Here is a 66,707-nt window from a genome sequence, read left to right on the forward strand (position 1 = left end):
AATTAAAAGAAACTAAGTGAGGACTTTATTGCAATAATCTAACTGCTGCGATCGGCAATCCCACTGTTTTGCATTCAGTGTGAAGTTTTATCTATAGGGAACTTCAGTGTTTCCAAATGAGAGCCATAATAACATTCCCCTCTCCCAATCCCAGAAGGATCTTAATGCCAATAGCATTTCACAGATGTAGAACGTGGCAAACTTTCTGATAGATCAGGAGCAATAATGTCAAAAAGAAAAGAATTTCAATAAAAGGGTAAAAGATTTGTAAGCATTTAGGACTTGTAAAGACACAACTTTCACCATGTACCAAACCACATAAGAAATAGTAATGTGGTTGATTCTTTCTTGTGTCTTTAAGTCCGTTCATAAGAGTGAATAAGAATATTAGCAAGGCTGAATCAGCATGTGAGGGGGGAAAACCGAAAGGATGAACAGATACAAAAAGAATTGAAAAATACAAAAATAAATAAAGCATGAACACTGAGTGGACCAATTTCAGTGTAAGAGCAAAATTCTAAGGGAGGATAAATGCAATAGAAAGAAAGATAGAAATTTATCATGCGGCACTCAAATGTTAAACCAGAAAGCAAGTACATAGGTATAAGGCACAGCAGGCTGTGTCCCATTTACAGTGGACACATCACTAATGGCAATTACCAGTTAAGAATAATCTATTATTTGCTCCATCAATCTTATTTTATCAGACTCAATGTAGATGGAAGCATTGAGGATACTTCCATCTATAACACTTTAGCATGCAAAGTTCCACAGAAACAAATCAAAGCTTGAACAAAAGACTATGCTGTAATAATAATAATAATAATAATACTAATAATAAATTCTATTTTTAAAAACTATTGTAGAATGCATTTGAAACTATAAGTGTGGACATGTTATTTCTATTTTGCATAATGATGAGGATATTTCTTCTATAAACAAAATGAACTCTCATCAAAAAGCAGAATAGGCAGGTAAGGGGTAAGTTTTCCAGTATCTTTTTAACATAGCTAATAAGCACATATGCAAATCCAACAATAAAAGAATCCAGCTTTTAAAACTTGAAAACAGCATCAAAGCATATGAACATTGCCAAAAATGAGGAAAAAAAACACCACCTTTGACAGAATTGAGAATTTAAAAAATGTAGATAATTTAGACGGTAACCTTCAACCTCATCCTTGTTAACAATGAAGATAAACCATCATTAACATTGATGTTATATCCTACAAGTAAAATTTATTAAGGAAAAAAATTAGAATAGCAGAGCATTCTAAGTACAAATGATATTAACCTTGTCCATGCAGTTACTATCATTCTGATCTGATTCAACAAAAAAAAATTCAACAACAGTCTTTATATTTGCTCAAGGAAGAATGCTAGTTAAGTATTTACTGAATTGGGGTTATTCAAGACAGCCCAATGCTCCATTAGCCATATTGCATAACCACTCTAAAAAAAAACCCAAACCATTTTTGTTGCTAAACCCAACTTCATACACCGCCAGTTAAAAAGATGATCACTCAAGAGAAAAGAAGGAAATATTTTAAATAACTCGAACTTTAAGTCACAGGTTCTACCAAAGCTCACATGAAAAGTACAACCAAAAAGACAGAAAGAATACTTAATCATTAGACCTAGAAAATTTGAAATATTTCTGGTCTCTAATTCTAAACAAAACAAAGTTATGTTGAAAAGCAAATTCAGGCAATCCGAGCTATATAAGATAGCTGGCAAACATAATCTGCTAATCAACAACTGTGCTTACTACAGCAGCTCTAAAATGGCCATAATTGTTACATGAATAATTCAGAAGGCATGCTAAAATGGGCAGGAACGGGACATACACCTATAAGAATGAAAGGAAGACAGGAAATAACCCAAATCCAACTTGTGAAAATGAAAAACAAATAATCCCAGATGAAATGAATCATAAAAACCATAATCCAAGACAAAACTAACCGTAGAACGGTAATTATATATCATTTTTCTTTTTTTTTTTCCCCTTTTCTTTTTATAGCTGACATAAAACTCACCAGTTCAAAGATAAATTAAACATATTTGTAACGCCATAACCAGGATTAATCACAACAATAATACAAATGTACCTGTTCAATTCCAAGTAAATACTCAAAATGGATCGACATTACAGACAAATCCAGATAATCCAATTTTATCGCAAGACAAAACAAAATTCCTCAAATCAAATACCTTAAAATCCAAATCCAAACAAAACCCAGATGGGATATCTCTTAATAGCACCAAAAAATCAAATCTCAGAAAACAAATATGAGACAAAATCAAGAAATCAAACCTCCTTGTTGGAGAGCTGAGATGCATAGGGAAGGACAAAATTGACAGTGAGCTTAGATGGAATGGTGGAAGGAGTAGGCGGGCGAGGCTGCATAAAGGCTGATGGAGTCTTTGGTGGTTCCATATTTGGTGCAGCTTTTTTCCATGATTCTACGAAAGTTGAATCAACGGTAGGGGTGGCTGGGACCTCCGTCGAGAAGGCTGGCGCCATCATCTTTGGCCGTTGAGAGATGGATCGAGCCAAGACGCGTGATGCTTGCCGGAACATGATTGTGATGAATGGTGTTGGCGGCGGCTTCGCGAGGCTCTTCTCTCTGGCTGTTGAAAATGAAAGTAAGTGTCAGACAGGATTACTGGAATTGCCGAATCGGTGATATCTTATTTCTCTTTGGTTCAATTTGTAGGGAAAATTATAATTATTCCTGTATTTTATTAAAAAAATTACTTTATACTTGCTTTTTTATAACTAGACTATTATATCTTTCTGTTTTAATTATTATACTATATTCTCTTTCCGTGTACTTTTTCTTTCAATTTAAAACGTTAAATAAATAGTAAAATATTTTATAAACATATAATAATATAATTATAAATATGAAATTATTCACAAACAATATATATATATATATATATATCAAGCAAAAAAAATTTCAAAAAAACTGATTTGGCATATTCTCTTTTTAGCATTTCCTTTTTCCTTTTTTTAGAAATTTTCTACATTTTCAATAATTTTTTATCATTTATTTTATATGTATATATGTAAGTATAAAAATTTGAATAACTAAAACTTCAAAACTAGAAATTTAAAATTTTAAAAATTTTTTTATTTGTATCTATATATATATATATATATATATATATATAGTCTAAAATTTGAATAATTAAAACTTTAAATTCAAAGTTGAATTTAAAATTTTAAAACTTTTAATATCTATATCTATATACATGTATCTATATCTATTCACAATGGTTTTTTTTTTTTTTTTGGTTTATTGGATTATTTTACTTTTAATTTTTTGGATTTTCAATGTGCTCTCAAATCTTTATTTATTTTATTTTGATATTATTATTATTATTATTATTATTATTATTATTATTATTATTATTATTATTATTAATTGCAAAAGGACTATAAGAGCAACTTAAATTTCACCTCTTTTTCTTCTAATACAATGTTGGCCTAGCGTCAATTCTTTAGTCTTGCTTTTTTTTCTCTCTCTTTTTCAATTTTTTTTTGACTTTTTCCAAAAGAAATAAAGAATTATATAATATGACAAAAAATTTATGCCTTTTATTATATTTGATATTATTATAATATAAAATAAATGGTACATGTACAGGAAAAAGTTGAGATAGAGGCAAAAGAGCGGAGAAAAGAAAGAGATAAATAAGATTGATATTAATTGAAACTCATTATTTCATAACTTATTAGATATTTTAATAGAAAAATAATTTTTATTTTTTATCTTTGTACAATCAATTATATAATATTGAATATTTGTTGCAGTAATTTTTTCAATTTGTTGTCTAGTTATTATTATTATTATTATTATTATTATTATTATTATTATTATTATTATTGTGTAATTTATTTTGTTTGCTAGGATAGGAGATTAGAGAAATCTTTTACTATTCAAGTAAGTAAATATTTACACAATTGATTTAATTAAAGAAAAAAAAATCAATAAATTCGATAAATACATTTAAAATAATAAAGAATTTATAAGACAACATCTAATAAATTAAAAATAAATTTAGCATTTATATTTAAAATGATATTTATCATTTAAATTTAAATTTTATATCTAATAAATGGATTTTAAAATTAATATTCATTTATAATAATTATCTATATTTATATTTCAATTTTGAATTCTTTTTTCTTTTTTTATAAGATCACTTCAAATATCTAAATAAAACTTATATTATCGGCTTCATAATATTCATAGAAATTTATAAATTAATTTGAAATGTTATATTTGCATCAGTAGCAAATTATAATTGGATAAAACTTATTGAGTTTCTAAAATTAAATAGTGATTAACTCTTACCTTTTACTTTTGTAAAATAATTGTGATGTATAAATTAAAACTTAAAAATTTGAAAATTTAAACTGCTTAGTTTAAATTTATTTTTATCTTATTTTTATTATTCACTTAGTATAAAGTGATAAATAAAAGTATTTTCAAAACAAAGGACAATACGCAATAAATAGAATAATTTGCGCAGCGCGCGAGGCTTTGCCTAGTTTATCGTCAAATATCAACAATCTATCTATCTATCTATTTATATTTATATATATAATCTTCTATATAATCTATATAATCCTGAAACAAAAAAATATTTTAAAAATACTGACCAGGCATTCTACTTTTTCTGCATTTGTGCTTTTCTTTTTTTTACAAATTTTCTACAATTTTCGCCTAGTTTATCATCAAATAGATTGAGAGACATTACTAAGGTATCAAAGAATCATTTTAGAATCATGCCTAGTAGATCTATAACAGAGGCTATTTTCCTACTAGAATAGTGATGGAAATATATTGAAAAAAGAAGAAGGATCTTCATATGGTGTTCATTAACCTAAAGAAAGCTTATGATAGAGTGTTGAGGGAAGTACTTTGGTGGATATTAGAGAAGAAAGGAGTTCATACCAGGTACATAAGCACCGTTAAAGATCTATATAAAAAGCAGTTACCAGTATTAGAATGATTGGAGGGGACACAGAGGAGTTTCCCATAATAGTTGGCTATATCTAGGATTTGCTTTGAGCTGATATTTATTTACCTAGTATTGAATAAGCTAACCAGTAATATACAAAAAGATGTTCCTTAGTGTATCCTATTCGTAGATGATATTGTCCTAATCGAAAAAACTAGTGAGAGAATGAATCAAAAGTTTGAACTATGGAGGAGAACTATAATACCTCTTACCCGAACTATAAATAAACCACTAGATTTATGGATAGTCCACGCTAGAGATACTATATATTATGCTAAAAGCATTAAGTCTAAAACTAATAATTAAAAAAGCTTTCAATCATAATATTTCTATCCTAGTAACACATAACCCTAAACATGAAATCTTACGGGGAAAACTGCAAGAGTTTTCCTTAAATTCTTAATATTCCTGAATCTAATAACCTACTTTTAACAACACTTAATAATAATCAATCAAGTTGACTTCTCGTACCTATATCTAACTTAGTATTTCATATAAAGTCTGCATCAATCCCAATCTTAAAACCAAATCAAACCAAATCAATTATATTAATTATAAAGTTTACAATGACATGTATCAATTATACAATCCTTTTTTACAAACTTTATAAGTCTACACCATCAATTTATATAAGATGTCAAACTAAATAAATACTACTAGATCTATTACAAGTGAACAACCTATCTATGCTGATATAGTGTAACTCTACTAATGAAGCAGACCACATATCATTCTAATATAATTGCTCTTTACTAACTGCATGTAAGAAAACTCAACATGTTAAGTTATAGGCTTAGCGGGTTACAAATCCCAAGCAACACATAGAAAGCCAAAGTTAAGCTCACGCAATTCTTATCAAATACAAATCAAGAGATATTCATTTCATTGATAAAGAAAAACATCAATAACCATGGTAATTGAATTTCCACATTTTGTTACTAGGTCCATAAATATAGTATCAAATCACATTAAAAGTTAAATAACTATAACTTATATACTTAGGCATAACCACTTTTAACATGCATATATGTAAGTATTAATTTATATATATCCAAGAATTCATGAATAAGCTATTCCATGCATACCTAAGCTCATGCTGGTAATCACTTCTTAAACAATTTACTCATAAGAGATTTTATACATATATACCAATACACAACACAATCCATTCAATTCAAGCATATTAAAAGTTCATAATAACATTAGTTATCTTTATCACATGTTTAGCCCAAATAAACTTTAGTGGGATTGAAAGCCGTATAAGGGAATTATATCGGTAGGCACCAAATCCTAGAAACTGGGCTTGAGAGCCATACTGGCTCAAAAGCCATAATGGTATTGTGCTAAGAGCTAAGATATCTCAATATATCACTTAATCCCATATGATCGCAGTACTATTTGATATTGTACTTGTAACATCCCTTCCCGGTCCACCCGTAAACCCGAATAAACCGAGTCGAGACGTTACAAACTGGTTGACTTTATGTCTTGTCATGCTGAAGTCATAATGTATATTGAATATAATAGCATGCTGATGTTGTTTACAAAAATAATGTAATTTATATTTACAAAACATGATACTAGTGTCAAAATGAAATGGGCCCAACTGAGTGCCCTGTACATGCCATAAAAAAGGTAGACAAAGATACATATTAAAATGAGTAGCTACCCTGAAGACTGAGTCTTCTACAGATGAACTGCAGCAGTTGTAAGCCGACTCTCTATGGTCCAAACTCAAAACCTGCGAGTTAAACAGGTAACTCGCTGAGCAAATAAAGCTCAGTGGATATCTCAACATATAAAGAAACAATTAAGCACATACATGTATAGACAGAACCATGTAAACACATATGGCACATATAAGCACACACATCATGATACTTTCATGATACCTTAATTATCTTTTGTACTGTTTGTAATAATGTATGATTCATGGAATGTTATGTCAAGATATCTGTATGGCTCCATAAGGTTATAGTGAAACCGAAGTGATAAGAAAAACTGTATGAAACTGGATGAATACTGTATGCTTGGCTGCTATGGGCCATATATAATCATATCCACTCAACGGCCTGTAGCCGGAGTATCAAACTGTATGAGGTGCAGATCTGCTATCCTATGTCGCGACATAGCCTTATCTACATGGTTTCTACCTAACCTCAATGGAGCATAATGTTGGTATGTCAATAATATAACACAACATCATATTAATAGTTCATAACTTCATAATTCATAATGTTCATTTGATTTCACATCATTTGCATGCTTGCATGTTGTTTTGATACATGTTCTCATGTTGTATTTTGATGTTAAAATGATTGGAGGCATATAAGTGAAGCAAAGGAATACAATTGCATTGAAAATGAAGTCCAAAAATGCATGAAAACACAAGTCGCGAGTGCGTACTTGAAAGTCGCGAGCGCGTAAAGCACCAAATGAGAGACAGTGAGTTATCGGGCACAAGTCGCGAGCGCGTACTTGAAAGTCGCGAGCGCGAGATGTGCCAAATGAGAGTCAGAGAGTTTTAGGTGAAAGTCGCGAGCGCGCATTTGAAAATCGCGAGCGCGAGAAGGCAACGCGAGCTTGTCATGCGATTCGCGCGCGCGCTTCGCGTTTTCCAGCCTGCACAGTCTGTACTCTTTTGGTCATATCTCTCAATATACAACTCCGATTTGGATGATTCAAAAACCCATGTAAAGATAACACATAGAGGAAAAAATAACTCTTCTATGACACTTCCTAATTCCATCATTAAATGGGGTCAAAATCAAGATGAAGTTACTGGTAAAATTTCCAGTACTAGTAACTCCCCTGTTTCAGCATAAACTCTTCATTTATTCAATACCTCCCCTGTTCTCCCCTGTTTCTCACCATTACCAGTCCTCCCACTCAACATGAAGCAATATTGTCTCATTAGCAACACACCACACAAATTCTCATGCAAAGAAAATGGTAAAGGAAAAGAGATATCAAACCTTTACTCCAAAAAGCTTGAGCTCTTCTTTAACTTCTTTTTTCTACACTCTTAGAACTCCCTTCACCTATAAATAAGAATTCTTATGAATTCCAAAAGAATAGCACCAAATGATTCAATTATGAACTTCAAGAAGGTTTACTTACTTGGATAGAAGAAAAATTGAAGTTAAGGCTTAACTACCACTAAAATTGAAAGGAAGGTGGAAGAGGAAAGGAAGAAAATGAAGAAGATGAAGATAAAGATGAAAAATGGGAAAGTGAAGTGATAATCACGGGTAGGCCATCAAAAATCAAGGGATTTTATATAAAACTTCCTAAATGGTACCTCAATTAGCAAAAGGCTATCACTTAATACCCAAGCTTGATCTTTTAATGCAAATAAATCCTCACCCATATGCTTTGATCTTTTTCTCTCACTCAAGTAACTCCACTTATAAACCCATTCTACCCCAACCGGGTTTGGTTCAACTCGACTCAACTCGACTACTCAACTCTATGCTAAGACTCGACTCGGTAGGATGTCACAATTCTCCCCTCCTAAATAAAAACTTCGTCCCGAAGTTTACCTGTTGTGAACAATTGCGGATACTGTTGTCGCATGGTGTCTTCAGATTCCCAAGTTGCTTCTTCTGTCTTATGATTCCTCCAAAGAACTTTTACCAATGCTATTTTCTTGTTCCGCAATTCTTTAGTTTCTCTGGCTAAGATCTGAACTGGTTCTTCTTCATAAGTGAGATCCGGCTGAATTTCAATCTCTTCTGCTGATAACACGTGCGATGGGTCTGATCGATACCTCCTTAACATTGGTACGTGAAAGACATTATGAATTCGATCTAAGGTTGAAGGTAACGCTAGGCGATAGGCTAATGGTCCTACGCGTTCAACAATCTCGTATGGACCAATGAACCTAGGGCTAAGCTTACCCTTTCGTCCAAACCTTAGGATCTTTTTCCATGGTGAAACTTTCAGAAATACCTTATCACCGACCGAGTACTCAATATCCTTTCTCTTTAAATCAGCATAAGACTTCTGTCGATCACTTGCTTCTTTCAGCCGTTTTCTGATGATTTCCACTTTCTCTTCTATTTCTCTAACCAAATCTGGACCCAAAATCTTCTTCTCACTCAGTTCTGTCCAACACACAGGTGTCCTACATGGTCTACCATACAATGCTTCATATGGTGCCATCTTAATGCTTGATTGGTAGCTGTTGTTGTAGGCAAATTCCATGAGAGGTACATATCTGTCCCAACTGCCTTCAAATTCTATAACACATGATCTCATCATGTCTTCTAGAAGTTGAATGACTCTCTCTGATTGGCCATCTGTTTGAGGATGAAATGCAGTACTGAAATGCAATCTCGTCCCTAATGCTTCCTGCAGTTTACCCCAAAACTTCGATGTAAATCTTGGATCACGATCAGATATAATGGATGATGGAACTCCATGTAGTCGAACTATTTCTCTAACATAAATGTCTGCTAACTTGTCCAGAGAATAGTCCATCCAAACTGGTAGAAAGTGTGCGGACTTAGTTAATCTGTCCATGATCACCCATACTGCATCATGCTTCTGCTGCGTCTGAGGTAATCCAGTAACAAAATCCATCGTGATCTGATCCCACTTCCATGTTGGCATTGTTATTGGATGAAGTAACCCAGCTGGCAGTTGATGTTCTGCTTTTACTTGTTGACATGTTAAACATCTTGTTACAACATTTCCGATATCTTTCTTCATGCCCGGCCACCAATAGCCTTTCTTCAAATCTTGATACATCTTGGTACTACCTGGATGCATTGTATATGGACTGTTATGAGCTTCATGCAGAATCTTTTGTCTAAGCTCCCCTATCTGTGGTACAACAACTCTGTCTTCATAGAATAAGACTCCACTGTTATCCAATCTAAATTTCCCACCATGATCTTCCTGTACTTGTTTTACCCATAGTGCTGTTTGTGCATCTTTCTTCTGTGCCTCTGCAACTTCCTAAACCCAAGATGGCTGTACTTGCATCTGTGCTAGAATAACTCCCTGCTGTTGCAACTCCATGCTAATTCTCATTGCTCTCAAAGCAAACAATGATTTGCGGCTAAGGGCATCAGCTACCACGTTAGCTTTGCCCAGATGGTAATTAATGACATAATCATAATTAGCCAGAATCTGCATCCACTTCCGTTGTCTTGAATTCAAATCTTTCTGTGTCGGTAAATACTTTAAACTCTGATGATCTGTGTAAATGTGACACTTTTCACCGTATAGATAATGCCGCCATACTTTGAATGCTAGAACAATGGCTGCCAATTCTAAATCATGGGTTGGATAATTCAATTCATGTGGCTTCAACTGTCTGGAGACATAAGCTACCACTTTCCTGTCTTGCATGAGTACACATCCTAACCCAATATGAGAGGCATCACTGTAAATCTCAAAGTCTTTACCTGACACTGGCTGAGTCAACACTGGTGCTTCAGTCAACTTTTTTTTCAAAGTGTCAAAACTCTGCTGACATCTATCATCCCATTGGAATACAACTGCTTTCTTCAATAATCTGGTTAAAGGTGATGCAATGATGGAGAATCCCTTTACGAACCTTCTGTGATAACCGGCTAAACCCAGAAAACTTCGAACTTCTGTGACATTTCTGGGTGGTCTCCAATCAACAATAGCTTCAATCTTATGAGGATCCACTCTGATACCCTCCGATGACACCACATGTCCTAAGAAAGAAACTTCTTCCAGCCAAAACTCACACTTACTGAGCTTGGCATACAGCTGTTTATCCCTCAGTGTTTGAAGTACAATCCGCAAATGTTTATCATGTTCGACCTTATCTCTGGAGTAGACCAAAATGTCATCTATAAACACCACCACAAACTGATCCAGATATGAATGAAACACGCGGTTCATGAGATCCATGAAAACCGCTGGTGCATTTGTGAGACCGAATGGCATGACTAAAAATTCATAGTGACCATATCGGGTCCTGAATGCAGTCTTAGCGATATCTTCTTCCTTTATCCGCAACTGATGGTATCCCGACCTAAGGTCGATCTTTGAAAACATACCTGCACCTTTTAACTGATAAAACAAATCATCGATTCGAGGCAATGGATACTTATTCTTGATTGTCAGTTTGTTCAGTTGTCTGTAGTCAATGCACAATCTGAATGATCCATCTTTCTTCTTTACAAATAATACCGGTGCTCCCCAAGGTGATACACTGGGTCTGATAAAGCCTTTATCCAATAACTCCTGTAGTTGAATCTTTAACTCTTTTAGCTCTGCTGGTGCCATTCTGTAAGGTGCAATTGATACTGGTGCTGCTCCAGGATAGACATCTATGGTAAACTCCACTTCCCTCCTTGGTGGTAACCCTGGTAACTGTTCTGGAAATACATCTGGATAATCACACACTGTTGGTATATCTTGCACTTCTGACTGTTCTTTCTCTGCTTGTAATGCACATACCAAGTATGCTTCACAACCCTTCTGAATTAATCTCTTTGCTGCATGGCTGATATCACATTACCCAGAAAATCTCGCCGCTTCCCGACTACTGTAATCTCTTCCCCTGCTGTGGTATATAATGTCACCCTTTTCTTTGCACAATCAACTATAGCCTGATGTCTGGATAGCCAATCCATACCCAGAATAACATCAAATTCTCTAAATGGCAACTCCATCAGATCTCCTGGAAACTCTTTTCCATGAATAACAATTGGACATCCTTCGACCACTGTATGAGTTTTTACTACATCTCCTAATGGATTTGTAACCAACATACCCTGACTCACAAATGCAACTTCTAACCCTTTAACCCAAGGTTTAGGTACACTAATGTATGAATGAGATGAGCCAGGATCAATTAAAGCATAAACTGTATGATCACATAAGGAAAACTCACCAACTATTACATCTGGAGCTTCCTCATCTTCCCTGGTTCGCATAGCATAGACCCTGGCTGGACCTCTTGTATCAGGTCTGTCCACAGTCTCTGACTGCTGTCTCTGCCCTCCGGAGCTCTCACCTCTTCCTCTGCCTGCTATGAACTGTGTAGGAACTTTTGCCCTCTTCGGACAATCCTTCTTCTGATGGTCTGATGCTCCGCATATCCAACATTTACCAGTCACCAACCAATAATCTCCACCATGCCGTCTGTCACAATGCTCACAAGGTGGAAAAGTATAACCGGCTGACTCTGCACCTCTACTGGTGCCTCTACCAGTTCCTCTGCCTGAACCTCAACTACCACCGGCAGAACTAGCCACAACTGATACCGCTGGCGCGTTAGCAACCGTAGCTGTGCCTTGGCTAAAAGAAGGTCTAGAACTAGCTGAACTACTAGCACCTCTGAATCTCTTGCTTTCTGACTGATAGGTACTGGGTGCACTCTGAGTTTGGTCCCTCCTCTGCTGAGACCGTTGGCATCTGGTACGCTGACTGGCCTGAATGCGCTCTATCTCCTGAGCTGCCTCTACCAAAGCTGAGAACTCTCTGAATCTGGAAGCTACCACTCCCATTTGAATCTCATCGTTCAGGCCTTCCTGAAACTTTTTACACCTTTCGGCCTCTATAGTCACTATCCCCTTACCATACCTGCTGAGCCTGGTGAATTCTCTTTCATATTCGGCAACTGACATTCTGTTCTGCCTCAGGTATAAAAATTCTTTCCTTCTCGCATCTAGGTAAGCCTCTGTGATGAACTTTTTCTTGAATTCATCCAAGAAGAATTGCCATGTACGCTGCTCTGCTGATACCCGCTGCTGAACAGTAGTCCACCAGGTATATGCCTCATCTATGAGCAATGATGTGGCACAAACCAACTTATCCTCTGGTGTACATTGTAATTGTTCCAGAACTCTCGATGTCCCATCTAACCAATACTCAGCTATTTTTGGACTATCATCCTTGTTAGCACTGAATTCTTTCGCCCCATATTTCCGAAGCTTCTCTAGTGGGGGCTTTCTTTCTCTTTCTACTACTATTGGTGCTTGAGGTATCACCCCTGCAATCTGTCTAAAAGTATCTGCAAGTTGCTTTAACAACACCTCTTGACCTGGTGCTACTGGAGCCTCACCCTCCACTGCTCTGGAGGCGTGTGACTCGCTCTCACCTTCCTGTGACATCCTCCTAAAAGAATAACAACTGCTTAGTTCATCAGGGTAGTCATGGCATGTACACTATACTGACTTATGCATGCAAGCCCGGGGAAACTAAACCTAGGGCTCTGATACCAAAATCTGTAACATCCCTTCCCGGTCCACTCGTAAACCCGAATAAACCGAGTCGAGACGTTACAAACTGGTTGACTTTATGTCTTGTCATGCTGATATCATAATGTATATTGAATATAATAGCATGCTGATGTTGTTTACAAAAATAATGTACTTTATATTTACAAAACATGATACTAGTGTCAAAATGAAATGGGCCCAACTGAGTGCCCTGTACATGCCATAAAAAGGGTAGACAAAGATACATATTAAAATGAGTAGCTACCCTGAAGACTGAGTCTTCTACAGATGAACTGCAGCAGTTGTAAGCCGACTCTCTATGGTCCAAACTCAAAACCTGCGAGTTAAACAAGTAACTCGCTGAGCAAATAAAGCTCAGTGGATATCTCAACATATAAAGAAACAATTAAGCACATACATGTATAGAAAGAACCATGTAAACACATATGGCACATATAAGCACACACATCATGATACTTTCATGATACCTTAATTATCTTTTGTACTGTTTGTAATAATGTATGATTCATGGAATGTTATGTCAAGATATCTGTATGGCTCCATAAGGTTATAGTGAAACCGAAGTGATAAGAAAAACTGTATGAAACTGGATGAATACTGTATGCTTGGCTGCTATGGCCCATATATAATCATATCCACTCAACGGCCTGTAGCCGGAGTATCAAACTGTATGAGGTGCAGATCTGCTATCCTATGTCGCGACATAGCCTTATCTACATGGTTTCTACCTAACCTCAATGGAGCATAATGTTGGTATGTCAATAATATCACACAACATCATATTCATAGTTCATAGCTTCATAATTCATAATGTTTATTTGATTTCACATCGTTTGCATGCTTGCATGTTGTTTTGATACATGTTCTCATGTTGTATTTGATGTTAAAATGATTGGAGGCATATAAGTGAAGCAAAGCAATACAATTGCATTGAAAATGAAGTCCAAAAATGCATGAAAACACATGTCGCGAGTGCGCCTTGCAAAGTCGCGAGCGCGTAAAGCACCAAATGAGAGACAGTGAGTTATCGGGCACAAGTCGCGAGCGCGTACTTGAAAGTCGCGAGCGCGAGAAGTGACAAATGAGAGACAGTGAGTTATCGGGCACAAGTCGCGAGCGCGTACTTGAAAGTCGCGAGCGCGAGAAGTGACAAATGAGAGACAGTGAGTTATCGGGCACAAGTCGCGAGCGCGTACTTCAAAGTCGCGAGCGCGAGAAGTGACAAATGAGAGACAGAGAGTTTGCGAGCACAAGTCGAGAGCGCGCACTTGAAAGTCGCAAGCGTGAGATGTGCCAAATGAGAGTCAGAGAGTTTTAGGTGAAAGTCGCGAGCGCGCATTTGAAAATCGGGAGCGCGAGAAGGCAACGCGAGCTCGTCATGCGATTCGCGCGCGCGCTTCGCGTTTTCCAGCCTGCACAGTCTATACTCTTTTGGTCATATCTCTCAATATACAACTCCGATTTGGATGATTCAAAAACCCATATAAAGCTAACACATAGAGGAACAAATAACTCTTTTATGACACTTCCTAATTCCTTCATTAAATGGGGTCAAAATCAAGATGAAGTTACTGGTAAAATTTCCAGTACCAGTAACTCCCCTGTTTCAGCATAAACTCTTCATTTATTCAATAACTCCCCTGTTCTCCCCTGTTTCTCACCATTACCAGTCCTCCCACTCAACATGAAGCAATATTGTCTCATTAGCAACACACCACACAAATTCTCATGCAAAGAAAATGGTAAAGGAAAAGAGATATCAAACCTTTACTCCAAAAAGCTTGAGCTCTTCTTTAACTTCTTTTTTCTACACTCTTAGAACTCCCTTCACCTATAAATAAGAATTCTTATGAATTCCAAAAGAATAGCACCAAATGATTCAATTATGAACTTCAAGAAGGTTTACTTACTTGGATAGAAGAAAAATTGAAGTTAAGGCTTAACTACCACTAAAATTGAAAGGAAGGTGGAAGAGGAAAGGAAGAAAATGAAGAAGATGAAGATAAAGATGAAAAATGGGAAAGTGAAGTGATAATCACGGGTAGGCCATCAAAAATCAAGGGATTTTATGTAAAACTTCCTAAATGGTACCTCAATTAGCAAAAGGCTATCACTTAATATCCAAGCTTGATCTTTTAATGCAAATAAATCATCACCCATATGCTTTGATCTTTTTCTCTCACTCAAGTAACTCCACTTATAAACCCATTCTACCCTAACCGGGTTTGGTTCAACTCGACTCAACTCGACTACTCAACTCTATGCTAAGACTCGACTCGGTAGGATGTCACAGTACTAGGCATGCCATACCCTTATTCTACCCAACTTCCACTAATCTTATAAGGGTTACGTTATACTTTAAATAATTCATATCGTCTTTTCAATATAGCATATCCATATAATCATAAGATATTCATTAGCCATTTTACCATAATCATCATGTAGCATAATTAACTTGACTTCATTTAAGAAATCATTTACATTTACATAATCATGTCAGACAATCACAAATTGCGTAGTTGATATTTGCAAGCTAATCGAACATACTACTTTATCAACTTTCATTTGACATAAATAATCACGCTTTTAAAATATTTAAAGTAATTAAATACACATGTAGAATATTAAAAATGTCATAAGGCCATGTATATAAACATCATCTCATAATTTTAGTTTAACCAGTGTAGCATTCCATGAAATCTCACTCATCTTAGATTATAGAGAATTTACTTTTGAAGAGCCAAAGATATCTGCATTCACAATGCTTCTTATTAGGCATTTCTGGTTATTGTTAAAAATCACACACATATTATATCTACCTTAAGCTCAATCATGCAATCTCGTCAAATAACATCAATTTATAAAGCTTAATACAATAAGCAACTTATGCACACATATTATATGTTTTCTTATGCACATAGGTGAATTTCGGGTAACACCATTTAACTCATATTACTTATGTTTTATTACATTTTAATCAAATCCTTTGAATAGAAAACATATATTCTCAAACACACAAGGCGAGTACATATGGCCACAAAGTTATACAAATTATAGAAAAGCCTCTTTTTGCATTTAACTAGCTCATTTATTCATAAAGATTTGGTAACTTATAATTACATAAGATTTTTCTATAATCATGGTTATTTTATATTGGACAATAAACCTTTCAAGTCATATAAATGACTCTTTAGAATATTTAGCCAACTCTTCTAACCTATCAATAACCATTTTTGTTCTCCTAATTACTTAACATAAGCATTATCTTAATATAAATATGGTAAGTTCAACTTAAGCCTTTAACTTTATTTTTTACCTTGATACCCATCATTTCTATTTTCATCTAATCCTAAAAATCACAGTATTTAATTAACCAAAAATCACCAATGGATACCAATCATCTTTTTTAAATCATAACTAGGTCATACCAAGTCATAAACCTTTCAGTTCTTATTAGATAATGATGTAGCTTGTAGAGATAAATACTAAGGGCAGTTACATTAGCTGTATTATAACAAACATTATCTTGTACGGGATATTTAAAACCCATGTTTACAGATGAATGTATGTATGCAAAAACCTTCATGGTATCAGAGCAACCTAGGGTTTAAACGCCTTTCTTTCTTCTTCTCATTCGTGGTCATCATGGCTACAGAATCTATGTCACAAACATCTCTTGTTTCTGCGTCACCTACTTCTTCTTCTTCTTCTTCGATTATTACATATTCTTTACACACCATTCCAAATGTTTCTTATCAGATCAGTGTGAAATTAACTCCTCTCAATTATGTTCTCTAGAAAACCCAAATGCTTCTGTTACTTCGAGGATATAATCTCGACAAACATATTGACAAAGATTATGTTTCGCCATAACCCCCTTCTGCAGACTCTACACCAAGTCCTGACTATGTTACTTGGTTTCGTAAAGATCAAATTGTGATGAGTTGGCTCAATTCTTCTCTTTCCGAGGCTTTATTATCAAGTTCTGTTGGTGCCACATCTGCTTTGGAGTTCTGGACACGTCTTGAACAGAGTTTTGCAGCAGGTAATGTTGCTCAAGTTCGTCATTTAAAGAAAGCCATACACCATTTGGAACGAAATACAGATTCTGTTGAAGTTTACATGCAACGTACGAAGGCTTTGAGTAATCAACTCATGGCACTTAACAGTCCGATTTCGAGTGATGATCTGGTTGGTGCTATTCTTGATGGTTTGGGATCTGATTATAGACCTTTTGTTCGGTCGATTGAGGCGCGACTTCAACTTCCCTCTTATGATGAGTTGTATGGCTTGCTTCTATTTGAAGAATTGCAGCAAAAGAAATATGAATCCTCTGCTTCTCCGGTTACAGCGCTGCTTACAACGTGGTATCAACAGTCGGCTATGGGTCTGAATAACCAAAGTGGCAGAGGTAGACGTGGTGGACAAGGATATCGTGGTGGTGGCAGGAATGGTGGTCGATCCCAAAGTTATCAAGCCTATTCTTCACAGCAGCAGCAGTTTCATGGTCAGTTTCTTAGTTCTGGTGTTTGTTTTAATTTTAATGGTTCAGGACATGTAGTAAGACAATGTCCCAGTCAACGAAAAACTTCTCCAGCTCCGCAAGCATATCATACAGTTTCGGTTTCTGCTACTCCATCTTAGACTTGGAATTCTGCTTCGGTACAGCCGTCGTATCGTCCTTTACCTCAGCTCTGGATTGTTGATACTGGTGCAACGCATCATCTCACAGGTTCTCTTGGGAACTTGACTGTTGATTCTGAATATATGGGTCCTGATGAGGTTACAGTAAGCAATGGTAATACGATTCCCATCTCCCATGTAGGCAGTACAATATTGCACAATGGACATGATTTTCGTTTGAACAATATATTATTTTCTGCTCAATCTCCATTTAGTTTATTGTCTGTTCTGAATTTTACAACCGATAACCAAGTCTCACTTGAGTTCTTTCCTGATTATTTTCTCATCAAGGATATCCCCACGAGGAAGGTCCTTCACAAAAGCCCAGTTGATCAAGGTCTTTCAGCTTCTGGTTTTCCGTCTGCTGCTGTTCATCATATCCCTTTTGAGTCTTGGCATTCTCGTTTGGGTCATGCGCATGATGGAGCTGTTCGGTCTACTTTGAAACATAATAATATTGTTCCTTCTTCCACTAAAAAGGAACTTTGTTCTTCTTGCTGTGTTAGTAAATCACATCGTTTGTCTTTTCCAGTGTTTACTTTTACTGCTTCTGCTCCTCTTGAGCTTGTTTGTTCTGATGTATGGAGTCCGTCCCCTGTTTCTTCTATTAATGGCAATCGTTACTATGTTCTTTTTTACGACCACTATAGCAAGTATTCCTGGTTATATTGTCTCAAACGAAAATCAGATGTACTGTCTACTTTTATTATATTTCAAAAATTTGTTGAGACTTTCTTTGCTACTAAGATAAAGATGTTTCAGTGTGATTGGGGAGGGGAATTTCGGTCTTTGGCTGCATATTTGTCTGACAATGGGATTTCTTTGAGACTGTCTTGTCCTTATACACCTCAGTAAAATGGGTGTACTGAGCGCAAACATAGGCATATTGTGGAAACTGGCTTGGCTATGTTAAATTATGCTACTTTGCCTCTTGATTACTGGGATTGTGCTTTTGAAACTGCAGCTTATATTATTAATCGGCTGGTTACACCACTACTGCATACCTCGCCCTATGAGAAGTTGTTTGGAACTATGCCTGATTTGACTACTCTTCGCACATTTGGGTGCCTTTGTTTTCCATATTTACGCCCATACAATAAACACAAACTGGAAGACAGGTCCTCCCCATGTATTTTTCTTGGGTATAGTTTGGTGCAAAAAGGCTACAAATGTTATGATGTTATGGCTAAGAGGTTGTATATTTCCAGACATGTGGTGTTTGATGAGACTCACTTTCCATTTAAATCTTTCCAGTCGCAGGTTTCTAATGTTCCCACTGCAGTACACTCAAATCCAGGGATTCTTGGCCCTCCGCCGTTCCATTTGATACCGCAAAAGTCCTCACAACGTCAACCAGTGGTTGTTTCCAATTCTGCACCACTATTTCCTCCATTGGTGCCCTTAACCGAATTGTCTACTGCTCCTGATTTGTCTATGCCATTGCTGCTGTCCACGTCCCAATCTTAAGCAGATTCAGCAGGTTCTCTCCTTCCTCAACCTCTTCGTGTGGTGAATACTCATCCTATGCTTACCAGGTCAAAGACTGGTCATTCAAAACCAAAGGTTCTCTCTGTTGTTAAGCCGCCACTTCAACCAGCTACTGTGACTGAAGCTAAGAAGTATAAAGAGTGGTGAGAGGCTCTTGATAATGAACTCAATTCATTGATTCGGCCTGGGACTTAGGAGCTTGTTGAACCACCACCTAATGCTAATGTAATTGGTTGTAAATGGGTGTTTAAAGTAAAGGAGAATGCAGATGGCACTATAGAATGCTACAAGGCACGGCTCGTTGCTAAGGGATTTCACTAGAGGCCAGGAGTAGATTTTGATGAAACGTTTTCTCCTGTTGTAAAACCAGTTACAATTCGACTAGTGTTGAGTCTTACTACTTCAAACAAATGGTTTGTTAAACAATATGATGTTTCAAATGCCTTTCTTCATGGCAAATTAGATGAACCGGTATACATGCAATAACCTCCGGGCTTTATTGATATTTCTAAACACATTATGTTTGTCGGTTATGAAAATCTCTCTATGGACTGAAACAGGCTCCGCGACAATGGAATCGTTGTTTGAAAGAAGCTCTTCTACAATTTGGCTTTGTTCAATCCAAGCTTGATACATCACTATTTGTTTTTTGGAAAGGCAAAGATGTGCTATATTGTTTGACATATGTTGATGATTTACTTTTGACAGGCAGTAGCTCTCCGTTGGAAGAACAACTACAACAATACTTGAGTTCAAAATTTTACTCAAGGATTTAGGGAAGCTTCATTATTTTCTGGTGGTAGAAGCTCATTGGCAGAATGGTAATTTATTTTTGACTCAACGAAAGTATGTACTTGACTTGTTACGAAGAGTCAACATGAATACTTTTAAGGCTGTTTCTACACCGATAGTCGTAAAATCAACAGTGCTGGCGACCACCTCTGCTTTTTCGGATCCCGCACTATATCGCAGTACTATTGGCAGTCTTTTGTATCTTTTGTTTACTCGGCCAGAAATCTCTTTTGCAGTAAATCGATTAGCATAGTATATGCATAAGCCGACTGATGTACAGTGGCATGAGGTAAAACGAGTGCTTCGTTATTTACAAGGAACAACTGATTATGGCTTGTGTATTCAACCATCATCTGTTAATGAACTTTCTACATATAGTGATTCAGATTGGGCAGGGAGTTTGGAGGATCGAAAATCCACCACTGGCTTTGCCATTTATCTTGGTCGGAATCTAGTGTCCTGGGCATCCAAGAAACAGAGAAGTGTTTCACGTTCTTCAATGGAAGCGGAATACAGAGCTATTGCAAATACAACATCAGAGGTCATGTGGGTACGTAATATGCTTTAGGAATTAGGTGTTTCAACCATCGTTTCTATTCTCTGGAGTGATAATTTAGGAGCAACAACACTCACAGTAAATCCAACATACCACAGCCGGATGAAACATGTTCAAATAGATGTTCATTTTGTTCAGGACAAGGTTGAGGCAAATGAAATTCAGGCACGGTATATCTCTACAAAAGATCAGATTGCTGATGTGTTGACAAAGCCATTATCGAAGCTTCGTTTTCAGCAACTCCGAGCCAAGTTGACTATCTTTCCACATCGATAGTTCAACTTGAGGGGGTGTATTAGATAATGATGTAGCTTGTAGAGATAAATACTAAGGGCAGTTACATTAGATGTATTATAACAAACATTATCTTGTACGGGTTATTTAAAACCCATGTTTATAGATGAATGTATGTATGCAAAAACCTTCAATTCTTATAGTTGGCTGTTTTCTTTATATTGACATATTAATTTAAATCATAGTATTGACATATTACCAATCGATTCAAATATCTGGGCTTGATATTCTAGAAAGGGGGTCTCATAGATGAAGATATTTCTAATAAAATTCGAGATGAATGTTGCAGAGATGTGGATGTTGAGTTGTGGTCGCATAAGGTTAGATAGGATTAGTAATAATCACATTAGACAAAAGGCACAAGTAGCAAAAGTTGGAGATAAAATAAGAAAAGGACGCCTAAGATGGTATTATCATGTACTGCATAGACCCTTATATGCCTCGATTCACGAACATGATACTTTGGTAGTGGAGGTTGCTAAAAACAGAAGAGGTCGACCTAAAACTAGCATGAGGAAAGTTGTCGCTAAGGATCTATGATCTCTTGATATTAGTGAGGATATAGTCACAAATAAAATAGGACGAAGGCTAAAGATAGTAGACCCCAGTTAGTATTATTGTTGTTGTCCAATATTACTGATGAAGTAGAGATTCTTGATGTTCATATGGAAAATATATTTTCACTAACGAATCAAGGTTATACTTTTATATATTTAACTTTTTTTTCTCTTTATTTTGTTAAGATAAACTCTATATATTTTATTTTTATAATTTTTTGGTTAGGTGATCAAACATTAGAATTGACATTTTATTAATTACTCTTAATTATTGAAATATCTTTGAAATTAATGTAGAATCATAGATTTTCCTATTTAGTTTGTTTTCTATTAGAGGATAATCCTTGTATATAAAAACAAGCTATCATATAGATTATAGATGTCATGGCTCCGCCCTGGTTAGTATTGTCCGCTTTGGGCCCTTCCGTACGAGGTCACCCTCACGGCTTTGTCCCTTGAGCCATGGAGACAGATCCATGCACCCAAAAGCGCGCTAACCAGGTCAGAGACCACCCCTCTTATGTACTGAACAGATTCCTCGTGCGTAACCGATGTGGGATTTGCCTAGGTGCACTGTAGGCTTAGATCCCTCACAGTCACCCCCCGTAAGGACTCAGCGTCCACGCTGAGGTTTGCCCCACCACCGGTCAGAGGGACGAGGCAACGGCTCACTGTGAGGGATCTAAGCCTACAGTGCACCTAGGCAAATCCCACATCGGTTACGCACGAGGAATCTGTTCAGTACATAAGAGGGGTGGTCTCTGACCTGGTTAGCGCGCTTTTGGGTGCATGGATCTGTCTCCATGGCTCAAGGGACAAAGCCGTGAGGGTGACCTCGTACGGAAGGGCCCAAAGCGGACAATACTAACCAGGGCGGAGCCATGACATTTGGTATCAGAGCCGTTGCCTCGTCCCTCTGACCGGTGGTGGGGCAAACCTCAGCGTGGACGCTGAGTCCCTACGGGGGGTGACTGTGAGGGATCTAAGCCTACAGTGCACCTAGGCAAATCCCACATCGGTTACGCACGAGGAATCTATTCAGTACATAAGAGGGGTGGTCTCTGACCTGGTTAGCACGCTTTTGGGTGCATGGATCTGTCTCCATGGCTCAAGGGACAAAGCCGTGAAGGTGACCTCGTACGGAAGGGCCCAAAGCGGACAATACTAACCAGGGCGGAGCCATGACAATAGAGATACAAGAAATACAAATAGAAAATCTTTTCTCTTCAATTTTTCTGTTTCAACATGGTATCAAAACTCAGTTTGATGCATAAGTAAAAGTTCTAAAAACTGATAATAGTACTGAATACAAGAATGAAATTTTCATGCCTATTTAGATCTAATGGTATTTTACATCAAACCAGTTGTGTTAACATTAATGCTCAAAATGAAGTAGCTGAAAGGAAGAATATGTATTTACTAGAAGTAGCTAAGTCTCTTATGTCTACTATGAATTTTTCTAAACCCTATTGGGAGGGATGTTTTTTATTTGCCACTTATCGTATTAACTGTACACCTCTTTGTACTTTAAAATTTAAAACTCTAGAGGTTATTGATGGTAAAAATTCTTATATTGTTTCTATTTATGTAGAAAATCTTATGACACCCTGAATTTTTATTGTATTTCAACTTATAAATTTATATCCATTAAATATTTCAACTTGCAAAAGTTATTCTATTAAACACTCAAACTTATAAAATTAGATTGATTATACACTTGTTGGATAGTTGAAAAATGTGAAAATCATTGTTCCAAAAATTATTTAACTACATATCAAGTGAACATGTTGCATATAAATGCTAAAAATAACAAAAAATATTATTTTTAGTATTGAGAGCGATACAAAGTTGCCAAAATTCATAACTTGAAAGCATAATAGGTTCTTCGCAAAATTTGTGGTGTAACGAGATCTTTTCTGAAAAATACACGGATAAAAATTTAGCCGCGAGAATTCTTATTTGAACTAACATAGCATGATATGAATAAAACCTTTGATATAATAGACCCAAATCGAGCCAACTTGGCGCGAGAGTCCAACACCCTATTCTAAAATAGGACAAAGGTTTCTTTATGTTCAGTTTTTTTTTTTTTTTGAAAAATGCAAATACTCATATATCAATATGATCAAAATTCAAAACATCCTATTAGCAGCCCTTGCCAAGGAATCGGCACACTGATTCACTGATTTTCAAAAAAAAAAAAAAGAATAGAAATGAAGCGAACTCAGACAGAAGAGTTCTACAACCATCAAATAAAACACCAAAATAAGAATTATCAACGACAGAACCTTGTAAAGCTTGCATAACTAACTGGCAGTCACCTTCAACCTCAACCGCTACACATCCAACATGGTTTTTCAACCAAGGGCTTCTCTAACACCCATAAGCTCAACTAAACGCGTTGATATCATATCAGAAGCAAGAACACATTTCCCACCTAAAGACTCTCTTGCCTCATTACGTAGAATCCAACCAGCCTAGCCCTCTTAGACTCGCGAACCCAAGCAGCATCCACGTTAAGCGTCACAAAACTAGGACTTGGCCTTTTCCACAGAACATTATACTGAACTCTACTTGAAACAACATGTCGTGAGGTGGCAACCACCCCTTCTGCCAACGAAAATTGAGCCCTCTTATAAATAATGGTTGGTACAACACCTTTATTAACCCACACATACTGGTTTCTATTATACCACAACTCCCAAATAACATAAAAAAATCAAACTTATTTTATCATTTGGGACTTTGGATAATAATGTAAGATACCAATCATGGATTGTAGTAGAGATCCGCCACCAACCAATCCCAGCAGCCTGCCACGTACCCCTTGTTATAAAACAATGCCATAACAAGTGTAACTCAGTTTCCTCCTGCTCACCACATAAAGGGCAACGTGTATCCACCTGAACCTGACGCCGACGAAGGTTTACAAGAATAGGTAAAAATCCAGCGACAAAACACACCAAACTAAATTCTTCAATTTCCCAAGAACTTCAATAGACCTAATTGTCTTCCAAGTAGCTGTTGACAACGAAGAAGACATTAGCCTAGAATTGTAAAGCAAACGATACCCACTCTTCACAGTATAGTTTTTCCTCTAGGATCCCACCCCCAACTCCATGAATCATCCCTATCAACTAATCCTAAAGGAATTCGCTTTATGCGAGCTATTTTGTCATATGAGAATAGCATGGCCAAACTATTATCGTCCCACACACGTCGGTTGAGCATCATTAAATCAGAGACCATAATATCATCCATCCCTGTATTATTAGGAGCTAGAACATAAGGAGACGAGATATCTGGAAACTAAGAAAGCCCAAACACAGGCGTAGATGTACCATTCTCGATTCTTTTAAAGCACCACCATTGAATTAAAAAATAGTAGCATGAATACTATGCTAAATAAAGCTCGGGTTACGGCCAACCTCGACATTCAACAGGCATGAATCTTTGTAATATCTTGCTTTATATAATCTCAACACTACAGCATCAAGTTAGCATAAAAAATGCCAAGCTTGCTTTGGTTATAAAGCAAGATTAAAATCCTGCAAAGTTTTGAAACCCACGCCTCCATTAATCTTCCTACAGTACAATTTCGACCAAGATTTCTAGTGTAAACCCATACCTTCACCTCCCCCAGTCCACCACCAAAATTGATGCATAGCTTTTTCAATTGCATTACAAATATGCATTGGCAACAGGAAAACATTCATAACATAATTCGGCACTGCCTGAACCACAGACTTTAAGAGGATCTCTTTACCTGCACGTGAAAGCATCTTTCTCTTCCAACCACCCAACCTCCTGATCACTTTATCCAGCACATAAGAAAACACTTCACTCTTATTCCGCCCAACGATCGAAGGCAAACCAAGATACTTGGAAATACCCGCTGCTCTACTCACCCCCAAGAGACCTGCAATATTTGCCTGAGTGTCCTCTCTTGTATTCGAACTAAAGTAGAGTTTAGATTTACTGAAATTTACAAGCTGCCCAAACGCCTTCTGATATAAAGATAGGCAATGTTTAATAATATAAGCTTCTGATAACATACCCTTGAAAAAGAAAATGCATTGTCAATAAAGAATAAATGCGAAACCGGGCGTGCGGCTCGCGTCACCTTACATTCATGAAACTATCCTGCCAACTCAAATTTTGTAAGCACTGCACAAAGTGCCTTTGCACAAATAATAACAAGATATGGGGAAATTGGATCCCCTTGCCGTAATCCTCTAGAGGGAGAGATAGGACCATATAGGCATCCATCATGTAACACATTATAATGCACTGTTCTTACCAACTTCATGATCCTTGAAACCCAATCTATGTGAAAACATCAACTTGTGCAAATATCTCCATTCGACTCGATCATTCACTTTCGCCATATCAATTTTAAATGCCACCTTCCCTATCTTGCTTTGAGATACCCTCTTCAAGTGCGCATAATTTCATATGCAATCATAATATTATCTGTTATAGCCCTTCCTGGAACAAAAGCACTTTGACAATCAGAAATAACATCCGTCAGCACAAACTTCATCCTATTGGCTAAAGGTTTACTAACAATTTTATCCACAACATTATAAAGTGAAATCCGCCTCAAATCAGAAACAAACTCAAGATTTCCTTTCTTAGGAATAAGGATAATATTAGTTTGATTCCCTCGCGACAACCCAAAATTCCCATTTAAAAAATAAGGCAAGGTTTAGTGATGTCATCTCCCCAATGTGCCAAAACGCTTGATAAAATCCTGGATTCAAACTGTCTAGCCCTGCGGCTTTATCAGGGTACATATCTTTCATAGCTTCAAGCACATCAGTTACTGTGAACGGGCGATATAACTGCTCATTATGGGCTGCACTAACCTTTTTCAGAACACTCCATCATAACACTATCGTCCCCTTGCTCTGAGTGAAAAAGATTGGAGAAATACCATAAAATATGATGATCTAGCTCGCTATCCAAGTCAACCAATCTCCATTCATGTCCTCAATTGCACAATTTTGTTCTTCTTCCTCCGCACAAATGCCATAGTATCTAGTTTTTCGATCCCTTCCTGAAGCCAGTGTTGCTTCGCCCTTTGCTTCCAATAGAATATCCTACTGTTTAAGAATTGTAGAATATGCATTCGAGGCGGTATGATATAACTCAACTGAAACCGCATCAAACCCGAATCTATGTGCGCCATGTGCTCCCTACATTCCTTTAGCTTCTGTTTAAAAATAACCCTCTTGTCTTCTCCTCATTTCATAAGAAACACACCACATTTGGGTAATTTGGTGTTCAATAGACTCACCTCTTCCCTTACTCTAAGCTTCCATGACTGCCTCCTCCACATCCACCTCACGCAACCAGGAATTCTCAAAGCGGAATAGCCTTCTGACAAATCGAATCACACTTATACCAAGATTAAGATAGATAGGGGCATGATCGCGTGACGTACACTCCAAATGGAATAACTGAGCTTCTAGAAATAGTCTATTCTACACATCTGAAACCAAAGCTCGATCAAGCCTTTCATAAACCCAGTTAGACGTACTTCTCCCTCTTTCCCACATGAAATGATGCCAAATATAATCCAAATAAATCAATCCACAATGATCCACAGCACCTCAAAAATTTCAAATCAGCCATGACGAATGATCTAGACACCCCCACTTTTTAGAAGAAGACAATAACTCATTAAAGTCTCCCGCAACCACCAGAGGCAAGTTTGAGCAATTGGACAAATTCTCAAGTAATTGCCACAAATCTCTTCTACGACTTCTATTAGGATTTCCATAAAAGCCTACAAAGTGAAAAGGGCTAATACCATCTGTAGCAACCTCGACATTAATATGACTACTGTTATAGCTGATTAACGAAATACTAGGCCTATCCTTCCATAACAAAGCCAACCCACCACTATGACCAACCGGAGGAACCACAAAAATTCCATCAAAGCCCAATAACTGGCTAACACGATCCACTTTATCCCAACCAACCAAAACTTCAATTAGAAAAATCAAATTGAGTTGCTTCACAAACACAAGGTCTTTAAGTTCATTAACTATACTTGGGTTCCTAAGCTCACGACAGTTCCAACATATAGAATTCATTGGGCCCGCCTCTAACAAGTTTTTTGGGCCATCTTCAACTGTACATACAAGCCCTTTATTTTCCAAGTCCATACGCTGATTTTTTTTATCCATAATAACTAACGCATCCATACCATCATCATGCAGCTGCCCTGCACTCTCTAACCTTGGGACATAAGCTTATAAAGAATTGTTACTTAAAAACTCAGCATTTCCTAGGGATTTGAATTTTTTTGAAAAGAAACCAACTCTGGAACATACGCTTGCTCAGATTCCATCGGCACAGACTGCTCTCCATTCCTCCGACCACCGTCAGTAGTAGATTTCGACAACAACCACTTCTCACCAATATTCGTAACTTTCCTACTCTCTGCCCTCATCCACGCCCCATAAGCAAACTGGTCTTTAGTAACTTCTGAATGTTCAAATAATTTTGCACAGTAACGATTGGAATGCCTAGGAAATCCACAAAAGAAACAAAAAGATGATAACCCTTCATACTTAAAGGTGCTCTAAAACCAATCCCCTCCTAGCTTTTAATCTGCATCCTCCGCTAAGAGGTTTATGAATATTAAGGCTCACCCGAATTCGCATATATTCCCTCCAAAAACCCAAAAAATTCCTTTGATCAGCCTCCAGCAAAAGACCAATATAGTTTCCTACATTCCTAACCAGCTTCTCTGACATATATCCAATTGGCAAATTTTGAATTTGCAGCCAGAATTCCACTTGAGTGAGCTCCACCTGCTTAGGATCAACCCCCACTACAACCTGCTTTAGAAGAAGCAGATTTTGAGAAAAGTTTTAAGGTTCTCCCTTCACAACCCGTTCCAAATCAATAGGATGCATAAATTGGAACACAAAAGCATTATTTCCCAATTCCTTCACTAACATACCCTTCATTGGCCTCCACACTGCAGCCATGGTATTATTGAAAGCAATAAAATTCACCAGTTTGTCCATAAGTAAACATTCAACAAGACAAAGAGGTGAATCAATGAGATTTTGAGCCACTGGTTCCTCCTCATCCATCTCAAACCTTCCTTGAGCCTCCTCCATCCTTAGCTTCGCATACAGATCCTCTAGGGTACGCCGACTGTCACTAGTCCTAGCCAATGCACACATACAGCGAATAGAACGACGATCGAGAGCAATAAAGAAGATAGAAACAAAACTTGTCAATAAGAACAAGAGAACTTAGAACTTGTCACATTAATAAGAACAAGAGAACTTAGAACTTGTCACATTACGAACAAAAGACTAACTTTCAGTGGCCCTTGTAATTAATATCTACCATTATATTCTTTAGGTTCAGTTAAATATTTAGTCTTAGCATTATAATTTTCTTACTGTAAGATTCAACCACTAGTTTTTCGACTAAGTGGCTATAAAATGTTAAAATATCCCTAAAGATAACTACCATTAAATCTCTATTTTTTGAATAAGTGAATTGCACAAAATTTTATAAAATTCATTTATAAATCCAAATTTATGTTTGGTATAAAAAAAAAAAATGAAAATTACGTTCTACATATTCAATTCTATGTATTTGAAAATAACTCTCAAATTAAATAAAAAAAAGGTGAATTTCCAAATGAATTTTATAAACTTGAACAATTTACAATGCGAAAATAATCTCCATCCTCCTGGCCTTCAAAAATTATTATCTGTGGGTACTTTAAAAATGAAAGTAAACGAATTTTCAATTTTTGATTTTATTCCAAACTTGAAAATTTCATTGCAAATGAATTCTATTGACATTCATAAATGAATTCCATATTTTGAGTTTATTTATTATAAAAAGAGCCTAAATGAACTTATTGATTTATGCTTCATGACAAAAAAATATGCACACTTTTTGAATAATTATAATTGTATCTAAACCTTCAAAATAATCCAATCTCAACACTGCCTTAGCTCTTTATAAAAGATAAATAAATAGATAAATAAAAGCGATAAAATTTTAATCAAATGGGTAAAATTGCAACAAGTGGGTAAATAAATAGATAAAAATAATGGTTAAAATAATTCGCTTTGAGACGCTTAAAAATTTTTAAAAAATTTTGAAAGATTTGTTGGCAGCTAAGCCTTGATCATAAAATAATATTGTACTTAACAAATAAAAATAGGTATCATTCAGGATAAAAAATCAAGTTATATATATATATACATATTCCAAAAATTGCATTGCCCTTTCGAATTAACAAAGTTTAAACCAAATCTGAGCATCAAAAAAAAAACTTTTACAAAATGTTCAAATCTCATGCATTTACTTGGAGAGAGTACCAACACCAAAATTTTTTATCTAATCTCAATCTAGTGTAGTTTCTATAGACAATGAACTTACAAATATACCATATCACTTACCCTTCCTTGCTCACAAGATTCTCTCAACAGTTGCTGCACAGACATACTTACAAAAAGAGAAAAGCTGCACATCTATAATCACTGCTTTACATTGACAAAGAACAAATTTAAATTTACACAGCAAAACGATTGCACCTGACTTGAAGCAGAGATGATAAAGCCTCTTCTTTCTCCGACTCTTTCAACATGATAAGAGAAGCTTAGAATTACAGTTCATTCAAGCATTTCAGACTTCAAAGTCAAGAAATAGATTCATGGGCCCAAAATGCATCTGGATCCGGACAGAACAAAGAAAAGTCTTGCATTTCTAGATTAGCAATGTGCCAATCTACAAAACGAGCTTGGATTGATTTTAATAGCAGAAGGATAGTTGGCAAAAGCCACCACTTATCGTCCTCCCTGTGGGTAAACAAATTTCAAAGGCTTCTAAGTTTGCATAATCAGCATAGGTTAAATAATAATGAGATATAGGAAAATATCAAGTAAATCGTAAACCTTACCAGGCATATATATGTGGGAACAATGATTTTGAACATGTTTTTACATCACATTGATTCAACTTGGCTCAGTTACACCCTTACTATGTACTACATTTGCAGGGGGTGCCCTTTTTTTTTCTCAACCGCACCCAAAATCAGCCAATATTTTTTTCGATACATGGGAGGTCCAATGGATCGGAATAACATTATGGGCTATATAACAGAGGGCAACCCTACCTTTTGAATAAAATTCATCAAATTGATAATAACCTTTGTAGTAGAGAGGACTCGAATTCAAAACCTCGCACTCCCTACATCTTTTCAAGAAGTAGGAAGATTAATCAGACCACATCTAATTGCCAAAAATCAGCCAATATTTGGTGGATCTAGAAAGTGCATTGTTATATATGACAACAATGATGTTTTCGTGCTGAAATTTATTTATAGATTTTCCTAGAACTTATATATCTCAATTAATTTCAAACCTAGTAAAATATTTCAGGTAGAAATTATCATAGGAAATTCAAGACCGCTAATTTTTATTTCTACCAAATAACTACTTATACTCATAACTGTAGAGAAACATCTTTGTAATACTCATTAGAGATGATTAATGGCTTGGCTGAATTTCAGTGAAATCTAAAAAGGAAATTGGGTATCCCAATCGAAAATGGCAGAAAACAAAGTGAGTTATGAGTCTATTGGTGCAGGAATTAACAGCACAAATGTAACATATGGCAAAAATTTTATAGTTTAGTTTGTTAGAATGGGAGAGAGGAAGGAAAAAGGGTGGAAAAAGTATCTAGGTAATACTTTTGACTAGATATATCAACAATATAACAACTAAGCCTTAATATCAAACTTGTTGAGATCGATTATATGAATCCTTTGTCGGTATTCTATTCTGTTTATAGCTAAATTGGCACTAATGCCAAATGACGGTAGATCGTGGTGACAACTTCCCTCCATTGGTTCTAGATCCACCTCTATTGCATTTAGCACCTTCCACCACCGATGTAGCAAACTTACAAAAAAGGGCACATAAGGTTTCACGCAAGACATGGCCAAACCATCTCAGCCATCAATCTCTCAATTTATTCCCGACTTGTACGACTTGCACCTGTTGTTGAATGTGGTCCTTTTTAATCTTGTTCAATCTCGTGTGACCACATTCATTTTAACATTTTCATCTCCACAACATTCATTTTGTGAACATGTCCATTGAGTGCTCAACATTCACTTCCATATGACATTTTAGGTCTCATTGTCATCCTATAGAACCTGGCTTTCACTTTATTAGATATTTCTATTACATAGTATACCTATAGCGCTTACCTATCCTACTTTAATTAATGGATTACATCTTTATTTACCACACCACCCTTTGAAAAGGGTTAATTATATCATCAATATATGAACTTTTTGATTTGCTATTTTGGTGTTCTAAAGGAAAAAAATTTTATAATAAGAGTTTAACGTTCAAAAATTTTGATCAAGTGGTTTTTGCATGCGTGCATGCTCGAGTTGACAACTGGCACAAGATGGGACCCAACCCTTGCACATAAGCAGATGACATGGCTTTTTCTTTTCTACATCACTCCCTCACAAGCATTGCATGTCTTTTATCTAGAAAAAGACCGTCCTAACCCCAATAAAAATTAAACGCAGCATTCACCTCCTTCCTTAATTTCGCGCATTTTAAACTTCTTAGTTCTCCATCTTTGATCAAACGAAAGTGGAACCTAATATCTGCCATTGTAAACACTCAAATCATTTTTCTCAAGAACAACCATTCAAATCCAAACAAACCGCATATGTCATGTAACCGAACCAACCACACACTTCGCGATTCAAAGCCACAAACCAACCAACCAAACTACGCAAAATCACAACCCGAGTCTCAATCTCAGCTCCATAAGTAGACTCGCATACACTCACCTCATTCCTAACAATTATGAGACAAACTCCGTCAAAGAAACCAAACGGAGTCAATCAATGTTCTCATCATAGTTGTCAAAGCGAGAATCAAAATTTTACTTTTAGAATCGAGAATCGAATTGTAAGATTCAGTATAATTTTCAAAATTAATTAAAAATAAATACACGTATATTTATGGATATATTTCCATTAATTTTGTCGAAAGATACTAAAAATTAATTACAAATAATTTATTTATATAAATTTCAATTCTAAATCATTTACTAAACACAAAATGAAAGAGAACTTCATGACTTGTGTGGTTGTCAAGTTCAAAATATCAAACTATGAAGTTAAAATTTTAATGTAAAACAAAGACAAACCATCAAGCCATTAAAATTTCCTATCAAAATCCATATTTATTCATTATCATTTCCAAATTCAGGCCCTTGATTGTCTTCATCTTCTAATATAACTATATTCGCCCGCTTTTTTTTTCCTCTATATCAACTTTTCCACTAGTTTTGTCGGGCAAAAGAATCGTTGGACATGAGAATCGATTTAACTGAATCATAAGATTCACGATCAATACCGATTCACTCAAAAGATTCGAATCGTTTAATATGAAAATTGAATTGAATAAGATTCTGATAACATTGGTTCTTATGACCTTACCTCATCGAAGAACTCAAGAAGCGCTTCACCCTCTTCAAACTCCAAAATGCCCTAGATAAGAACCAATTTGTCAATTCCCACAAGAATTTGATTTGCGCTATCTGGGTAAAGCTAGATTCAGTGCTGATGCCAAACTGATCGACTTATTGACGAAGCTGGACTGTGTCCAATTGCAATGAGGGGTTCGACAAAGTTGATTTACATAAATGTAAGGAGAAAGGGATCAGGGTCACAAATACACCTGGTCGAGTAAATTCTATGGAAGTAGGCTTGTGGAATGACTAATCAGTAATTTCTCTATTCTTTTGATCATATAAACTAAAGCAGTCACATCTAATTTATTTGTCTCTTAGTAATATGGATGAAGAATTTACATTGGTTCATGCTTCTCAAACGGTTCTAGATTGTGGAGCTTTATTTGGTGGCTCATGTCTGTATTGGCATGGATGGTCACTTTTGGAGTTGCCAATGTAGTTTGCAAGTTATGGCTGCATTATTCTTTGTCTAGTAAAAAATGATGGGCTTGGAAATTAGTTTATCAAAAAAAAAAGTTTCAGTTGAGCTATGGATGAGCTAACTAATAGTGTACAAGATTATGTTCCATGTACAGATTACTTGCAAATGATATTGTCTTAATCAATAAAACTACTGAGGGAGTAAATGAAAATTTGAAATTATGGAGAAGCACTCTTGAGAATAAGGATTTTAGGTTAAGCAAAATTAAGACAAAATACATTCACTGCAAATTTGACCTTGATGAGAAGAATGGAGGTGAGGTGAGATTGAATGGTATTGTGGTGCATAAGTGTAGCTAATTCAAATATCTAGGTCTGTATTTTAAGCATAATAAATGAAGATGTATCTCATAGAATTAAATAGGATACATGAAATGAAAGAGTGCAACAGGTGTGCTATGTGGTTGGAAAATTTCAAACAAAGTGAAAAGTAAGTCCAAAGGTGAGACCTGCCATGCTATATGGGAGTGAATGTTGAAGCCTGAATGTGCAACATATTAACATGAATGTTGCAGAAATGAGGATGTTAAGATGGATGTAAGATCACAAAAAATTGGATGAGATTAGAAATGATAGCAAAAAGAAGTGCAAGTAGCACAAGTTGAGGATAAAAAGAGAGAAGAATGTAGATGTTTTGGTTATGTCCTACATAGACCCCATGTGTTCTGGTTCATAAGTGAGATAAATTGATGGTGGAAGGTCTTAGATGAGGAAGAGCTAAACTTAGAACCACATGGAGAATAAATTATCTAAACAAAGATCTATACTTCTTAAGATTAGTGCAGAGTTAGCTATGAACAGAATAGAATGAAAACCAAGGATTTATATAGCAGACCCAACTAGTTTAGGATTAAAACTTAGTTGTTGTCGAAGATCAGCAAACTAAAACGTGTGCACATGAATATGTACAAAGTTGATTTTATTTGACTATCAGTCTTGATTGGTAATTCACAGTTCAATTATACGTTTCAAGAGAATTAATATAAAATCTCACCTTCTAATGTTCCAATTGTTTTCGTTGCCTGATGGATGGAAATAAGAAAGTCCATAGTGAAGAATGCCACAGATGAAAGCTACAGCCTGCAAAAGGTAACTCAACGGTTATTGCTTATGGAATCAGCTAAAAGACTACTTCATCAAACAATATTATTGGCTGTGCCAAGTCATTTCTGCAAATTTTTCAATAAGTACAGCCCTAAAAAGATAGGTGACTTCCATCTTCAACTTTATGAACATGTAATCCCTTGCCAAATGTAAATCCCAACTCAAGCAAACTTAATTTCAAAACCATACTGCACTGTAAGTATAACTTACAATATTAGACAGAGATGTAATGTTCCACAATGCATATATACGAGAAAGTGAAGCTTTTCTAGGTTCTCTGCTGAATAAGGCATTCAAGCCAGCCGGAAATGGAGAAAGCAAGGATAGCGGAAGAATAAGCAACACTGCAAGGAATGCGCCAAGAGAAATCCAATAGAACTGAAGCAAAGTGAGAAGGGTGATGGAAAGATCTGCCAGAAGTATGACAGTTATGAAAAGCTGAAGAGTGTCCTGTAACACAAACATTTAAGCATTACATGATAATAATATCAAGCAAATCAGCCTAACAAAGAGAGAGCTAAACATTGTGATCTAAGTACCTGTCGTCCAACAGGTCTTGTATTGTGCAATAAGAGAGAAAATGGAAAGAAGAAGTCCCTTCTAAACTCCAAAGATTTCAAGGTAGCATCATTTATGAGACCTCCATTAATCCCTCCAGTCATCTTTTTACGAGATAAAACTTGACTCATGTATGGCCGATCCTGCTGCAGCTGCTTATGACTTCTGCTTGTGTACAGAGCATTCTTCCTAGAAACAGGTTGATAAAAGACCAAAATCAATTGAAAGCAGCTTAAGCTAATTAACACATAACAGGACTTGAGAAATGGGAAACGAAATGTGAAATATGCTAAAATATATTACAAGCTCAAGTAATTTGATAGATACTAGTTAGTTACCTTGTGCATTCACCACTGCTTTTATCTAACAAATCAGATTGATGCATACTGTGTAGAGTATATTCACCAACCATTACCAAGATGCCCAACTGATAATAACCAGAGGCTGTAGCTTGGAACCATCCAACCTCTATCTTAACCCCATGGAACTCAAGTTGGGGATTTGCATGAGTATTGATCCAATCAATCACAGGAAGTAGTGCAGAACGGATAGACCCATGCCTCACAGTCCTCAACTGAGCATTTAAACCAGCCACCAAACGATTCCACACAGATGCAGGGACATGCTGGACACAGAAATATTTCTGTCCATCAGATGAATATCAGAGAGAGAATGATAGAAGTTAAGTAATACCTGTCCAAGAAGATTTGTCAGCAGTGTGTCACTATAAAGATTATAAGGTGACATATAGCTCCCGTCTCCACCAAATATTATGCACATAGGAAATCTCTTCTGTATTATAGATACAATATCTAAACGCTTCTCATCACCACCAAGGAAAAAATCAATGTATGCAACCATCAAGTCCGGTGTTGCTCCAACCTGCATCCATTGTCACTTTTATAATGCAAATGGCGATGTCGATTTTTCAATTGATGAATAACTAAATAATAAATCCTTAAAAGAAGATTTGCAGCAAAAAAGATGTCATATAGCAACTTCTATGGCTAAATTTAAAGCAATGGGACAATCCGAACTCATGCAAGAAATTTACCATGGCATATGTGCTAGATGCCTAGTTTTAACAAATGACGGATATCTTTTTTATCCTTAAAACGAAGCACAAGACCAAGAGAAGGTTTAATAAAAAAAGAAAAAAAGTTAGATGCTTTCTTTTGAGAGTTTGTTGCACCCACAATGAAGCCAACAATATCTTCTTCTTTTTTTCTCCCCTTATTGAGAAGAAATCCAGAAATAATATTAATACAGTATACAATCATCTCAGAAAATTGAGATGTCACTTTGAATCTTCAAAAGCCTGCCTTAAAATAGTCCAGGAAAGAAAGGGATAAATACTTACAAACCTTTCTAAAAGAAGTTTTAGGCTTTATTTTGAAGAGCAGAAAATGAGAGGCAGGGCAACGGATGGAAAATGCATCCAATCGATGGTTTGACTAGATATATCAAGGGATGGAAGTGTAATGTTAAATATAACATTAACTGGATGAGAGGAAAACGAAAGGAAATTGAAGGAAAAAAACCATCTTCCTTTCCACCCTCACAATAATATCCGAAAATCCATCAAGCCATTTTCTAACCCTCATTAAAATTTGATCTTTTAGCTTACATTTGGCTCCACCAAATAATTTAACTCAATCAAAACCCTTCAGCTTTCAAATAATAAATAATCCTCCTCAGAAATTTTTCCTTTTTTCGAATAGCAGTTACATTATAAAACTTCTGATATAAGATAGTTTTTTGACTTGAACATAATACAGAGTCATTACCAATCAATGAGTAGAAAGTATGCCATATATTGAAGAGTGATACAGTTTGGTATGAAGATTAACTTTTCTAGTTTAACAAAACATAAAAATTATATATGTACTAATTAGATATACTTAGTAATCAAAAGCGAAAGATGCACTAAGACACAAGGGGCTGTTGGAGCCTAGGCACTAGCCTCTAGGCAAATACGGTATGAGCCTGTGCAAGGTGAGGTGCAATATGACAACATATATTTTAAGATATTAGAATTAAGATAGAAAAGGTAAAATAAAAAGATTTGAAAAAAAAAAAAAAAAAAGCAAATATAGGAAGAGAAATTGAGAAAAGCATATCTGAATGGCCGCTGCATAAAGACTAGATTGCAGGAGGCAAGTACTAGATGGAGTGGAGGCTAGATAACAAAGCATATCACTGGTTTTTGTGTTGCATTCTATTCCTTTTATTTATTTACTTATTTATTTATTTATTTATTTATTTATTTTACATAAATAGATGCTAGCTGGACAGGTTTATGTTGAAAGAAAAGAAAAAATAATAGAAACGTGTGCCTTTCCTGTGCCTAAGGAGCAAAAAAGGCAACCCAGAGGCGATCGCCTAAGTACTGTTGATGCGCAAGCCTTTGAGCCTTAAACAATATATATATATATATATAAGTACAAATGGGGAAGAAGGAATATTGGGATGGACAAAAAAAAAGACATGGTTCAATTTAATAATTGACAAATGGCCTATATTTATTGGATAAATAATAAATTAAAGAATTGTTATTTTTAAGCAATCTTGAATTTGATAGGTTATATTTATTTTTTACTTAAATCTAATTCTTATTAGATAAAAGTTTAAATAAGAAATTATTTCAAGTATTTTGGTTATGTAGATTTCCTACTTAAATCCAAATACTATTAAATAAAAAATTAAATAAGAAATTTATCTCAAACATATTAATAAATATTACATTAATAAAATGTAAAAGATTAATTGATAGTTTCATACCATGCATAATATATATTTCCCGTTTTCTTTACAATATAATTTTTAAAGAATTAATTCCTTTTCCTTAAATTATGTCAATATGTAAATAATAGGGTAAAAGCATAGGGCAAAAACATTGATAGTTATAATTAATTCTCTAAAAATTATATTTTAAGGAAAAGGGAAAGTAATTTATATAGATTAATATTTACGTGCAATTATATTTCTAAGTTACAGTTTAATCAAAAGATTTTTGAATTAAAAGATTATATTTTTATATTTTACATGCACTATATAAATATTAATCTATTTTACTTTCACTTATATTTCTAAGTTACAGTTCAATTAAAATTATTTAAAGGTGTTAAGTGGGACATAAAAGCTTGGTTGTCTTGTAAGAACTCAATTTTTGGGTACGACAACAATAATTTGAAAGTGTTCCAAGCTTTTACGAGAAAAATAGTACCACCTAGAAAAAGCAAAGTCTGCTCCATGTTATTTTAAGTGGCAGATAAAACGGTAAGAAAGCATAATGGGTCCAACCTTCATTCCTTTGTACAAGGCTCGTGATCGGCAAGAGCGAAGACATGAATGGTCATATTCAGACTTGACATATTCCTGAAGTCGATGAATTTTGTTTCTCCGTCGCCATTGTTTCCAAGACCAGGCACAGGGATAGGCTAGCACTGAAAGTATACTGTGGACTGAACCTTCCCACCAATCATATGCAGCAACAGAGTTTATCTCATCAATAAATCTGTTAAAAGCATCTTCATACCTGCAGATCAAAATGGCTCGTCAATAATGAAAATAAAGACATAATGGAACCACAACACTGTCACCTTTTTTTGCCACTAATATTAAGGGCTTCAAAAGTATTAACAGCAAAATGCTGAAAGACACAATGAAGTGTAAGTTGAAGCACTATTAGAATAAGGTGAAAAGGCACAACTAAGGGGGGAAAGATAATTAGATAATTGGTGTTTGAACATTGCCAAATTTTCTATTTTAGTGTCTCAATTTTTATCTTTTGTCTATTATGTATGTGAACAGATTTTTTTTTTTTTCAATTAAGTGCATTTAACCAGAATTTTTTCCCAAAAAACTAAAATAAAAATTTTTATTCAATAAATGATATCAAATGTAAACATCCATTCACTTCACTTCTATTTCTTAATTTTCTTTAACTTTTTATTGTCTTATATCTTTCCTTTTAAAAAAAAAAAAAAAAATGATAGGAAAGAAATAAAATGAGAAAAGTGATAAACAGAAATGAATGAAGTAAATAATGGGGTAAAATAATCCATGTTGATATTTTGGCAAGAAATTCCAAACAAATGGACCTAATTGTAAAAAATTTATCAACACTTAATTGACAAGATAAAGCGCAGACACTGATAGAAAAACGGATAAAGTTCAGACACTAACTCTATAATTATCCTGAAAAAAGGGTGAGATTTCCATCAAGGCTTTAAATGATGGTAGGAGTTAAGAAACCAATTTACTAGAGTTTATGATTTTTGAACAAAATTTGATGCTTCAACTGACATCACTTCACGTATTAACTTATATATTATGATAATGGCATTAACCAATTATGCTGTCAGCTGATACTCCTCATTGGCATAATGTTAACTTACACAATTTCAATAATTGCATTCGGAGGAGAGTAAGGAAGATGCCAGGGTTCCCTAAAAGTATTTGGACCCATAAAATACATTCTGTAGACGTGGCTCTGAGTTTCTTCAGCTCTAGTTCCCCGCACCTAAAGTTGAAAAAAGGATGCTTTGTGATACACTATAATAGCTGCAAACAACATACATTGAAGCAAGGATTGCTTTTATCAATATTGTACCTCTGATAAGGAAAGTAGATGTGGAAAATGATGGTGACTCTGGTGCTCGATTGAGTGTGCACCATAAGAACCTGATCCGACCAATTTTATTCTCAGCGTACTTAACAACAGAGCTAGAAGCACCAAGAAGCCAGATAGAATAAGGGCAAAAGGCCAAGGACCTCCAAATGTATATATAAGCTCTTCAAGAGGAGTGTAGCAATTTGGCATCCTGTATTTCTCAGATATGCATTTATAGGGACAAGGTAGCTCACTAACTCCACCTGTAGGATTTCAATTTCAGCCTACATAAGCTAAACATACAGAGAGACAAAGATAGAGACTATAGTCTAGAAGCAGTATGACACTGTACCTCGTACATATATGAAATTTGCACGATTAGGAAGAAGCTCGAGAGAACAAGGAGTGCAAAGACTTGCATCAGAGCCTTCAATATTTTTGTAAGTGCCAACTGGGCATTCCTGTGGATAAGTGCACAAGGAAGTTTCTATAGTTGCATAATAAACTATTATTTATTTGAAACAAGTTGCAAAAGTTATTTTGGCTACATGGCTCCAATAATTTTGATTTAAAAACACATGAAAGCTACATGTGTTTGGTGTTTTTGTAGTTGTATTTTATTAACAGAAAAGGGAATAGACACAGTAGTTAAAACTTGGAAATTAACTGTTCTTTGATGAAATAAATGATTGCACCTCACACAGGGGATAAGGAAGTAATCTAAATTTTGTCAGAATGATTTTACATTTGATGTGTAAATTGTATAAAGTAATCCTCCTATGAAACTGCTTTAAGGAGGGGATGTTCATCAAAGCTATTAATCTTCAAAATCTCAGGAAAAACTTTACTAGGACTCAAATTACAGGTTTTTCAAAGATATAAAGCAAAGCGGTTTCTCTAGCATGATTGTGTGAATAGCATACTTTTTGCAACCCTTAAATGATTTGCCATAACATAGGATGGATTTGGACAGTTCTTTCTGCCTATGTTTCATTTAGTGCTGAGACATGGTTTTTTAATTGGTGATATTAAAGAGTTTTAACTTATTATAGAAATGCACTGAAGCTAATAAATGAACAAGGAGGAAATTCAGTGTAAGAAAGATAAAATGAGGATGCTGAAACAAAGTTAAAGCAAACAAATTAAGGTTTAAATTGTTTTTTTTTTTTTTTTTTTTTCAGAAAACCTATTTGTTGAGTTCTGGACCTTAAAGAAAATTATTTAAGTTAATGGACACATAGTTTTGGGATGTATAAAATAAGAAAAATATTCATTTACTTATGTACTTATTGGCAGTGAATGTAATTACTTGAGTTAGATTTGAATTATCTTATGAACTTATTTGCAATAAATGTAAAAAGGTTGTAGCAGGCATGAAAATGTACTTCCAAAGCATAAAATGATTGCACAAATAAAAGTGAGACAGCTAGTGAGAGGGAAAGACACCAAACAAATATGAGTCAATTTAAGCCATAAAGCATTAGTCAAAAGCATAAGAAAACTAAAGCATCTAGCATTTACATGAATATTGGGATTTCCCTTGCCCTATTTGGATTAGGAATGTTAAATAAAATTTCACAAAAATCCAAATCTGAGACATTTCAAAACAAAATTTGAGACTAACTAGACACTAAAATGCAAAAAGTATGAATGAATTGCTGGCTTGCAGGTTTACCCCTGTTTACATGATGGCACAAGATCCATTACTCTAACAATAAGGGGCAAACAATCAGAATAAGTCAGCATGGGAGAACAAAGTAGGTACCTTGCAAAATGTACCATAGAGTCCTTTCGGGCATTTTTTGCCAGTAACAGTGCCGCCTTCTCCAAAAAGGCCTCCATTATCCCCAGCACCTCCACTGTAATACATGAAGTAAAAATGCTGATATGAAGCAAGGTCTTGACTTTTGAAGGCACTTCTTCAGAGACTATGCATAAGAAGATAGAAAACATAGAAGTAGAAAGTACAACCCTTAATACAAGAAAGTTCACATACATTAGCCGCTGGCATGCAGTTTCTGTGATATCATATTAGATAACATGAGTACCACTGTATGGATGCATATTATTGGATAGTAATACAATGCAAGACCCTGACCTACACAAACATATGGCAAAGTCATAGAATATTAAGTGGAAAAGTTCTACTGTATCAGTTCTTGACAGATAACAATCAAGAATACCAGAATTGAGAATTAAAATTTAACACTGTTCTTGGAGGTCCTTGTTCTGTTAGTACATATATATATTCAGAAGTTCTAAAATTGCAATCTATTCAGAAGCTGATCATAATTCAAAAAGACATACCTACTGTTGATTGAACCACTTATACTTGCAACTGGAACATAATCATACCCAGTGTCTATCTTAGACCAATGAAAATGGACTCTTCCACCCCCACCTCCACCACCACCAAGAGGGCCACCACTCCCCCCTAAGACAGATAAATATGAGTTCTTGGCAAGCACAAGCTCTTGAAGGAAAAGAAGAACTGTCCCACCAGAACCTCCACCAAGTCCACCAATCAAAGAACTGTTACTATTTCTTGATGCTTTATCAAAGCTTTGACCATCAGCCTTCAAAGACCCATAAAGATCAAGTCTTAACAATGGCCACTGGATAGATCCCATTACTAGCAAAAACATGAAAAACCAATTGGTAAGCATGATCTTGGAATAATGTCACAATAAGCAGTTTGGATGAAAGACTTGAAATGCATCATATGCATGTATTTGTGGAGATGCCATCAATTGTTTAAAGACATCCTAGCAGCTTTATTTTATGGAAAGAAGGGCAAAATAGCACATGGAATGGTTTTTTACTAAAAGGCATCAAACATACCGATCATTCCCCCACCAATCACATTTCCATAGGATTTATCAGGACCCTCAGTTCCACTTCCCAACTCACAAGGAAGATCAGCATCGCCATATTTATTACCACCATCACTCACAATGCCATTGAAATAGCCTGACCCTCCTCGTCCTCCATGCCCAGCACCACTGCCTGCTCCATTAGAATAATTTCCTTTTCCAATACCTTCACTGCAACCTAAAAAAGAGGCTCTCTAGATCGTTAGGCATAGACAAGCAACATCAACTTTCCGTAGATAGAGTAGTTAGCACAATGACCTCTCAACACCCAAAGAAAAGCAATAAGGGGAGAGAGAGAGAGAGAGAGAGAGCAAGGAGACACTCCGCTACCTAATCCTGATGCAGTAATCAATCCGCTAGTATCAACAATAATAGTCCTTGCCCTGTGGATGTGTATGATACTTCCCTTAACAACGCCACTCACAAGGAGGTCCTCAACACGGCAAATCTGCCAAAAGTGAACAATCATGTTGTAAAAAAAAAACCAACGTTAAGCAAAATAACTTCTCTAGTAACTTTCTCAAGTAAACAATGATATTCAAAATAATTGAAAACATAGCATCTTCAATATCATGCTAATTGACAATGATAGTATGTTATGAACACTCTAAATCTTGAAGTGATATTTTCTCTTTCAATAATTGCTTCCTTGAGAAAAAGAGAATTCACAAATCGTCAAGCAAATTAACAAAGTGTAGCAAATAGAACAATAAAGAAACTCAAACATCAGGATAATAGCACATATTCATCCTATACAAAATAGAACACAATGTTAAGACTATGAACTAAAAAAAAAAGTCATTCGATAGTGCAGGGAGTGAATGTTGGAACTCTAATATGCAACATATTCACAAGATGAATACTGCAAAAATGAAAATGTTAAGATGGATGTGTGCTCACACAAAATTGAACAAGATCAGAAATGACCACATCTGACAAAGGAGTAAGTAGAAAAAGTTAGAGATAAAATGAGAGAATAACATATGAGATGATTTATAGATCCCATGTGTTTTGGTTCATAAGTGCAATACATTGATGGTAGAGGGTGCCAAAAGGGGCTGAGGTAGCCTAGAACCACATGATGTTGTCTAAAAAGCTCTATTACTTCTTGACATTAGTGAAGACTCAGCTATAAATAGAGAAAATGGAAACAAAAAATTCATATAATGGACCTCAACTGGTTTGAATTACGACTTAGCTGTTTTTAAATAGACATCAATATTAAGAACTGAAAGTGCTTTTGGCCTTTTTGTTTAAAAAGGGAAGACTGTTAATTGTGGCTAGATTCAAAGGCTGCCTTGGTAATCTCAGCATTTAACCTCCATATTTACACATCAATGAATTAGTTAATATTAGAACTAAAAACTTATTTGAGACGAATGCATTGTCTTAACCAAGGAGAACAATGTGAATGAGTTCTTATATGCACCAACTCTTCTTCACTACCATGAAAAATCTTCTCCTTTTACTCGGGAAGGATGTTACAAGGACAGTTGCGAATAGCTACTCCATTTGGCCCCCATCCTCTAATTAAAGTTCATGATCACACACTATCTATCCCTTGAAATATGGGAAATAATACAAATTCAACTTCAAATTTCCTTTGACCTTTGAGAATTCTTATTACCCTTTCACACATTTTAGTTTAGAGCTTTTCGAGAGAAATAGATAGAGGGATAGATAGAGAGCAATGGCTTCATTTTCTTCATGCTTATAAGGAATGGCAAAATGATCAATGCTTTGAGAGCAAATAAAACAAATAATATTGAAAAACGATCATAAGCATGCAAAACCCTATGATCAGGAATAATTGATAAACTTCTAACTTGCCTATTCTATAAGCAATAAAAACATATATTCATAATGTGTTGACAGTAATATATTCCTGGACCCTAAAAATGCGGAACACTGAAATAAAATCCATGGAATTAACTCCACATAATAATGCATCCAAAACTATTGCATGTCTACGAGGCAACTATGGTAATTATGTGACAATATCTTAGTATATCATTCTAGTATTCTCAAGTCTCAAAACTTCCCCAGAAATTTTCATTCACATCATTTCTTTATTACACAGCTATAATAAGATTCACCTAAGTTTTTAGCTTCTTTCTATGTTCTTATTTATGTTATTTATTAAGTTATATAGGAGGATTCCTAGTCCCCTGTGGCATACTGTCCTTTTGTCCTTTCTCAATAATCTTTTTCTCTTATTAAAAAACAAAATCCTTAGCACAGATATGATTTACTATAAGGAAGGTTAGCTAGCCCAGTGATGCATTAGAATCAGAAATATTTCTATTTTTATATGCAACTCTTACTTGAAGCGAAAAGGACAGTGTATAATTAACATGGCAGTCATCAGGAGGTGTAATCAAATCCATTGGGCATGTCCGGCTCTGACACAATGATTGCGTAACCCTACAGCGAAAGAAATAGAATCCAAAGATAAAGGAAATGTAATAATTATACAATGACAAACAAATTCTAAAGCCCAAATATGGAGTTCATACTCACAAACTTCTGCTAGAATCATCACCTAGCGGAGCTTGTAGTAAAGAGCCTGGTCCAACCTGCAATGCATAATCAGCTGTAATTAAATTATCAACAAAGCATACCCGAAAAATAAGAATACATCACCATAACTGGCATTGCCCAAAACAAAAAAATATTTACGAGGCATAAGAAAAAATTAGGCTTAAAGAATAAGAAAAGTAACCAGTCATGAAATTACAATTGATAAATAATATAAGTTACGCCTTCATTATATACCAATTGGCAAAAGCCACACTTTGAAGCCTATTATTTCTTTTATTGGACACTATTAAGTACATGAGCCCAGACAACATTGACTTGTAAGTGAATGAGAGCTGGAACCCATTTTGCACAAAAACAAATTAGCTTATGCTAGGTCCACCACTCATTCCATCATAAGTCCTTTATTTATTTTGTTAATTACTCAATGTGGGATTCATTTCCCAACAGACAATATATAGAAATCCAACTTTCATCCGAAGGGGAGAAACAACTTCTTATATATTTCTAACCAACAAATTTTGAATTTAGAAGTGGGACTTAGGAAAATTGAAGTGAAAGCATGAATTTTAAAAATTGTATCAAATCCTGAGCAAATATATGTGAATGTATGTGTTTATACAAATATAACAGTATTGTAATAAATCAATATTACAATGAGAAATTCCAATATATTTTATGTTCATTCTCATTGTTAATAATAAAGAATTGCTTTTTCCTTGTAAATTAAAAAGAAAAGAGACATGCTGTTTCATATCCTAAAAAATGACTGGTGCAGCAACAAATGGACAGAGAGATGACATTCCAATATCAGGAAAAGAAAAAAAAAATTCAAAAAAACAAAAAAAAGGTACATGCTGAGGCCCTCTCTTATTTTCTTTACTTTTTGGCAAAGGTGGCCTGTTAGCACACAATGCTGTTGGGATGATTTAGTGTAAAATCTTGGTGGTTTATGAGCCTTGAATAGTTCACATGCAGCTGGTTGGGCTAATAAAAGTTCATTGTCTTCTTAATGTGAACTTGGGACTGTAAGGATAAGCAATTTTGCTCCAAGTGAACAAAAAAGAGAGAGGATGGACTAAGGATTACAATCTGTATAGTCCAACACATCAACGTAGTTTTTTCTATAAGAACTCTTATCCAATCCACAAGCACCTCTTCGAATGATCCTGCATGTTCATCTTCATTACATGCTTGCACCAATTTACTGCATGTGTCTCTCAGAACACAGCAGTATCTACATGCAGATGAGTATGCACATATTTGTGCACATGGTTTTGTATTAAGGACATCTTAAACCCAAAGCCATTAACATTCTACCATCAATGGTGTTTAACACATACAAAAAAGAAAAACTAGAAATATATATATATTGAAAAAATAATAATAATAAGCAAACATACACTTTTTTTACCAAAAAGAAGAGAAAAATGAGGAAAAAACAATGAAACACCTCATATACTAATGGCTTACAGTTATATTGTAAAAGAGTGACAGCGAAAGCCGCTGGCTCATGATTGCATCACCATGACCTGTCAATCTCAGCAGGCCCTGCCCATACAACCCCAAATTTGAATTTGAGCTAATAACAGAGTTAGCCTGCAAAGGTAAAATCAAAAACAAAGCCTAAGAAATTTCTATCGAAGGAAGACAGTGGCATATGCTGAAAAAGAGAAGGGTAGTCAATCTTAAGAATGTTATTGAAACCATCATACCCGTAGAACAATCAGATTCCTGACTTCAAGAATAGAAGCAATAACAACAGTATTTCCACCTCCATCAATTCCAATTTTGGAGTTCCACATAAGTAACATTTTGACAGAAACTCTGAATGCACCAAACACCTTCATATTTGGAAGTGCAGCACCATAGACCATTGATGAGAATAACAAATAATTCAGAGTTTGAAAAACAAAACTCAAATTCTTTTAAAAAGAAAATACAAACTTCTGAAAATGCTCAATATGACTACAAGAAACCAATTGCAAATTGTGAGCTGTAAACTCAAACCGGATTTTACTCCTAATAATTACAGAATCATTATGTTCCAACAAAGTAAGACATGTATTAGATATCTTTTAAAAATATATCGTATTTGTAAATGCAACATATATAAGGCATGGATGTGTAACTTCACTTGGATTTATCTCACGAATTTTATCAATTTTCTTTCGACTTTATAAACTACATTATGTCAGATATATGTACCTAATGCATCAAATATCCATTCACTCTATTCAGAATTGGTAACTATTGTTATAGCAAGATCAATAATTCACTTCTATTGAACTGAAAATTAAAAGAATTCACTCATCGGTCCAGCAAACATGCCTTTATTATCGAATCACTCATCAGAAGTTCTTCAGCCACAAGCTCAAATTCTGACACTGGAAATGCAGACAATCCAAAGACAATACTGCCTCCACGATATACACCAAGTTGGCCTCTGACCTTCATATTCAAAACTTAGAGAGATAAATCCTACACTACAGGCTGAGAAATTCATTAAGTAGCTAAAGAAACAACAACACTACATCAGGGAACAAAAGCAACAAAGAAGGAAAGACACAAGAGGTTTTTTCATCCAGAAACTGCTGGAATATAAAGTAATAATGTGAAAATTATTAGAAACAACTGCCTTCTTGTCAAGGTATTAAGAATAAATATCCAAGAACCATATGGCCTCAACCAACAGAAAATCCTCATTCAACTTCATTCTGCTGAAGTAAAAGAAATGAGGCATCCAAGGGAGTGGGCGTATAACCTATTCATAGCAAGACATCTAAATAATATCTATTCCCTCATGTTTTATTTCATTAAAACATGCTCAGAAAATCACCATGGCCTTAACAACCCTGGATCAAAAAAGAAGCCTTGTTGTGCTAGCTCAGTTAACAAACTTCACCATCTACAAAAGAAATAGAATTTATGCCATGTAAAAATTCGAAGAATGTAGCAAGGAAGACCAGAACAAGAACATCAGTATGGTAGCAACAAACTTAAACTCCACCAATCAATTTTTAAAATATAAGATAAATTATAAAGTTGGATAGCAAGTGATGTCAAAGTGGAAGTCTATGTGCGCTTGCACCTATACTTAGTAACATGTGGCAAGTCAGAATAAAAACTATTGTACAGGGATATCATCTGTCAAACGGAATTCTTGCACTAGCATATCCAAGAGCTCAATTTTGCACATTTGGATTATGTCCACTGCTTTGTTCGAGCAGTTATATGCATTGATGAAGCATAAACTTCCAAATATGACCTATTCAAATAATAAAACAAATTTGTACTAAAAAGATCAATTCATGCAAATCGTGTTATACTTGATGAAGGAAAATATCAGGAAACCTGCACTCTAGTCCAAAGAAGCGGAACCAAAACTTTTGCATTATTCTCCACAAAAACATTTGACCATAGAGGTGTAGTAGGAAAATCAAGCAAAGGGGTCTCGGTTTCTGATGTCACATTGTCATTGCCAACCCTTAAACTCAGTAGATCTGCATTGAAGAATGTACCAGCAGCTCCAGCATTTGCAGGGCAACCAATACTCTGGCCACCTGCCAGCATGAAAGCATAAAATTAGACCTAAAAACAGCTATAGATAGAACTACCATTTCTGCAAGAAACCTCTAAAAAAATAGCATGTAGACAAAGATAAATTAATAAATGAGCTTTTGCCAAAAAAGATGACATGTATAAGCCAGTATTTTCTAAACTCCACAAAGAAAAGAAAAAAAATACAAACAGGGAAAAAAAATGCTGGCTTTATACAGACCAGATATTCAAGTGAGGAAAAGAAATGTGGTGATAATTCTGCCGACATTCAACAGAATTTGAAGTACCCCTTTGCTGTCATGCTAAGCTATGCTCTCACATCAAAATGGCACCTCAGATGAAATGTAATAAAATGAGTCGATGTAAAACTGCATGCCCCAAGACCAAGATATGCAACAGAGAACATATTCTGTGTATGTGGTAATCACCAGAACGAGTTTACAACCTTGGTTTGTCTGTCTTTATAGAATTCACTAAAAAGGCATTTGCAGCACAATTGTTGGCACTAACACTTAATTAAATGAGTTATCCCCAGTCTCTAAACCTTTTTGTATGAAATTTAATTCAGAGAAAGTGTTATACAATGAGTCAATGTAAAACTGCATGCCCCATAACCAAGATATGCAATGAAGAACAGATTTCATGCATGTGGCAATCATCAGAACAAGTTGACAACCTTGGTCTGTCTGTTTTCACAGAAATCACCAAAAAAGGCATTTTCAGCAGAAATATTGGCCCTAACAATTTAATTCAGAGAAAGTGTTATACAATGAGTCAATGTAAAACTGCATGCCCCATAACCAAGATATGCAATGAAGAACAGATTTCATGCATGTGGCAATCATCAGAACAAGTTGACAACCTTGGTCTGTCTGTTTTCACAGAAATCACCAAAAAAGGCATTTTCAGCAGAAATATTGGCCCTAACACTTGGGTAAATGAGTTTATCCCCAATCTCTAAACATTTTTGTATGAAATTTTAAGATTTACTAAGCATTTCAACTACCCTCACAACAGAATGAACTAATTAGCAATTGATCAAATCCTATTTCTACAAACAATATAAATCTGCGGTCAAAACAAACCATGAACAGTAACTTTCACATCTTCCTGTATGCTGTAACAATCAAGAGATATTCTCCCACCGCCACCTCCACCCTTCCCCCTCCCACCTGCTGCGCTTATAGTACCATATCCCTTCCTATGCAATTCAACAACAAAAAAAACAGTTAAATAGAATCAGCACATCTAGTTCATAATATGACAAGCGCAACATGCAATGCATCAAATATCTGTGGCTGATAATGGGCAGAAGATAACAAAATGTCTGGTTGAAATATTTCATCATTCAGCTTTTGAAGCTTTTTTGTGGAATGGGAAATGGTCCAAATATTCCTATGTGCTCAAAGAGAGACAAAAGAAACACATTTATCTTACGTTTTTTACCAATAAGGAATAGAAAAATAAGAACATGAAGAAAACTGTAAAAGAAAGGAATTTGAGCAGCTTAAAAACTTAGGACCCTTAGAGTTGTATAACAGCAATCGTACTTCTTTCTTCTAAGGATAATAAATCATATCAAGAAAGAAAGGAAAATATTACAAAGTAGAGAATGAGGTATTCCCCATCTTGCTCAACACAAAACAAAAAACAAGATGCAAAGACAAGAGAAAAGCAAAGCCCACCAATAAAGCTAAACATATCTTAAAGAAACTCCTTTGAAAGCCCTCGAGGCATAATTCCACCAAAAATGTAAGTAACTACTTTGTACCATAACAGATTTAAGGAAAGCATCTGATTGACAGACTGGTTATTATGGCTGAATTTTGGGCTGATTTGAAAGCAAGAATTAAGATGAATAATTAGGATTTACAAAAGGTGGGATTGAGAAGCAAAACTAAAGAAGAAAAGGGTGGGTTCTAGAGCAGTTTTGTAGAATTGCAATAGAGGATAGCCTGGAGGTGTATGTATTAATGCTGACTGTGTATGTATTAATGTCAATCACTCACATAAGTGTGAGACATAGCCCAAATACAACACTGACATTATTATTCTACACATATTTATCCATTTTAGATTGAAGCGAGGCTTTTCATGGTCTATATAAGAAAAATTCTTCATATATTCTAATACATGTGAAGGTTCCCTGGTTTCTGGCACTCTGTAACAAACTTTTAGTGTGTGTGTGTGAATCGTGGTATTTCATGCCCTATTATTTTCTTCTTTTTCACATCTTTCATAAGTGTGGGCATGTATGTGAGGTTGAAGGATCGACCTAGATCTGGCGCAAGAATAAAAAGCCCAGCAGAAGTTCATAAAACTCATTGAGAAACAGCTACAGGCGGACATTGATGACATTCATTTGACAGAGACATATAACATCAATTGATATTGAAAACAAAATTTCTTTTCATATCATGATCAATCAAATCTAATGGCCTAAATCATACTGATCTCTGATTTGATTACATCATCTATGGAACTTGTACAAGAGTTTGTGTACAGTTAGTGGAAAGTGGTAGCCCCTATTAATGATTCTAGCTTATTTGATCCATTAATAGGCAAACTATCAACTACACAAAGTACCCAAAGGAAAAAATAGAAAAGAGGCACAAGCATGTAAGTTTTCAATTCAAGGAGTCTGTAGTCTATACTCACAGCTTTATGGCATGTATGAAGATACTTCCCCCAGAACCACCTCCCCCATTCATTCCACCATCCCCACCTTCTGTAGTGACAGACCCATTCAAGTATAGCATATCATTCACTAGAAGCTTGACACGCCCTCCTCCATTCCCTCCAAACTTATTCTCTGGAGATGTGCCACCACCCCTACTTCCATAGCTCCATGGCTCAGCCAAACTTGACCAAGCATAAACGTCCCCACCCCAATTATTTGTCTTATTTTTTTTCACGCATGAAGCACCCCGACCGCCATGACCTCCACCAGCTCCATCATATCCAACTGGGGTGCCACTAGTTTGAGGAGGTGGTGGTCCCCCTAAACCAGTTGTATTTATCGAAGAGTCATGCTCCATGGTCAAGTTGGCAGCAGCAAAAACAACTGAACCAGCCAAAATAGCAGCATATCGACCAATGTTAACATTGCCAGTCATATTAAAAGTAATCATACAGCCTTCTATAGGGCACACAATTGAAACATGAGGGAGTATCTCAAGGTTTCCTGTGCCATATACATAAAGATCAGAATTCAAACGCTGGTTTGAATTTAGTAAGCAGGTGGTATTAAATGATCCAACTCCTCCTAGGTCCTCGCAAGATACAGGAGTGTTTAATTGGAAGGAAAACTCCATCAATTGGGCATAGTTGGACATGCCACTTCTAGAATCATTGCTTAAAACTGAACCAGGGTTTTGCAGCCAATTTCCTGACCAAACATCACCATCTCTATGCTGCATTGAATTAAGAGAAAGAATGGATGTACAAAAATGCCCCAAAAGAATGCACCACCAAAGGTAACCCCATACTGAAGAAGGACACATTACCACCCACAGTAACCCAAGTCAAGGGTTTTCTATCACCTACACACAAATTGTAGGTTCCAAAGGATTAAGACATTCAGTGAGGTCACAGAATTGTCCAGTACAGTCATTAACTCCCCAGATGTCCAGAGATATGATTGCTGTCTAGCAGAGTGACTCCTACAGTCTAGTTAAGTGAATCTAACCTGCCCAATGGTCATTGATCCACAGTTAAATGTGAACATGCAAAACTGAAAAGCCAATAAGAAAAACATTGATCTACTAACAAGTGCAGACAATTTAATTTCCAACAATGCAAATTGGGATATGAAAATAAAACAAGCTCAACAGATGAGTATGATACTTGGAACAAAGATTAATTTTTAATGCAGAGAAGTATATAAATTTCAACTTGAACTACTAATCTTGTCCATCATAAACAACACGGCATCAAAATAATACCTCTTTGACTTTCATTTTTATTACATAATTTCTAGCTGTCTAGAATGTCTTATTCTGCATCCTTAATCATTATGTGTTGAGAATTTACTTCCTTTATATATAATCATTATGCTCTATTTGAGAATTTACATCCTTCATAATTATCCATTGCATGAAGTCCAGTGCCTGGTTTAACAGAATCAGGTGATAGGTGATAAAAACAAATTAAATTGCTGGTATAAGTAATATCCAGAAGCGGTATAGATTAGTTCAAGTACATACATGTTGGCATTCATAATATATTCTTCAGGCAAAGCGAAATACAGATGGTCATGCAAATATTACAATCACTAAGCTCTACATTATGAGTATTTAACCCTACAAAATATGTAATTAAATTATGCAAGATGCCCATAAAAAATCAACCTTTTTCACATCATTTTCTGAGACTCTTTCTCATTCTTTCACAGAATAACCACAAGTCAGTAAGCATAATCCCTTTTTTCTTTCACTTTCATCATTAATACTAGATATTTCACAGCATTGCATAAATGCAAAAACAAGAATTACATGCAACTGATTACGGAAATTCAAAATGAAAATAACATATTCAAAATTGTATATATTTATGTATAAATAGATAAAATACAGTAACAATTATAAATGTACGTATAAAATAACAATTAAATATACATGTAAGCGTACATATATCGGTAATCAAGTTCATTTCTAAACTGAGCTCAAAACAGAGCATGTGAAACAACTTGATTCCAGAGAGAAAACACCACCGATCTTATCAATTATGAAATTGATATTTCAGAAAGGAAAATCAAACAACAAAAAGCCAAAATCAAAGCAGAAACAGCAAAATCTCAGCTAATTATCTCATATAGAGACTCCAATTTGAACTCAGATAAAAGAGATGAACAGATACAGAGGGAAAAAAGAGAGAAAGAGATAGTACCGTTTCGTGAGAGCGAAAACAGTGGAAAATTCTACTGAATCTAAAAATGAAGCTTCGCCTTTTCTAAACCGTTGCTACTTTCTGCTTTGTCTCTTTGCTTGCTTTCGCTTTCATCTGTTTTGTTTATTTACAATTATTAATTACGTTTTTTAAATATATTATATTGTTAGGGTGAGCAGAGAGAGAGAGAGAGAGAGAGAGAGAGAGTACAGAGGAGTCCTTTGCGAGTCCAAGCTACGTTTCTGCATTGCTGGACGCTGATGGAGATTTACTCGTGTTTTTTTAAGGAAATTCTGTCTCGATTGTCCTTGTTGTTTCCTCAAATTACGAAATGCCATTTTAATTGATTTTGCGTCCTAAATTTGTTTCGCGCTTATTGAAATTATAGTTGTATTCCACGCATTTTGCGGGTTTGATGCATAAAAATAAATTATTTAAGCTCTCGTTGTTTTAGCAAAATAATTTGTAAAAAATTATTTTTTATAATTTTTGTTGTTTGCTGTGTTTAGAAAAATAAGTTAATAGAAAATATTTTTTCAGTAAAAGAAAAATTAAATCATTTTTTAAAAAAATAACTTTCCATTTTTCAGAAAATAAAATATTTTTTAAAAATTGACAAACATTATAAATCTATATTTTTTTAATTTATTAAACATCATAGTCATTACCATCAATTACTATTTATTACCGACCACCATCACCAGTTATCACTACCGGCTACCACTACTGGCCACTGGCAACTTTTTTATAATTTACATTTTTTTGAATTTTTTTATATTTAATAATAAAATTTTTAAATTATAAAATTCTACTATTATTAATATTTTTATGGTCTTATGAGATAAAAACTTTAATATTTTTAATTAATTTAAACAACGGAAAATAAGTCATGAGAAAAATATTTTTCAAGGAAAATATTTTCCATGGAAAATACTTTTTAACAAGTTATTTTCTTACAAATTATTTTACAAAAATAAATGAAGTATTAATATAAACTAGAGTTACATTATTTTCATTGGGTTAAAAAAATAAAGGGATTTAATTTGATTGGTGATATTAATTTTCTTTTTAAATATAAACTAGTCATTAATCCGTGTAATGGGGATTGCATAATTTTATATAAAATTTTTTAATTGATTTGGATCGGGTAATTTTTTCAAAAACAAAATTTATAATTTATATTTATATTGATTAATTAGTTTTTTTATGACATGCATTACACATTTCTATTGCTCGTTTAATACTCATCACTATATTTTTTTATTTTTATATATAATATCAACTATTTATTTTAATTTTCATCTCATATTCTATGACTTTTTAGTATTAAAGTTTTAATTTAAGATTTAAATAAATACAACAAGTAATTTATATTAATACTTTATAAATATAATAGTTATTTATATTTTGTGACAATCTCGCATTATGCAACATGTAGCATCAAATTGAAAAAGAAAATGATATTTCTATATCTCCTTTCAAAATAACATTTTGAATATGAGCATTGTAGGTTGTTTGCATTCATTTATGTACTGTTGATTTATTTTTTAAAATATAATTTTTATTATCAATGATATAATACTAAATTTTATTGCACAGTTATGTTTTATTTTGTGTAGTTATTTAAGTATAAAACATATTTTCTGATTTACTAAAAAAAATAAAAACATTTCAGTTTCTTAAAATTTATGCAACTTCAATTAATTTTAATATATTTACTCTCGATTTTCAATCAATTATTATATAACAAATATTTTAAAATGAAAAAATTAGATCATCGTTGAAGGAAATATAGATAAAATCTAGTAGCTGCGAATACTCAAATTTTGAGGCTCAAAAAATCTGTTTTCACGGACTGCAAATAGTCCGGCCGGACCAGAAGTCATTCGAAAAGTTCACCGAAAGTATACCATTATGGTACTTGAAACGTCCGGAAAATTACGAGGATCGCGGAACTGGTCCCGGAATATTTTTCGAAGGTACGGAACTCCCGAAAAAGCCTTTGGAACGAAAAACTAGGAAGTCCGTCGGCCACGGCGGCGGCGCCCGCCCTCCGCTGCGGCAGCGGCCGCCCTCCAGCCCGGTTTTCCCTATATAAACAGCCCCGATGCGACTTTTTTACTCACTCAGTCTGTGTTGACGAACGCTCTCTTCTCCTCTACGCTCCTTGCGGTTCTTTTATTGCTTTTCTGCATTTAGTGTAGGCTTTTATTATTCTGCTGTTGTGATACTTGGTCACTTAATTAAATTAATTCTAATTAATATCCCCAAAACGAGGAGCTTAATCTGGAATTTTCAAGCTGAAGCTAAGAAGCGGCCGTCGTTTGACTCAGGTAATAACGAAACCCTGTCTACTTAATTTCAGCATTTTGTGCATATTTCTCTTCTACTCCAATTCTGAATTAAACTGCTGCATAAATGCATTCACGTCATCAATTTGGCAAATAAACTGCCTCAATTAAACATAATTAAGCTTAAATGCCCGGTTAATTAATAATCGTGGTGTTAAAGCCTAAATCCGAACATACTAGCTAAAAAGCCTAGTTAATTAATAACTACAGTGTAATTGCCTTTATTTCGAACAAGTTCGGCTAAAAGTCCAATTAATCAATAATTGTGGCTAAATAGCCTTAATTGACCACTTTTTTTTTTTTTTGCAATAAATTGCCTATATTGCAATTCAATTGATCACTTTTGGCAAACAAATTGCCTATAAGTAAGATCAACCATTTTTAGCGACAAATCGCTTAAATCGAAGCTTTGGCAAAAAGCCTTGAATTAATCAATCTTTTGGCTAAAAGCCTTAAATCACTCAATTTTGGCGATAATCGTCCAATCAACACTTTTTGGCAAACAAATTGCCTAAATCAACCCATTTTGGCTAAAAGCCTTCAAATAATCAATTTTGGCGACAATCGCCTAAATTACATAAACTTTTGGCAAATTGATTGCCTAAATCAATCTTTTTGGCTAAAAGCCTTAAATCAACATTTTTGGCAACAAAAGCCCAAACATCAATTTTTGGCAATAAATTGCCCAATCAAATATCAATTTTTGGCAACAAATGCCTAAAATAGAAAATCAATCAATTCTTTGGCAAAATGCCTAAACAAAATGCACAAAGCATACACACACTCATGCATTAAGCATACCCATTCAAAGCCCTTTAAAAAAAGCCTATCGAACTACGTCGACTTTGATCTTCCATTCAAACGGAAGTACGTAGACATATTCGGGATTTAACCCCGAGCGACAAGTCGAAATCACTTAAACATTTTCATTGGTCCGATTACATCATTTACCTTGCAAAGCATTCATTCATTGGTTAGTTGATCAGCATGACATAGTCTCGGGATCCACCTCGGGTTCGTAGATTGTGCCTTAAACATTGGGATAATTAATCTAGTAATTAGGTTAATTAAAATTAGAGTCAACTTAGGGTTTTTTCCTAGTTTACCCTAAAATAATTAAACAAGGTGGCGACTCACACATTCACGTGCATTTCTGCCCTTAAGTCATATTCATTATATGCCTATTTGTGGGGGAGGGGTTCACAGTTTGGCGACTCTGCTGGAGAATTTTATGTAATCGTTTTACATAAAGTGGACTACAATTGTTGTGTAAACTAACCTGCCCTTTTTTAGGGTATTATTTTACTATGCTTTGTTTTGCAGGGTACCCCAACAAAGATTAAGTATTCTTTCTTTAAGAATGCTTAATAAGGAGAATTTGGACCTAATTGAAATTTACTTTAAATCACTGAAATTTGTTTATTTATTTGCACGAATTGAGAATCTTTTTCTCCATTGCATAAAAAACGAATTTCAAATGAATTTCTTCTCTCTCTGTTCAAACTTCTGAGTCTGGATAGCAAGCAGCGCTGATCGGCAGGTCTCCTTGATTATGTCGACGGACAGCCAAAGCGTCCTCCCTGTTACCGCAAACCATCCCTAATCCTTTTGGGGGTGGCCCATGAGTATGCGTATTGTCGGACCCACGCGAAACTCCTTGTTTCACATGTGGTTAGGTATATCCATGCTCAAGGTTCAAGGGTCCCTTAATAAGCCAATGCTCTATTTGTGTCGTAGCCTATAGAATCTATCCTTTAGGGCTGTATGCACCCAATGATGTGAATCATATCATTAAGACGAATTATGACGTGATGTTGTGCGCATTCATGACATATCAGCTCATAAACATTAAGAACAATAAAAAGAACACAAAATATTCTTTTTAGTCATGCACAACTGGACAAAAGAGTCGATCTACTTCAGCTACCCTGATACAGAATACTACCCACTGTACCCTAATCCAGCTACCTTTATCCTATCAGGTACCCACTGTTCGAGTGCCTATCCAAGTTCCAGTCACACCTACAGTGCTATCACCAACCTCACCAGCTTCACCAACTTCAACTGCACCAATGGCATCACTTACTGACATTCAAAATCTCATAGAACAACTGGAAGCCAGAATGGAGGCTAGAATGAATGAGGCATTAGCTGCCCAGAGAACTGCCCTAATAGCTGAACTAGGTAGTGATAATGGAAATAGGGCTTCAGCTGGGGGAAGTGGACCTGCTACCTCCAATCAGGGACCTGCTGCTGAACCGACAAACCCTGCCCTTAACCCGGATGACATGCCCTCCAGAACTGCTTCTGAGCTGGAAGCTCAGAAAATGAGAGAAAAACTGGAATTGCTGGAAAGGTCGATCACTGCCCTTAGGACACACAAGGAAGTGGTGGACATGGACTCCTTGTCCTTGTTCCCCGAAGCAAGACTGCCAACAAAGTTCAAAATGCCCAACATAGACAAGTTTGACGGAACCACTTGTCCCAAAACGCACCTGAAAATGTATGTGGGTGCCCTAAACCCGTTCGGACTGAACAGCGAGCTCCTTGCTCAGTTGTTTCAACAATCACTCACCGGTGCTGCTTTGAGGTGGTTTGTTAGCCTGGATCGGTCTAAAATGAAGACCTGGGAAGACATCTGCAATGCGTTTAATACGCAATATCATTATAACATAGAGGTGGACGTTACTCGGAGAGAGCTGGAGACCACCAAACAAAAAAACAATGAACCTTTTTCCTCGTTCCTTACGAGGTGGAGGGCCAAGGCCACCCAAATGATCAACCGGCCTTCTGAGCAAGAACAGGTGGACATAATTATAAAGAACCTGCTGCCTGTCTACAGCAACAATTGCAAACTCAGTACTTACCGATGTTCCAGTCGCTCATTGCCACTACTACGAAGGTAGAGGATTTAACTCAAACGGGGCAACTGAAAGAAGACTCAGGAACCTCAAAATACAAGAAGCCTAGCTAAGTTAGCAAAGTCCACGAAGTGGCAAGCATCACCCCCACGAATCCTTTACGTGTGGGAAATCTGAGAAATGGCAGTCAGTCGAGAAGGACATATACTGATCTCGGGATGCCAATCCTTTTGATATTCCGAGAGGTTGTCAAGGCAAACTACATCAAGCCTTTGGAAGCAAGGCCGCCACCCAACCCATTACCAAGGAATTACAGAGCTGACGAATACTGTGAGTATCATCAGGGTAACGGGCACAAGACTGAAGCGTGCTGGACGCTTAAAAACCGCATCCAAGACCTGGTGGACAACGGTTCAATTATTCCAAGGAGTAAGCCAAACATTAGCACTAATCCCTTACCAAATCACGGGGTAAATGCTATTGTTGCTGACCAGGAATTGATCGATCCTTTCGAACTATTCCTAGAAATGAATGACATCTGTGTCCTAGACCTGAATGACTTATCTGAAGAGGTCGATGCAATAACCAGGAGCGGGAGATAGTATGAACCATTAGTCTTGGACAAAGTCCAAAATAAGCCCTACCAGAGGGCAGATGAGCCAAAGGAAGACCCGGTACTCTCGCAGTTAAAAAAGACCCAGGCTAGGGTGTCAATTTGGGAACTTCTGGCATCATCCTTTCCTCATCGCCAAGCTTTTTGCAAGGCTTTGAGTCAACTCCAAACATCGGTGGAGGTTAGCCCTGAAGTACTGGTGTCCACCTTCACCTAATCATCAAAGATGCAAAGCATCGGGTTTTCCGACGATGACTTGCCCAAACAAGGAAGCAGTCACAATGATGCACTCTATGTTACTGTTCAGACCAGAGAAAAGACTGTGCCCATGGTTCTCGTTTACAATGGGTCAGCATTGAATGTCTGCCCATTGAGGGTAGCTAGCTGCCTGGGATTAGAGGAAGCAGATTTCAGTCCATCAGACCAGATAGTCAAAGCCTATGACAACACCCGGAGGGAAGTATTAGAGGTTGCTACGTTGAAGTTAGCAATTGGGCCAACTGTAATGGAGGTCCCGTTCCAAGTAATTGATGTGCCTACCAGTTTCAACCTACTTCTGGGTCGACCATGGATACATCATACTAAGGCAGTACCCTCTTCCCTGCACCAAAAGGTCAAGTTTCCTTATGAGGGCAAAGTTATCACTATTCAGGGGATGACAATAGCCAACTGAAGAAGACAAAGGGTCAGCCTCTCTTTGAGGTCAACCCGGAGAATACCAACCTGCCCCTCTCGGGATTTCAATATGACACTGTGCAGTTCATAGAAGGAAAGACTGCAAAATCTTGAATTCTCTTTGATTTCGGGACGGTGCAAATAAACTGCATAGTGCCTTTGATGCTGAAAATGTCCTACCTACAGGGAATGGTTATGGCAAGGTCTGGAAAGACATACCCCGCACTGCAAGCTTGGGAATGTCCAGTGAACCAAGGGACCTTTGGTGTAACATCCCTTCCCGATCCACCTATAAACTCGAATAAACCGAGCCGAGACGTTACAAACTGGTTAACTTTATGGTCTGACATGCTGAAATCATAATGTATATTGAATATAATATCATGCTGATGTTGTTTACATTAATAATGTACTTAATATTTACAAGACATGATGCTAGTGTCAAAATGAAATGGGCCCAACTGTGTGCCCTGTACATGCCATAAAAAGGGTAGACAAAAGATACACATCCAAATGAGTAGCTACCCTGAAGACTGAGTCTTCTACAGATGAACTGCAGCAGTTGCAAGCTGACTCTCTACGGTCCAACTCAGAACCTGCGAGTTAAACAGGTAACTCGCTGAGCAAATAAAGCTCAGTGGATATCTCAACAGATAAAGAAACAATTAAGCACATACATAGATAGAAATAAGCATGTAAATGCATATAGATAAATAAACATATAAGCACATATAGCATGATCCTTTCCTTATACCTTGATTATCTTTCTTACTGTTTATAATACTGTATGATTCATGAAATGTTATGTCAAGATATCTGTATGGCTCCATAAGGTTATAGTGAAACCGAAGTGATAAGAAAAACTGTATGAAACTGGATGAATACTGTATGCTTGGCTGCTATGGCCCATATATAATCATATCCACTCAACGGCCTGTAGCCGGAGTATCAAACTGTATGAGGTGCAGATCTGCTATCCTATGTCGCGACATAGCCTTATCTACATGGTTTCTACCTAACCTCAATGGAGCATAATGTTGGTATGTCAATAATATAACACAACATCATATTAATAGTTCATAACTTCATAATTCATAATGTATATTTGATTTCACATCATTTGCATGCTTGCATGTTGTTTTGATACATGTTCTCATGTTGTATTTGATGTTAAAATGATTGGAGGCATATAAGTGAAGCAAAGGAATACAATTGCATTAAAAATGAAGTCCAAAAATGCATGAAAACACAAGTCGCGAGCGCGTACTTGAAAGTCGCGAGCGCGTAAAGCACCAAATGAGAGACAGTGAGTTATCGGGCACAAATCGCAAGCGCGTACTTCAAAGTCGCGAGCGCGTAGAGTGCAAAATGAGAGACAGTGAGTTCCCAGGCCAAATTCGCGAGCGCGCGATGAAGGTCGCGAGCGCTTACAGGCCAAGGGCCAAGTACGCGAGCGCGCACTTGAAAGTCGCGAGCGCGAGAAGTGCCAAATGAGAGTCAGAGAGTTTGCGAGCACAAGTCGCGAGCGCGCACTTGAAAGTCGCGAGCGCGAGATGTGCCAAATAAGAGTCAGAGAGTTTTAGGTGAAAGTCGCGAGCGCGAGAAGGCAACGCGAGCTCGTCATGCGATTCGCGCGCGCGCTTCGCGTTTTCCAGCCTGCACAGTCTGTACTCTTTTGGTCATATCTCTCAATATACAACTCTGATTTGGATGATTCAAAAACCCATGTAAAGCTACCACATAGAGGAACAAATAACTCTTCTATGACACTTCCTAATTCCATCATTAAATGGGGTAAAAATCAAGATGAAGTTACTGGTAAAATTTCCAGCAAGCCCTGTTTCAACATAAACTCAATATTTACTTCATTTATTCACTTCCTCCCCTGTTTTCTCACCATTACCAGTCCTCCCACTGAACATGAAGCAATATTGTCTCAATAGCAACACACCACACAAATCTCATACAAAGAAAATGGTAAAGGAAAAGAGATATCAAACCTTTGCTCCAAAAAGCTTGAGCTCTTCTTTAACTTCCTTTTTCTACTACCTTTGAACTCACTTCACCTATAAGTAAGAATTCTTATGAATTCTAAAATAATAGCACCAATTGATTCAATTATGAACTTCAAGAAGGTTCACTTACTTGGATAGAAGAAAAATTGAAGTTAAGGCTTAACTACCATTAAAATTGAAAGGAAGGTGGAAGAGGAAAGGAAGAAAATGAAGAAGATGAAGATAAAGATGAAAAATGGGAAAGTGAAGTGATAATCACGGGTAGGCCATCAAAAATCAAGGGATTTTATGTAAAACTTCCTAAATGGTACCTCAATTAGCAAAAGGCTATCACTTAATACCCAAGCTTGATCTTTTAATGCAAATAAATCCTCACCCATATGCTTTAATCTTTTCTCTCACTCAAGTAACTCCACTTATAAACCCATTCTACCCCAACCGGGTTTGGTTCAACTCGACTCAACTCGACTACTCGACTCTATGCTAAGACTCGACTCGGTAGGATGTCACATTTGGGCTAGGTTATGAGCCCACTGATGAAGACCTTGCTGAAAGGACCAGGAGAAGAAAGAATGAGAGTACACAGATGCGGCCTTACCTTTTCACTTTGAATGGTCATTTCTGCAAACCGGGAGAAACAATTCCTTATTGTGGCTTCCAGGAACCATTCTACTTCCCAACAGCTAAGAAGATGCTGCCTGGGTTAGAGGTATTTTCTGATGTCTGAGGCAACAAGCCCGAAACAATAAGTGAACTAGAAGTGGAAGACTTCATGCAGCCCAGTCTCTTTGACGAGGTTGCGGTCATTACAGGAAATGATGGGAACCAAGACCTGCTGAACCTGATCAAACCGTACAAAGGGCCTCTCACCAACTGGTACACCGAGGAGGAGCGCGCTGCTGATAAACCCCCTCCCGAGTCAAACCTAGAGTCAAAGTCTGTAATCAAGTCCTGTACTGAGTCTGAGTCTGACCCCGAGTCTGAAACCGAGTCAGAGTCCAGTTCCAGTTCTGAGTCGTCTGTGTCGGATTTAGAAAATCCAGACTTCAAATTTGATGTAATTTTTGAGGACAATTCAGTCCTAATCAATAAGAGCTTGCAAATTATTAGCTACTCCGCGTGTCTATCTTTCCAAGCATTTTCAAGCCAAAATAATGAAAATCAAACAAATGAAATAAAAAATGAAAAAGAAAAAATAATAATTGGCAAAGAAGAAAATGAACATACATACATTGCATTTGACTGTGTGAACAGGGAACAGGTCATTGAATGCTTGAAAAAGTTTGCCGATTGCTTCATGTGGAAGGCAAGTGACGTCACGGGAATTGACCCGGCGATAGCGGTGCACAAGATTGCAGTATACCCTGAGGCTAAGCCGGTAAAACAGAAGTTAAGAAGGCTGAAAACAGAATGTTCCTTGAAAATCAAGGAGAAAGTAGCCAAGCAACTGGAGAATAAGTTCATAGAACCTATTGCCTACCCGACGTGGTTGGCAAATATTGTGCCGGTGCCGAAGAAAGATGGCAAAGTCAGAATGTGTGTGGATTACGAGGATTTGAATAAAGCATGTCCGAAGGACGACTTCCCCTTGCCGCATATTGACTTGTTGGTGGACCGAATGGCTGGACACGAGATGGTCTCCTTGACCGATATTGCTGTCGGATACAATCAAATAATGATGCATTTGCCAGACAAAGAGAAAACGGCATTCATCACGGAGTGGGGAACCTACTGCTACAGGGTTATGCCTTTTGGGCTCAAAAATGCCGGGGCAACCTATCAAAGAATAGCAACAACCATCTTCCATGACATGATTCACAAAGAAGTAGAAGTGTATGTGGACGATATGGTTGTTAAATCAAAAACAGCTGAAGAACATACAACAGCACTTGAGAAGTTCTTCCTTAGACTTCGAAAGTACAATTTAAAGCTCAACCCGGCGAAATGTCTGTTTGGAGCTACATCCGGAGTATTTCTGGGGCATATGGTCAGCCGGAAGGGCATAGAGATTGACCCTTCAAAAGCCAAATCCATTTTGAAAATGCCAGCACCGAAGACGGAAAAGGAAGTTCGGGGTTTCCTGGGAAGGCTACAGTACATCAGCCGGATCATTAATCAATTCGCCGATACTTGTGGTCTGATCTTCAAATTACTCAGGAAAGGGGTATCCGTCAAATGGAATGAGGATTGTTAGAAAGCTTTTGACCAAGTCAAGCAATATCTGTTATCCCCACCAGTTTTACAGCCACCAAGGCTAGGAAAGCCTTTGCTATTGTACCTATTAGTGACAGAAGAAGCGATGGGTGCAATGCTAGCTCAACAAGCAGAAGATACAAGGGTAGAAAATGCCGTATATTACCTCAGCAAAAGGATGCTAGACTACGAGCTAAAATACAATAAGATAGAGAAGTTGTGTCTGGCTCTAGTTTGGATTTGTACAAAGCTGCAGCACTACCTCTCGTCCTACACCACATACGTTATTTCTGAATCGAACCCCTTAAAATTCCTTCTGGGGAGGCCGGTTCTTAACAGTAAGATGGCTAAGTGGTTGTCGGTGCTCGCAGCCTATGATTTAAAATTTGTACAACGGAAGGCAGTGAAAGGCGGAGCCTTGGCTGATCAATTAGCAGAATTACCGGTCGAAGACCAAATGCCGGAGGTAGAATTTCCTGATGAAGACTGGTTGAGCTTGGAGAGTGAAGTCTGAGAAATGTACTTCGATGGAGCTTCAAACTACCATGGAAATGGGGTTGGAGTCGTATTCAAAACTCGTGGAGAATACGTCCCAATTGCAGTCAAATTAGATTTCGACTGCACCAACAATGAAGCCGAGTATGAAGCTTGCATAAAGGGGTTAGAAGCAGCCCTGGAAATGGAAATAAAGGTCCTCAAGGTTTTCGGGGAATCCAATTTAATAGTCTCTCAAGCTCTAAGGAAGTGGAAAATCAAAGAAGAGCGTTTGGTTCCTTACCTACAATGCTTGGATGAATTGGCTCAACAATTTGAGGATTTATCCTTCCACTACTTGCCGCGAGCCAAAAATCAGTTTGCTGACGCTCTGGCTACTTTGGCCTCCATGGTTAATATAGGGGGAGACCAAGTCATTCGGCCTCTGACAGTTCGGCTACAGAAACAACCAGTACATATCATAAATTTGGTGGATGACAAGTCCTGGTATTGGGATATAAAGAATTATCTTCAGAATGAAGCCTACCCGGAGGGATCCACTAAGACTGATCAACGGACATTGAGACAGTTAGCATCCGGATATTTCCTTACTGGGGGAGTTCTGTATAAAAGAAGTTGGAACGGCCTGCACCTAATGGGGAGTCTGGTCCACACATGCACGGGATAGCCTTGGTTTGGAAAATCGTAAACCTGGGTTATTACTGGTCAACCATGAATGCAGATTGCGTGAGGCACGCGCAGAAGTGCCATGAGTGTCAAATTTTTGCTAAGCTGCAAAAACAGCCTCCGGTCAATTTGAATCCCATTGCTTCACCTTGGCCCTTCGCAACTTAGGGCATAAATGTGATCGGAAAGATCCACCCAAAGGTTTCCAATGGTCATCAATTCATCCTGGTTGCTGTGGATTATTTCACTAAGTGGATTGAGGCAGCCTTTTATTCGGTTTTGAATGCCAAGAAGGCAGCACAGTTCATTCGTATTAACATCTTTTGTCGGTACGGAACGCCATTTGAAATCATCACTGATAATGGGTCCCACTTTCAGAGTCTTTTTTCTGATTTGTTGAAAGAAAAGAGAATCCAACATCATAAGTCCTCACCCTATCGTCCACAAACAAATGGGGCTGTAGAGGCTGCAAATAAGGCTATAAAAGTCATTTTGCAGAAGACAGTTAAAAAGCACAAAGCTTGGCATGAACAGTTACCGAATGCCCTATGGGGATATAGGACTTCAATCAGAACGCCCACCGGAGCAACTCCGTATTCCTTAGTGTATGGTATGGAAGCAGTGTTGCCTATTGAGCTGGAAGTTCAGTCGGCGAGGATTATCCGAGAAAGCCAGATCAGCGAAACAGATTGGGCTAAGAATTATAATTTGCAACTCTTGGGTATGGATGAAAAACGATTGCAAGCGATCCACCAAACTCAAGTTTACCAGAGAAGAATGGCACGACATTTTAATAAGAAGGTCAAAGACCGAAAACTGGAAGAAGGTTGTTTGGTCCTGAAGGAAATTAGACAGCCAATCATAGACCCACGGGGGAAGTTTCGTCCTCATTGGGCTGGACCCTATGTGTGGAAGAAAATATTGTCTGGCGGAGCCGTCATTTTGACTGATTTGGATGGTTTGGAATTCACGAATCCATGTAATTTAGATCAGTTAAAAAGATATTCTGTATAATAAGCATTGCATAATGTAAA

General features: G+C 36.2%; 2 protein-coding genes across 6 annotated transcripts in view; both read right to left on the reverse strand.

Annotated features, from left to right (window-relative positions):
* Window positions 1–2,816, reverse strand: part of LOC149492557 (ATPase, F1 complex, delta/epsilon subunit) — a 3,490-nt gene extending 674 nt beyond the window's left edge. Inside the window, exon 1 of the mRNA XM_089716603.1 lies at window positions 2,315–2,816. Within this exon, the coding sequence (XP_089572729.1) occupies window positions 2,315–2,581 (267 nt within the window). The 5' untranslated portion in view covers window positions 2,582–2,816. The remainder of the gene's footprint in view (window positions 1–2,314) is intronic.
* A 27,140-nt stretch (window positions 2,817–29,956) lies between these two features.
* Window positions 29,957–54,039, reverse strand: LOC105636485 (MraZ). Of its 5 annotated transcripts, none has more exons than XM_089716114.1 (25): window positions 54,015–54,039; window positions 53,805–53,918; window positions 51,576–52,605; window positions 50,003–50,118; window positions 48,711–48,919; window positions 47,688–47,807; window positions 47,072–47,200; window positions 46,830–46,955; window positions 45,339–45,394; window positions 45,143–45,242; window positions 43,149–43,266; window positions 42,787–42,996; window positions 42,253–42,577; window positions 41,711–41,804; window positions 40,298–40,406; window positions 39,946–40,208; window positions 39,731–39,855; window positions 38,634–38,868; window positions 36,024–36,212; window positions 35,669–35,955; window positions 35,312–35,519; window positions 34,983–35,222; window positions 34,663–34,748; window positions 33,154–33,204; window positions 29,957–30,481 (listed from the first exon to the last, which is right to left on the reverse strand). In XM_089716114.1, the coding sequence occupies exons 3-25, from the start codon at window positions 52,418–52,420 to the stop codon at window positions 30,322–30,324; spliced, it is 4,401 nt and encodes a 1,466-aa protein (XP_089572240.1). In that variant the 5' UTR covers window positions 52,421–52,605; window positions 53,805–53,918; window positions 54,015–54,039; the 3' UTR covers window positions 29,957–30,321. The 5 variants fall into 5 exon arrangements, with proteins under 5 accessions (XP_089572240.1, XP_089572243.1, XP_089572241.1 ...); XM_089716117.1 differs by having other exon boundaries at window positions 39,946–40,016; window positions 40,107–40,208; window positions 53,805–54,024; XM_089716115.1 differs by having other exon boundaries at window positions 46,830–46,907; window positions 53,805–54,024.
* Window positions 54,040–66,707: the final 12,668 nt, after the last annotated feature.

The sequence above is a fragment of the Jatropha curcas genome, chromosome 11 (assembly GCF_041381405.1).
Source record: "Jatropha curcas cultivar XTBG-Jc1 chromosome 11, XTBG_Jcur_1.0, whole genome shotgun sequence".
NCBI classification, from domain to species: Eukaryota; Viridiplantae; Streptophyta; class Magnoliopsida; order Malpighiales; family Euphorbiaceae; genus Jatropha; species Jatropha curcas.

What these genes read in the sequence shown, in the direction of transcription:
- LOC105636485 (XM_089716114.1), bottom strand. Translation starts at nt 52,420, where the DNA reads ATGTGTCCTTCTTCAGTATGGGGTTACCTTTGGTGGTGCATTCTTTTG. An exon ending in TCTATGGTACATTTTGCAAG is followed by an intron (nt 40,407 to 41,710) that starts GTACCTACTTTG and finishes ACTTATCCACAG; the next exon opens with GAATGCCCAGTTGGCACTTA. An exon ending in ATCTACTTTCCTTATCAGAG is followed by an intron (nt 39,856 to 39,945) that starts GTACAATATTGA and finishes TTTCAACTTTAG; the next exon opens with GTGCGGGGAACTAGAGCTGA.